The sequence below is a fragment of the Musa acuminata genome, chromosome BXJ2-4 (assembly GCF_036884655.1).
Source record: "Musa acuminata AAA Group cultivar baxijiao chromosome BXJ2-4, Cavendish_Baxijiao_AAA, whole genome shotgun sequence".
Taxonomy (NCBI): domain Eukaryota; kingdom Viridiplantae; phylum Streptophyta; class Magnoliopsida; order Zingiberales; family Musaceae; genus Musa; species Musa acuminata.
Window position 1 is genome coordinate 32,430,137 of NC_088341.1, and position 64,864 is coordinate 32,495,000.

General features: G+C 38.5%; 6 protein-coding genes across 12 annotated transcripts in view; 3 read left to right on the forward strand and 3 right to left on the reverse strand.

The window, feature by feature from the left end:
* LOC135610357 (probable BOI-related E3 ubiquitin-protein ligase 2) overlaps positions 1-684 on the forward strand; it is a 1,150-nt gene extending 466 nt beyond the window's left edge. Inside the window, exon 2 of the mRNA XM_065104763.1 lies at positions 74-684. Coding sequence (XP_064960835.1) covers positions 74-571 — 498 coding nt within the window. The 3' untranslated portion in view covers positions 572-684. The remainder of the gene's footprint in view (positions 1-73) is intronic.
* A 334-nt stretch (positions 685-1,018) lies between these two features.
* On the reverse strand, positions 1,019-4,646 carry LOC135610356 (protein kinase STUNTED-like). Of its 2 annotated transcripts, XM_065104761.1 has the most exons (12): positions 4,406-4,646; positions 3,874-4,285; positions 3,707-3,792; positions 3,513-3,631; positions 3,327-3,442; positions 2,867-3,229; positions 2,541-2,789; positions 2,298-2,458; positions 2,145-2,224; positions 1,917-2,064; positions 1,680-1,829; positions 1,019-1,600 (listed from the first exon to the last, which is right to left on the reverse strand). In XM_065104761.1, exons 2-12 carry the CDS (start codon positions 4,016-4,018, stop codon positions 1,352-1,354), a joined length of 1,866 nt encoding a protein of 621 aa, XP_064960833.1. In that variant the 5' UTR covers positions 4,019-4,285; positions 4,406-4,646; the 3' UTR covers positions 1,019-1,351. The 2 variants fall into 2 exon arrangements, with proteins under 2 accessions (XP_064960833.1, XP_064960834.1); XM_065104762.1 differs by lacking the exon at positions 4,406-4,646 and having other exon boundaries at positions 3,513-3,621; positions 3,874-3,896.
* Positions 4,647-7,609: 2,963 nt separating this feature from the next.
* On the forward strand, positions 7,610-28,238 carry LOC103994618 (cell cycle checkpoint protein RAD17). 6 transcript variants are annotated; one of them, XM_009415125.3, is made up of 12 exons: positions 7,610-7,888; positions 10,501-10,564; positions 11,812-11,897; positions 12,458-12,512; positions 13,798-13,851; positions 14,608-14,710; positions 14,876-15,186; positions 15,270-15,654; positions 18,820-18,945; positions 25,940-26,150; positions 26,218-26,278; positions 27,521-28,238. In XM_009415125.3, the coding sequence occupies exons 1-12, from the start codon at positions 7,749-7,751 to the stop codon at positions 27,755-27,757; spliced, it is 1,833 nt and encodes a 610-aa protein (XP_009413400.1). In that variant the 5' UTR covers positions 7,610-7,748; the 3' UTR covers positions 27,758-28,238. The 6 variants fall into 6 exon arrangements, with proteins under 6 accessions (XP_009413400.1, XP_009413320.1, XP_018679488.1 ...); XM_009415045.3 differs by having other exon boundaries at positions 12,465-12,512; XM_018823943.2 differs by having other exon boundaries at positions 12,465-12,512; positions 25,940-26,113; positions 27,831-28,139.
* A 7,341-nt stretch (positions 28,239-35,579) lies between these two features.
* On the reverse strand, positions 35,580-36,646 carry LOC135609127 (MYB31 transcription factor31-like). Its single transcript, XM_065102221.1, has 2 exons — positions 36,269-36,646; positions 35,580-36,174 (listed from the first exon to the last, which is right to left on the reverse strand). The coding sequence occupies exons 1-2, from the start codon at positions 36,529-36,531 to the stop codon at positions 35,718-35,720; spliced, it is 720 nt and encodes a 239-aa protein (XP_064958293.1). The 5' UTR covers positions 36,532-36,646; the 3' UTR covers positions 35,580-35,717.
* A 2,245-nt stretch (positions 36,647-38,891) lies between these two features.
* Positions 38,892-41,390, reverse strand: LOC135608746 (senescence/dehydration-associated protein At4g35985, chloroplastic-like). The gene is made up of 4 exons (XM_065101783.1): positions 40,454-41,390; positions 39,690-39,856; positions 39,277-39,361; positions 38,892-39,141 (listed from the first exon to the last, which is right to left on the reverse strand). Exons 1-4 carry the CDS (start codon positions 41,335-41,337, stop codon positions 38,892-38,894), a joined length of 1,386 nt encoding a protein of 461 aa, XP_064957855.1. The 5' UTR covers positions 41,338-41,390.
* A 7,488-nt stretch (positions 41,391-48,878) lies between these two features.
* On the forward strand, positions 48,879-52,616 carry LOC135610358 (auxin transporter-like protein 2). Its single transcript, XM_065104766.1, has 7 exons — positions 48,879-49,263; positions 49,369-49,554; positions 49,663-49,775; positions 49,886-50,069; positions 50,165-50,262; positions 51,161-51,626; positions 51,934-52,616. Exons 1-7 carry the CDS (start codon positions 49,090-49,092, stop codon positions 52,279-52,281), a joined length of 1,569 nt encoding a protein of 522 aa, XP_064960838.1. The 5' UTR covers positions 48,879-49,089; the 3' UTR covers positions 52,282-52,616.
* Positions 52,617-64,864: the final 12,248 nt, after the last annotated feature.

Here is a 64,864-nt window from a genome sequence, read left to right on the forward strand (position 1 = left end):
CAATGGTAGAACATGCTATCTCTTAAGATCAAGGCTTCTAATTTAAGGTTGATATCCTTTGATTCTGGAACAGAGTAATCTGTTGGCTGCGGGGCTTCGGCAACAGACGAATCGGCATACGGCCACTATCATACGGAGTCTCGAGTCCAAAGCTTCCTCCCTTTTGAGACAACGGGAAGAAGTGTTGACGAAGGCGAACATGATGAATCGGGAACTGGAGTTGCGCCTGAAGAGCGCGGAGGAGGAGAGGACAAAGTGGCAAGGGATGGCCATGGCAAACGAGGCCATGGCTATTTCTCTTAGCAACGCTCTCGAGCAAGTACGAGACTCCTGCCACTCCTCCAATGACAACGGACCGACCGAGTGGGCGGCAAGTGGCGCAGCCAACGAACCAACAGCTGGGATGGGCTCGACGCGGAGACGGTGCAGGGTCTGCGTGCGTCGTGATGCGTGCATGGTGCTGCTTCCCTGCAACCATCTCTGCTGCTGCGAGCCCTGCGCGGCCTTGCTCGAAGCGTGCCCGTTCTGCGGCTCCGTAAAAATAGGCAGCATCGAAGTGTTACTGGAATGACGTCCGTTTTCTTCTCTCTTCTGTTCTCGACTCCGGTGTCGCTAATCTACATGACATCAACAATGCTGAATCTTTTGTGCAAGATCTCCAGGACTCCTCCACGCGTTAATCTCTCTGCCCTTTCCCTCTTCTTATCGTGGCTTCTTGCGTTGTGTTGTTGTGACGTGGATCGTTCGAGTGGCTGCAAGGAAGGGGGTGTGCGTGTGCGTGTGTGTGTGGGTGTGGGTGTTGGATCCGAGAGAGAGAGAGAGAGAGAGAGAAGACATATGCTGTCCCACTTATGACGGCAAATTTCTCGGATTACCACACCCTATCAGGTTCCTATATGCAATGAGGGGAATCCTTACACGTGATTTCCTGTCTCGAGAAGTTAATCCAGAGGGAAGACATCCGCAGATTTGATTTATTTTCCATTGTAGTCTATCAGATCCAATTTGCTTGAAACACTTGTTTTGCAGTAGAATCATTCACAACATCATAAAACAAAGATTTTGTGCAACTCTTTAGTGGCATTATCCCAAGAGACATCGCGTCATTCCAAATACATTTGAACTCTGATCAAGCACATCCACACTGTACAAATCTCTCTCTCCTCTGAAGAAAACCCCGCCACTAACAGAGCAATCTCTTGTGCGTCTCTTATTGCATCCTCTCTCTCATGTTGAGACCGCAAACCATCTTACTGGCTTTGATACTCCGCAGTCATGCCACAAAGCACTCGTGTAGAAATTCGAAGAAGAATCGAAGAAAAAAGAAGAAGAAAAATACAGTTCATGGGATCTACTCAAAGCTTGAAGAACGGCTCCACCGGTCTCTTAGGTATTCATCCAAAGAACCAAGGTTGCTCTGCTCAAAGCTAGCCAACGATGCATCGTCTTCAACGTCGAGCAACGCCAGGCCTACATGAGACCTGATGCTCGAACATGGATACGCTTCATCGTCCTCGCAATCCAACGTGTCTGAGCTGGCATCAACGTGGCATCTCATCCGTGCCTCCATGTCCTCCTCCCCTTGCAGAAGGGTAAGTATCTGTATCAAGGCACGATGAGAATAAAAACATGGGAATTAAACTGTCATATCGTCGAACAGGTTTGTGTCCGATAGTTACCTCCCTCATTTGAGGTCGCAGGCGAGCTCTCCTTGTAATGCAAAGAGATGCAGCTACAACCATTCTTCTCATTTCGACCTCATCATAATTCTCATTGAGATCGGGATCCAACAGCTCCATAAAATCCCCCCTTTCTAGTATCGGTGATGCCTATGGGCAACGTTAAGTGAGTCAAGGCACGCTCTTCTATCGCCACAAGAAATCGCAGTAGAAACAACTAATGGATTGGTTTCTTACCCACATCACCAAGCTTTCTTGGCCCTTGGGGTTTTCATCATCGATCGGTTTCCTTCCTGTAAGCAGCTCAAGTAGCACAACACCGAAGGCAAACACATCCATCTTGTCGCTGACCTTGCCATACATGAAGTACTCTGGAGCAAGGTATCTGTTGATAGCATTCATCTCAGTTCAGAGTTTGCTACTGGGAATGAGATTGGTCATCAGTATCGTCAATGGCTTACGTACCCGAAAGTTCCGACCACATCGTCGTGTGTCAGATAGGTTGAATTCGTAGGTGCCCATATGGCTAATCCAAGATCAGATACCTGTAGAATGGCTCACATCATGTCAGCTCTGGTTATCAGTTCTACATGCTCATCAATTGTTTGTAGATGTTACCTGAGGCTCAAATTCATCAGTGAGAAGAATGTTTGAAGACTTCACGTCTCTGTGAATCACCGGTTTAGAGCAGCCACTGTGGAGGTAGCTGAGAGCCTCAGCAACCCCAATTGCCACCTTAAATCTCACGGCCCAAGGGAGTGGACTCTTAGCATTTTCACCTATATTCCAGGCATCTTTATCAGAAGCAGAGTAGATAAGACACTAACTAGTGAGATTGCATGATGTGAAAGTGGATCTCACCATGGAGGTTTTCTTCTAAGTTTCCCTTGGGAAAGTAATCGTAAACCGAAATGAGAGTGTTATCCTCGATGCAGAAGCCGATCAATGGAACGATGAGCTTGTGTTCCAGCTTGGTGATGATATCAACCTCCAAAAGAAAATTCGTTGATGCTTCTTCAGAAAGCTTTGACAATTTTATGGCTACCTGTTGGCCATTTGCAAGGCATCCTCTGTAAACTTGGCTGTTCCCTCCTTTCCCGATCATGTTCCCTGTTGCAGAATCGATATGATGGTAAAAGGACTGCGACGCCATGTCTAAGAAGATATCTAGTGACTGAAAGGTGAACCTGAACAAAACTGATTGGTTGAACGATGCAGTTCATCGTATCGAAACCATCTGCAGTTGGAGCAATTGTTACTGAGGACACTATTCAACTCCTTGATTAGGTCCAGCTGCAGCCTAGTGAACGATAAAGATCTATTTGGCAGGTTCATGACCCATTGCACGACTGACAGCTTCCGGGCATCATCCCTTCTCCGAAGCAGGGGCCAACCGAGACTTGGCTCTGCTGGCTTCTGCACTGGGACCGTGACAGATCCACCGAGACTGTCGTCGTCTTTGGCCTCTTCCTTTTGATCGATTCCTGCTTCGACATTATGCAACCTGGGGGTTGAAATATCAGCCTTTTCCATGGGTTTTGGTTCTCCTCCTGAATCAGCGAAAGAAACCAATTCAAGGTATCAAATATAAAGAAGCTGATATCTTCATGTTGAACTATGGGAAGGTTACATGACAAGAGATTTCACCTGGTGATGGCTTGGCAATCACTCTTTCGAAGAGGACCTTTCCATTCTGAACTGCGATTACTGAGGTGGTAGGAGGGAGCTTCTTGGCGCAATACTTCGCTAGTGAAGCCGAGCCGCTGAACAATCGATGCTGTCAGTTTTGTACAACGAGAAGAAGAAGAAGGAAAAGAAGAGTCGAACACCTACCCAAGTGAGTAGTACTTGTTTGCTCCAACTACAACTTTGAAGGCATCACGGTGCTTGGCTTCCTTCACCAAGATCTTCCTAATTGAGTTCCCCCGTGACACCCGGCCCACTAACGCAACCTAGAAGCTACGAATCAGGAGAAGCAAGGAAGCCATATCATAGAACTACTCAGCAGATGAACAAAGATGACTCACTTGCTTAAGATTGCAGAAGCCTTCATACGCTGCCAGGTGGTCATCTAACATTTCGATCAGAGATAGGGTGGTGGTGGTCTTGAGGTCTGAAAGAAGAGTCGATCGTCAGAAAGCTTAACAAAGCTCGAAACTATGTCGAAGCAGATGCTAAGAGAATAAGAAAGTACCTGAATCGCGGCAGACATGAACTGCCACAACACGGTCGCCTTCCTCTGCTACTCTGCTGATAGCCCAGTCGAGCAATTCCCTTCCATTGGCATTCATCTGAAGCCCCACCAGCACACACCTTTCTCTGCCCTTCTCCTGACCCATGGCTTCCTTCTCCGTAATCGTACTTGATCTTTTGTATCTCAGGTGTCCCAAAAAGGTATAGTAGTCTTCTGGGATCTCCAAGCACCTCTTCCCGGTAGACCAATCGGAATGTGCCCACTTTGTCAAGTCTCTATCTATCTCCTGCGCCAGTTGCGATTGAAGGTGAATGAAACAGAACACTTGGAACCTAAAAATCCATCCACTAGATCAACTCAGAATTTGCATGCTCAGAGTTAACCCCACAGCGGCGCATGCACCGCTCTTTCCCTGTGAGACAAAGCAAAGCTGAGGAGGGATCACAACAAATAGAAGAGCCGAGACGGCCCCATAAATCCAACAACAAAGGTGGAAGGAAAAAACACAGGCCACCCGTCCGCCTAAACCTACCTAAATCTTGTTCGTTTGTCGCACTCCAGCAAGACAATTTGCTGCAAGAGGTATCAGATGAGTAACAGCCCAACCACTCCATCATGATCCCTTCAATAAGAAATTAGTCCACGAAACCATAGCCAGAGCTTCTTAGTTAGGCAACGGTTTTCTGATACGGGAAAGGAAAAGAAGAAGAAGAGACAGATGGAACCGAGGAAGAAGAGAGACGGAGGAGGAGAAGAAGTCGTAGCGGGATTTGAGGGCGAAGCACCAAAGTAGAGAGTAGTTGATGCCTGCGGTTAAAAATAGCCGCCCCCTTTTTCGCGGGAAAGCGAGATAACTGGTCACCGCACTCGACCGACACAACGGTAAATGACTCGGTTACCAGCTGTGGCGGGTGGGAGCCCGACGCCGACTTCACTCGCTCGCTTAGCCAGCAAGTGATGGTGACCGGCGACAACGAGTCCGTCATACGAGCGAAGGTATCGAATCCCTCGTTGTGTCCTCACCGGAAGAGATCACCGAAACGAATTCACCTTCGTCTTCAACGAATCATTTTGAAAGGTCCCGTATGGAAGGGCACGATTAACACGACTCAAATATATTCCTCGCATGAGAAGCATCCACCTACCTTTCAGATATGCGTTGTAGCATCCTTTAGGGTAAGGAAGTACGCATAATAATAGACAAGTGCGCAGACAATTAACAGACGGAACTGTGTGAAGCCTGAAGAGAGGATTCAGAATTGTGTGGCAGGTGAAGGAGGTGAAACACTGGGACCCAAGATGATGGGAACCGGATCAGTAGGTCCCGCCACACGCAATGAACCCATCTACATCGATCCGAATATAAAATTCACGTGGAGATATTTATGGGCCATGGATTGCATTGCAAGCAACACGACATCGACTGACACCCACACCTTCTTTTTAAGGGGTTCATGTTACTGACCGTAACTGAAGTTGGATTTGGGGGATGGCTTTGAAGTCGTAGTCTTTTGGATGGTCCACCGGAATGGTCAAAAGTTGGAAAGTTAAGACGTTTTCCACGTGGACTCGAGTGATAGAAATGAGACTTTGAGTGACGATTTTTCATGATGTCTATACAACACGATTTTTCGTGATTGACATGCGATGACTACTTCAGATCGTTCTCGCGAAATAACTCTTCACTAAGTGCCAACGATTACAAAAAATGTTAGGTATGTTGACTCGACCATTAGGTTCTCACTCCTTTCAATCCGATATTATTAATTATATATATATTTAACTTAAGTGTTAAATATACATTCATTCGATCCAATATTATTATTGATGATGTTCATCGGGCACATCTCACTCTTTAATTGGTTTATACAACATTCAACTGAATCCACTTGTCACTTTGGCACTTGGTTCTATGAATTATGTGAATATAATAATATTTCCTTCATAGATATTGGTGCTTGCATAAATTATTTTTTACCAATCATCCTTCACTTTCAACGTATTTTTTCTAATGTCACTTGACCCAAAAGTATTATCGTGATTACGACTATAAGATGGAACATTGACAAAAATGATAATCGAGAAAGTTTTTCTTTCCTACCTACTTTATTTTCACATTTTCATGCCTAACATTGCATTTCGTATAAAATTACGTTTCAATAAAAATGACGACTGCATTCTTCTTAAAAAAACATTTTTCACCCTAAAAACATTCTATAACATATAAAATGTCTACATCTCGTTTAAATATTATCCAAAGTTATTGGAATAATTCAGAAAGCTTTAGATCCTAATCATTCCATAAGAATTTGCAAATTTATGAAGCTAGTGGATGAATTTTTCATCTAAAAAAAAAACAGTATTATCTCATATCAAATAAATTTTATTTTATTTTTGGATTTTGCTCTCACTTAAAATTAAAAATACTACTAATAACACATAAAAATAAAATTACTACTAATAAATTCATTTCATTCAAAAATTGTTCTATTAAAATGCCGAATTTCTAAATCTTCATATGATGATCCTTCAGGAAATTCTTGAATTATTTTTGAAAATATCTCTTTCATCATATTGAGTAATAACTAATTATTTTTATATTAACCTCTATCGAGATATCTAATTGACTAATGCATTATTAAATAGATGACATATTTTAAGTTCGAATAATCATAAGAGCATCATATATAATATATAATTTTATAATTTTTGTTTTTGATAGGAGGAGAATTTATCTAATCATAATTTGCCGCGTGACTATCAACTCGAATGATATGATATACCTGACTTTAGCCTTTCTGATGAGTAATAAACATTCGTGTTACCTTCTCAGTCATTTTTAGACACGTATGTTATCGATTATTATACTTCATTTTTTTAGCTTAGATTATATGATCTACTAACGATAAGTAAACGATAAACATGCTCGACACTCGTGTTACCTTCAACAAAACATGCTCCGAGGAGGATGACCAAGAACAATGTGCCTTGCATCTCTCTACCGGCACTGGGAGGAGATCGCAATTATTGTTTCCGTGGATGCAAGAACGCCGAGGTCCACACAAATTATTATTATTCCGGAACAACTACAAGGTGGCTAACGATGCTTCGAGTGGTAGATGCATGAGAGTGGCACCTAACGTGACATGCTGCCTGCACGAATCTCACCACGCATTCACTGGAATCACGCTGCAGTCAATAAGCTACATGTACGAGAATCTCTGGCGGTGGATCTCCCGTCGGCCACAGAGGGTGTCGGTGCTGTTGTCTTCCGTGGCCCATCGGCTGTTTTGGCGGATCTTATGCTTGGCGGGAGAAATTAATAATAGTCATGGCTGTCTCGGGAAGAAGAACATGTGTACTGCGGGAGACAATTAGATTCAGTCACCACACATGATTACAGCACCCAGCGGCAGCTCTCTAAGATCCCGTGAAAAGTGTAGCACTCATCACTTGAATAATGTATATTGGAATTTTATTTTCTTTGGTGCTTGAAGCATTGTATATATATATATTATTATGGAGGAAGAATTAAATTGATTTCTAAAAACTCAAATAATCTATACAAAATTAACTTCTTTAGTCCTATGTTTACTTTACTGGATTGGATCAGTGACTAGGTGGGTTGAGTTTGACTGCGGGTATCCCATGGGCCGGACTTGGGCTAGGAGATGCCCAATAGTCCTGGCTCAAGTAAACAAGTCCTTTTTAAAATTCGATGTGCGTCTCTCTTCCGATGCCTTCCCGGAGAAGCCTATGACTATCTGTTTTCCCTCCCAATTCCCCAGCCCCGCCAAACCCTACTCTCCGATTAGGGTTTTCGATGCGGAAGAGGAATCCCGTGCTGGTGCTCTCCTCCTCGGACGAGGAGGGCGATGGGGTCCGAGGCTGCGCCACCTCCGGCGGTCGCTGTTCCTCCAGGCGAGGATCGAGATCCGCGTCGGCGGCAAGGAAGAGACCCCGAGGTCGGGGCTCAAGGAAGAGCCTACCCTCGGCGTCACGGGATGGGCATGTGGTATGCGATTCGATCATTTCGTTTCCGTCTTTCGAGAATAATTCTGTGTTTGTGATGGTATTTAATGAACGACGCACCATTTCTTGGGGATTTTTTGGGTTCCTTTTTCCCTTTCTTGATCCCTAGTTGCAACTTTGTTTCTTGACGCTTTCTTGTCTCATATCTGTAAATACCATGGTGATGCGGCTCGACCTCTTTTCTCTCGAGATCCGGTGAATCGTCGAGAGCATTGGATAGTTTTGAGGGTCTATCGTCTAGTCACTGCACTAGGCTTTGCGGCGAGGTTGGATGACATAAAGTATGAAAATAAAAGGTAGGCACTTCTGTGAAGGTTGTATAGAATCGAAATTGGAACTTTCCCTGATTATTAAGTGATTACCAAGATAGAGAGTTTCTTTTTTCACAATTAATGATATTGCTCGACTTTCTCGAGCTATTACTGGACTTTTTCCCTTTCTTGATCCCTAGTTGCAACTTTGTTTCTTGACGCTTTCTTGTCTCATATCTGTAAATACCATGGTGATGCGGCTCGACCTCTTTTCTCTTGAGATCCGGTGAATCGTCGAGAGCATTGGATAGTTTTGAGGGTCTATCGTCTAGTCACTGCACTAGGCTTTGCGGCGAGGTTGGATGACATAAAGTATGAAAATAAAAAGTAGGCACTTCTGTGAAGGTTGTATAGAATCGAAATTGGAACTTTCCCTGATTATTAAGTGATTACCAAGATAGAGAGTTTCTTTTTTCACAATTAATGATATTGCTCGACTTTCTCGAGCTATTACTGGACTTTTTCCCTTTCTTGATCCCTAGTTGCAACTTTGTTTCTTGACGCTTTCTTGTCTCATATCTGTAAATACCATGGTGATGCGGCTCGACCTCTTTTCTCTTGAGATCCGGTGAATTGTCGAGAGCATTGGATAGTTTTGAGGGTCTATCGTCTAGTCACTGCACTAGGCTTTGCGGCGAGGTTGGATGACATAAAGTATGAAAATAAAAGGTAGGCACTTCTGTGAAGGTTGTATAGAATCGAAATTGGAACTTTCCCTGATTATTAAGTGATTACCAAGATAGAGAGTTTCTTTTTTCACAATTAATGATATTGCTCGACTTTCTCGAGCTATTACTGGACTTATGTAAGTGCGCTGGCATTGTGGGCTTGCAATGCATGTTAAATTTTGGACTACTTTACAGGCAGTTGGTGCTATATGCTGGCATATTTTTGTACATCGGAAATCCCTGGTTCCTTTAATATAGCGCAGAGGTTAGGCCACTCCTTAATGTCGATGTTTCTTTGAATTGTCCATTTTCCGGTAGGGTCTCTGCGTAGGAGCATCACAGTTTCCTTTTTATGCAAGAAATTTTAACCTGTTGAAAATGATCCCAAATGGTGCATTCTCATTCCTTGGTAGCATGAAAAATGCCTATGAGTTTCAAAGGTTATGTTTGGAAAAATCAATTGCATAATAAGTTATTCGAGGAGCTGATTTGATCATCCAGTGCTTGGACTGTTACAGTATGATCATTCATTTCAAATCGATGCAGACCACCATCAAGCTTTGGACCGAATACCAGGTAGAACCTGCAGCCACCTCTGTTGACAAATTAAAATAAAGAGGAGCAAGATAAAGGTTTATGATTCGGAACAAGGATGAAAATTCTGTTGTGTATTGACTGCCTTCCAATAGAGTCATGGTTTGGGGATACCAATCTATTATTGTTCATACCCTTTGGTTCATTTTTTTAGTTGGACCTCTTTGATTAATGACTTTGGACTTTTTATTAATGAACCAACTAAGAGGACGGACCAATTCACTTCAATTAGGGCACCTCTGAGGTTCCCCTTCTCCTCTCCTTGACATGATAGAAAGGGAAAGAGAGTCGAGCTGTGAAGATCAAACATGGTGTCTGCACCTATCAATCACCGGTGTTGAGGATGACTGGTGTTGGTATCAAGGTTGGGATATCTGCTGTATACATGTGTTTTTTTTTCTTTCTTCCTACCTTTATCTCTTTCTAATTATTTGGATCTTCTTTCTTTCAGTGGTACATGCTTTGGCATGGCAGACTGCCAGGCTGTGTTAACAACATGTATTATCTATCTTTTTTGCAAGAATGGATCTGGTTCCATGGTCAAGAACTAGGCTAATCTGTGGATCACTGTGAAATTAACTTTTGACTTTATTATAAGGATCATGCTTGTGATCCACACCACTAAACTAGAAGTTTTGGAGAGTGATGGCATATTTTACAAATCATGAAATTGGAAGTGACTAAAATAAAAATAAAAATAAAAATAAAAATAAAAATAAAAATAAAAATAGTTGTTTTTGATTGCCTAATGAATGCTAAAATTTCACAGTTCATAATGTGGGTAAAAAACCATTTCCTCTGTGAATATTGAATTTGCCTATCATATAGCTTAATGGACACAAGCATATACTTGTCTTGCCTCAGTGTATATATGTGTGTATGTATTCATGTCCAGCTGGATTGATTAATTTTCATGAATCTTTTGTTTGTTATCTGATCACTTATAACGATTTACTCTTTTATTAAATTTTCACATTCAACATCTTATTCTGAAGTTCTTATAATTATTGCTTTTCATAAAGGCTGAATTTGATATGCCTTCTGAAGAATTCTGTGATCATCTTCATGATTTCAGCAAAACACCAGGTATTTTCTTTATCCAAATGTTAGAGTAGATAAGCCTGCGTATTATGCAGCTTGTTGGAGTTCCTTAAGTTGTGATTTTATTTTTCTGCCCAGAACACTTTCATTCTGGAGCGCTTTTGTATGAAAATTGAACATTTTAGATCTTTAGCTTATTGGCGAGGTCTGAATTAGTTGTCATGTTATATAATTGTGTTAGAAATTGGAAAGACTGCTTTGCATTCGGTAATATATGGACTATCTTGGCAGTCTGTTGTTTGCATTCTAGCAATAGCAATCGACAACTTACATGCAAATTGATGGGAAATAAACGTTGCATGTTCATTGAGCCATGCAACATGAGATAGTAACCTGATCATGTGGGACTGACATCAAACAACATGGTATTGGTCCTTATATCGCTAGTTCCTGGCAGCCAGGTGTTGGTTAAATTAAGGGACAGCGATTGAAAAAAAGAAGGAAAGCAACAGGAAAAAGAAAAGTAGCCTTCTTTTTTCTTTCTGTCCTTCCTCGCCATTCTGGTGCCTCTTTTCACTGATTGGTTTCCCAACTGGTCTGGGCCCAAACTGGTTGACTCAATTAAAAGAATGGCCTGTGACACCTTCTGGTTGGGTTATGCTGGTGCCAAACCACATCCAACCCACTGAGTTTTGTGTTTAGATAATAGTATCATCGCTAATACAGCACAAGTGACATTTACCATTTTATGAGTGAAAACAAGTTTTAATGTGTAAGAAAAAGGTATAGCATTTTAAAACATAAAATTGAAGTCATGTCTTTGCATAACCCAACGTAAGATTGAATGACATTAGAACACAAAAGCGGCAACAATCTTCATAACATAGATAACAATTGAACATATAAAGGCAGCAAGGTAGCAAAGTACATTGTTAATGTCTTAAAATCATCTAGTTTTTATGTTCAGAATTACTTCTTATCAACGATTTTGTGCATAGATTTTTTCAGCTTTGAAATAAATAGATATGGATGTTAAGGTATTCTTTTGTCATGCATCAAGTAATGATTTTAGAGTAGTGATTCTGCTTACCATTGTTTGAGATGTGATGTCTACACCATGACCAAAGAAACATATGTTATTATCGAGTCATTCGGACCTGGAATGTGGATCTAATACTTCCTCTAAATTTTAATCATTTTTTACAAGCATGACATGCAACAGTTTTCTTCTCTTGTCTACATTGATATATTTTTTTAATATTTAAATTGCTGAGAAGGGTGAGTTGAAACAGGAATTACACAAACAGACACAAAAGAGCTTTGGACTGAGAAACATAAACCCCATTCCTTGGCAGAGCTTGCTGTCCATAAAAAGAAGGTTCTTACTTAATTGATGCTTTGCATTTCACTTGATTTTGGCTAAGGCATCTGATGTTGATAATCTCCAAGAATCTTCTCTTCTTGCAAGTACTGTAATTCTAATATAAGGTATGCCTTGAATGAAATATAGGAAGTTTCTTAAATGAGCAGTTATTGTCCTCTGTAGCTGCACATTTTGTGGTTGAGTAGTAATAAGTTAGAGAAGAATAACATGTAAGCAATTGGGTTTATAGTCATGATATGCTTGCATCTATGGGCAATATTTAGTTCTTACTTTGCCATACTCATAGATGGATTCATTAAGCATGTTTTGAATGAGTTTTCAAGTCGTTGCAAATATTTCTTTTTATGATTGTCTTCTTTGTGAGTTAATATATTTGACATAAACCCAGTTCTTTAATTTCTTTTATTCTGTTAGCAGGCTGTGGTTTAACTTTTTCTTAGGATAAGAAGCTTGTTCATTGTTCATTTCTATAGCAGTAATTCTTCAACTGTCCTTTCTAGCTCAAAAGATGCATCTGTTTGGTAGATTCTGGTTTTCTAAATATTACCTCTCAGTTCTCAGGTTGAAGAGGTCAAAAGATGGTTGGAAGAGAGAATGAAAGCACCAAAGGTAGAATTAAATCTCATCAATACGTGAATTGCTTATTCTATCTTAGAAGCATGACTTTTTCATTATGTGCCGACAGTGCTAGTGCCCCATCATCAATACTATATTGTTATCAGTGTCCACCTTATCATCATATTCTTCAATAATTTGCTTCATTTTTGTGTGAATCATTGGCTATTTGACCACCCTTTCAGTTTCTTTCTTTTAGCATATGCATTCATTCATATGCACTGAACCCCGTTCAGATCGTTTCAAGGTCTTGATCTTCTCTCCCTATGTGAAGATAATTACAGTTAAGGCTACATACAAAATGTGGGTGGAGTTGATTCAAATTAGTTTCTAATTTAAGATATGGCGGACTTCATGTGATATGAATTCATAATTGTATCTTGTGACTAGACAACATGAATCTCTCTGTTATTATGTTGATGCAATAACTTAAAATGTATTTTTCTTTTGCCCCTCATGTAGCCACCTAGCTGATGACTATGTTTCTGAAAGGGTTGACTGTCTATGCATTTGACTACTGCATGTTGGAGTGCTAAGATGAGGCAATTTTAGATATCATTTTGATATCGAATTATTGAGACATCTTAGTTTTAACAAACTGTGTCTGGACTTTCTTCTCAAACTAGAGTAAGCTCTGGTTAGTGAGATCCTCACATCTTAGTAATGGTTGGAGAAGGTCCTCAAAGAAGCTGTTGTCTTCTCAACAATATTGATCTTGAATGTTTAGGATGAATCATTGACGCTCTCTTTCCTGAGATGTATTTAACCTTTTTTTCAGATGTGTTGCTCTTTTTGTAATATGTACACTTTGATATCTTCATCTCTCAATCTGGTTCCTGATTATGCCAGCTTATGGGGTTCTTTTTCCTATTTGGAGCATGTATAGTAGAACATTTTTAACCAAGAGCTACTATTATCAAACAAAATTATTTAGATCCCATGTTAATGAAAGATCCAAGAACCTTTTGAGGGTGATATTACATTCTTCAGTGTTCCATAACTGGGATACCCCAAGCACTCATACATATGATATTTGTGAGTTCTCTTTGAATTGCCTAATCCTTACTGCCGAATCATAAAATATTTTAATTTACAGGTTTTACCAATAGAGTTCTTGAAAGCTTGCTTTTATGTTTGAGAAAAAGTTGGAATGAACTTAGATAATCTTTTGAGGTCAACTTTATGTTTTTGTAGCTGTTAATTCAAATATGTACTTGTATTTGTTTGAAGGGTATTATATAAGCATACTGTAATCAGGTTTTTTCCCTCTAAAATACAGGAAGGAATAGAGAACTGTGTTCTTATCACTGGCCGATCTGGAGTTGGAAAATCAGTATGCTTCTTTCTTTTTTTCTTTCTAAATGTTGCTGCATTCTTCCTCTTCATACTATTATTGGTCCTTAGGTGGATGATTCTTCTTCTTTTCTAGTTCAATATGTGGAAGATTCTTCTTCTTTTCTAGTTTAATATGTTATGGTTAACTAGTTTTTTTAATTCTGATGTAGTAAGTGCAAAATTGTTATTTCATCTGATCAATGTAGATGTCACACATGCTGGAATACTAATTTGGTTTAGTAAGGTGGGCATTTTCAACTGCCATGATACCCACGAAGAGGCAAACTTGATTGTAACTGGACCATGTAAAGGATGCTACTCTTTGGTTGTGTCAACCATGAGCATTAGGGCACTACTTTGTCATCTTCAAGTCATAGCTATTTTCTACATATATAAATATGTACAGTAAACATGTATACACATACATATATATGCACAGAACCATACATGTATCTTGTTTCTGTTGCATAGGTTACTTATAATAAATTTTTGCAACATGCCAATGTGAACTTTTGCGATCTTTAATTATTAGGTGCATGTTTGCATGCTTCTGAAGCTTTTGTTAACTTGATTGCAGAAATCTTCAGCTTTTGTTTTTACAGAGTTTCTTTACTATTCAGAATTTCATTGGCCAAGAAACTCTAAGCTGAAGATGCTAATGCATTTTGCTTGTTTTGTTCTGTATGTTAAGACTGCTAAAATGCAGTAGTACGTTAAATTTTCTTATTCTCATATGTGGGCATTACCTGTTCAGACAGCAATCCATGTAATTGCATCACTACTTGGAGCTGATTTGTGTGAATGGATGTCTCCCACACCAACACTCTGGGAAGAGCATGTCCATAATTCTAATTCGGGTACTTCATTCTCTATTTTACTAACCATATTACAAATGCATCAAATTATTTCACTGCAGGCAGACATATGGTGTGCTTGATTAAACCCATCATTACTTACAATTACAAATTGTATAGGTTTTGGAAATGTATCTTGCAAATATGTTGAGACCTCTGTGTTTGTAGGATTACAGTATATGTCAAAGTTGGATGAATTTGAAGGCTTCATAGAAAAGATAAGAAAATATTCATTGCTTCATGGAGCTTATGCAGAAGAATTAAGGAAACCAACAGTTCTCTTAATTGATGACATACCAGTGACAAAAGGAAGAGCTTCTTTTTCAAGATTAAGGAAGTGCATAAAAACTCTTATTCAGTCAGCTCAGACACCTACAGTCATTTTGATTACTGAATATCACAAAATTGAGTCCGCTGATAGTGCAACAGAATACTGGGAGGAACTTGAATCATCTATTGAACAAGCTGGGGCTTATAAGGTATATTCTCTTCATAAGCTTTTGAAGTTCTACAGTATCACATTGGGAAGAATTAGTGGTAGCCTATAACAATTATATCGCAGGTAGGTTTTAATCCTATAACAGAAAATTCCATCAAGAAAACTCTTACTAGAATATGCCAAGAAGAGAAGTGTGATGTCCCTGCACAATGGATAGATCATATAGCCAGAGTGAGTGGAGGTGACATCAGACATGCCATAACTTCTTTACAATATTGTTGCATAAAGATGGTCAAATCATTCCCTGTTCATGAATCAGTTCCAAATGACACTCATGATGAACTAAAATCTGGTAGTCCCAGTTTATTGTCAAGTGCAAGTTCTGGAGATGGGCACATTAATCCTCAGATTTCATTGCCATGGGGAAGAGATGAAAAAATTACTCTATTTCATGCCTTGGGGAAGTTCCTTCACAACAAGAGAGAGACACCACATGCTTTTGCACTGGGTATGTTACTATGAATTATCTTCATGTAGTTGTAGTTTTTTTGGACTTGTAATTTATTGCTGATGATAAAAAAATATTCCTCTATTAATGTTAAATGGCATGGCATATTAACTTTATGTATCCCTCTATTCATGTTGAATGACATTGGGTATTAGCTTTATGATTTCACTGATTGGAGTCCTAAACATGCTGGTCATAGTAAGCCATTCCATGCTAGAATATATTTTGTGTCCTAAACATGCTGATGAAGCAAATTTTGAGCTGGGCACAATGCAAACATGTGCTTGAGATGTTGTCTGACAGCTTCTTTGTTGATTTTGAAAGCATGGCAATCTGTTGGATTTTGCTGCATATTATAATCCAGTCATTATAATTTGAAGGTCCCTGTCTTAATGGTTTTGTGCTAATCAGCAAATAAACATTGTCATGAATCAAGATGTAATAATTTCCAGTATATTTTTTTAAAATAACAACTACTCTTTTGAAAATTTACATGGAATGCTCTCAATGACAGTTCTATCTATTTTATTTATTAGAACTTTGTTGAATCAGATATGAAGGATCTAGCAAATATCACACTGTTTATTTAATCAATCTACTAGGTCAAGGGAGCTTCTTCAAGATGGTTTGCTTGAATGACATGCCTAGTTGCCAAGTTAAATTTAGGAGATTCATAGTTTATTAAAGTTATAAACCTCTTCTGTGCATGATATTTGCATTCTTAAACAATCGCTTGTTATTTAAAGTTTAAACAAGAATTAATGTCTGAATTATAGAATTTTTTGTGACCGTATTCCATTCTAAAGGATTCTAGAATATTCACCTAGGTTTTTGTGCTTTCTCTCGAGGTTAGAGTGCATGAGGTTTTTGGGCCTCTTCTTTGTTATGCTTGACCTAGTTGACGCAACTCTTCTTGTCCTTTAAGATGTTAACAGCTAACGCTACCTTTGTCTCCTAAACGAGCACCGAATTCTTCCGTGTGAGAAAATTGTTCTTTTGGTTGATGCAGGAAGCACATAATTCATGGATCATGACATGTTGGGAGTCTTATGATTTGGATGTACTGTCTACCTCGTCTACTTTTCTTGGCAATGTTCTGAATATTTCTGTTTCTTTACAGGCTTACACTTTCTCTATTTAGTTTGTTAACCAAATAATTCAAAGTTTAAGACTTTCCTCTGTACCTTCAAAAGTTTTGTTAGAATTTGTGTGCATATGTTGTGAGATATGGGTTGTATTTGGTGTTGTTTAAGCTGTCAAAGGAGGACCAAGTATTAATTTCTGAAACAGTAGTTTTGACATGAGAAGTTGATCACATTTTTCTGTCAATCTGTCTCAGTGGGATTGACTAGAACAAGTATTTTATGAAATGTTTGATACAGTTGGTTGAGAAATAGCCACCATAAATTTGTAATCAAGAAAATTTTAAGTATTTGAACCAGTGGATATGTAAATTTCTTTAATGATCATATCTTGATATTAATAATCATGTCCTGTTCTCATGGTTTTGATAAGGTTAATAATTGATGGACCTCTCATGTTGTTTTGTGTCTCCTGTAACAATCATCTCCTTGTCGGAAATTTAAAAAGAAAGAATGGTCCAATTCATGAGGCTCCAGCTGTTGTAGTCTTTGGGGAGGGTCAATGTATGCTGCCTTAACTCTACAAGTAAAGTCATTGTCTTCTTATCAGAAATTACTGGAGTGAAGTCTGTTAGCAGTAGCACTATATATATTATTTGCAGTTTATATGTTTATTCTACAAGCTTTAACATATACATCATTCACAATAAAAGTCTATTTTCTGTTTTCACAAGGTAATGATTTTAGAGCTTGGCTAATCCTATCATGCCATATTGCTATAAGTTTAGTTTACATGTTCTTCTTTCCTAAGTTGGAAATGATCTATGTGTTAGTATTATTAGCAACTATTAGATGTTCCATTGAACTTAACAGTGTAAGTAGTTTACCTTCATATTTGAGATCCTATGCCAGAAACTGATTAAATTGTTTGTGATAATCTTGTTTCTATTTCTTCATTGTATTAATTTTTCTATTACTGCATCTGTTATCTTTTGAATATGTCCTGTCATTCTATAGTATTATTTGGTTGACTTGTGGTGTTTTCAGTGAAATCCTCATTGCATCTTCAGCTTTCACTTTTTATAATTCTTTAAATATGAAAAATATATTTGGATAAGTATAATTTAGCTTATTTTGTGTCCTCTGTGCTTTACAACTTGGTTGTGGTAAAATTTTTGAGCTCACATAAATAACAGATTCATACAAATGCATTGACACGGTCAACATTGTGTTGTACAAAATGGGTATATTTCATAATGCTCTTGTTAGAGCAAACTGTTTGAGTTCAGTACTAAAAGAAGCATCCTATATAATTTCTCTGTGAAATTTGGGAAATCATTCTGGAAATTGTAGTAGCCTTAACTTGAAGTTTTTTAAATCAAGGTAATTCTTCTTGGTGACAATCGATTCTTTTAGTCATAAGATGTTTCAGGTTATCCTCCAAGTTATTTTGCTGTCAGATCTATTTTAACCTGTCAAGCATATACAAGCCAGAATTAAAATCCATGTTGCATCTTCAGGTTGAAAGGGTTGCCTTATTTGTGTCAATTAAGGGTTAACTTATTTGCTTACATTGTATAACAGACACTATGTTGAAACAAATTATTTTTGCTTATTTTTTTTCCTGTTTGGCATCCCACAACATAATCATGGTGAAATCTTTAAGTGCACATGAGTTGTAGATTCATATAAAGGTGTTGTTCTAGTCAGTTCATACTTTTTTGTTGGAAATAATATTGTGGTGTACATGGCAATGTGTAAATGATTACTGTTCATCGAGCATCATTTGACACTAGTATATACAACACAAAAGCAATTTATACAAGTTCTCTTTGAACTTTGAGACATCAAATTCGTTGATTTTTACACTTGAGCAAACCTTACTAAACCATTGTGGTGTTTTCTAATAGTGGGACTCCAGACTGTTAGTCAAAGATTACTTCACTTAATATTGATATCAATTCCCTGTCATATATATTTAAGCCAGTGAATGTTTCTTCAGACAATTTCCTTCTTTCGGAAGGATAAGAATCTGCATTTTTCTCTCCAGTTTTTCAGTTTAATCGAGTTTTTGATGCTGCAGCACCAGATTTGTTCACTTTGAAAAAGAAATATGCAAGGAATCCATTGAAAATGGATGCTCCAGAGGAAGTTCTTCTACAGGCACATGGGCAAGCACGGACCATTATGGATTTTCTCCAAGAAAATGGTAGTTTTCCTTTTGTTCTCTCAATGTTACCAGCATATTTAAAAATTCATTTTCATGTTAAATTTCCATATTTGGTGGTTATTCTTTTGTCCTTCCAATTCTGGTGTCATCTTTAAGAATTCACATTTATGTAAATCACAATTCCAACTTCCAGTGATTGTCTGTATCAAGGTTCGTAATTTCGTATCGTATCGGTGTTTCGAGCTTTGCTTGGTATGGTACGGTATAGGCGTACTGAGCGGTACGCTAGGATATATCACTCGGTGTGTGTGTGTGTGTGTGTGTGGCGTACGTTGCCTTGGTGACGTCGCCTCCTTTTCTTCTCCTTGTCGCATCAGACGAGGAGAAGACCGGTCTTGCCTTGGTGACGTCGCCTCCTTTTCTTCTCCTTGTTGCGTCAGACGAGGAGAAGACCGGTCTTCTCCTCGTTCTCTGTGTGTGTGTGTGTGTGTGTGTGTGTAGGAGGCATACGTTGCCTTGGTGACGTCGCCTCCTTTTCTTCTCCTTGTTGCGTCAGACGAGGAGAAGACCGGTCTTCTCCTCGTTCGGCGAAGGCATCGAAGGTCGCAGACGCCTCCGGCCTTCGGCGAAGAACGTGGCGAAGGCCGTAGGCATCTCCGGCCTTTGGTGAAGGACACAGCGAAAGTTGCAGGTGTCTTCGGCCTTCGGCAAAGAACGCGACGAAGGCCGTAGGCGTCTTCGACCTTTGGCGAAGAAGCCAAGCTGCCGCCTCTCTATTACCTTCTGGATCAGGATCGTCGAGGGAGGGGGGCGTCAAATCGGAAAGTGTCGAGGTTCTCTCGATTCTCCCTCTTCTTCGAGCGCCTTGTCACGGACAAATTTCTAAACAAGGTGTTTGATGTAATGCTTATATCTGTCCGTGTCTGTTGGCATGTTCATGCCTTGTACAGCATGTAAAGGGGCGGTCGAAGGCTTAATAGTCCCATTTTAGTTGGGTTGGTGGCCTCTTTAGGCTTGTAAATAAAGGTTGTGTCATGTGGACACGTGCGAGAGCTTTTCGGTCTGTAATGGACCATTTTACCCTTTGTTGTGCCACTGTTCAGAGCTTGTAAAGTCTGTTTGTAATTTGCATTGTCTATGAAGTGTTTTTCGGAGATGTTTGCTTGTGGATCCCGATTGAGGCGTTCTCTCTTGCCCGTTCTCTCTTTTGGTGGTCCTAAGGGACAATGGGAGGCTTCGGGGAGGCTGACCTTTGCGGACGGACACGCAAGGGTGCCGCACGACTTAGGCAAAATCAGCTAAGTCCGTGTCATATGGTATCAGAGCAGGACAAGCACTCATAGAAACACTTGACATGCAAACGTGGGGGACCTAGCGGGGCTGCGTTGAGGGCAGTCAGCACACGCGCGACCGTTTGAGGGAAAACGGGCATGGAGATGTAGGGAAAAGAGTCGCTCAGAGGAGCGGGCATATGAGATTGGCATTCAGAGGAATGGCCAACCCTTCGCGCAAGAGGCACCACGAGAACAGGCAAGCTTGGAAGAATTTGGAGCGCACAAAGGTTGGGATGGTTGAGTTTGAGCTACGGCTCAACGTTGACAACTATACTTGATGGTGCTCTAGGCGAGCGAGGCGCTTGGCAAGAATGAGACCATGCAAGGTGGAATGAGTTGCTCAACGACCAAAAGAGTTATGCAAAGCTCACAGAGGTGAGGGGAATTGCTAACTCGAAGAATTTGGTACTAATGCAGGGGCTTGTATGCGGACGATGGAATGTTCGTGGCCATCCCAAGGCGACCGAGACTCGGTGCCATGGAGCATTGAAACTTTCTCTTCGGCATGTGAAGGATACGTCCGTAGGAGGCAGAAGTGTGCAACGAGTTCAGCATGTTGCTAGGCCTTGAGGGGTGCAGCGGTGGCTGTATTGACGGGGAGTCGCAATCTAGCAAGTGCGTTTGCAGGAGGCAGAACAATGCACAGTTTGTTCAGCAGATCGGAGTAGTCCAAGGGGATGGTGGTCTCCGAAACGAAGAGAGATGTTGCTCAAATGGGACAGTTATCCAGGAGGGGTAAGTCCCGGCTCTCCAGAGGGAGAATCATGTGAGACGGACCTCACAAGTTGAGGAGGAGTACCTCAACAAACAACAACTCCACGAAGCTCGATGGACTGAGCAAGCGGCGAGGAGTCGTCGCATGATCTCGCTCGAGGGAATGCATTGGTGGATGCATTGCGAGATCAAGTGGGGGAGCGACCTGAAGCAACTTAAATGAAGGCACACTTGGAGTCGATGTGGAGATCGGACTCAAGGGAGGGCTGACCCGTGGAATGGTGGGAGCGAGGGCCACCATCGACTCAATGCGAAAACGAGGAGCGGAGCAACTTGGGTGTAACTTGGCGAAGTTCCCAAGCCGCATGAAGGGAGCCAGCAGAGAAGTTGGAACATGGAGCAGAGGCACAGTGCTTTCCTTAGACAGAGGTCAAGGACATGAACTCTTGCAGAGGCAAGAGTAGGATCATGTTGTTCCATGGGTCCTTCATTCTGACGGAGCGGACTCATCTTGCATGGTGCCAAAGAAGAAGGGAGCTTCGGGGCACATGCACCTTATCTCGGAGAAGCATTTGATGGAGGAACTAAGGTGACTCAATTTGCGGAGGTGAAGTTGGGTACAAAAGGCCTTAGCACGGGGCAAGAGGATGCAGAGGCGGGTACTCTTGAAGAATATGCCACAGTGTTGCCATTCGAGTTGCTATGAAGGAAGCGGTGTGCAGCGGAGATTGTGCTGGTAGGGATAGAGGCCCAGGATCCAGGCAATGGTGCACAAATTACAGTGAAGTCGGTGGACTTCGGGAGCTACTAGGCGACGGACTGTCCTAAAGCGGTGCTTCATCTAGGTGTGACCCAAGAGTGGGTGGATGAAGGTCGATTGCCAAAGGAGCGAACAAAATAGAAGGTGGAGGAGTCCCTACGATGTATTGGCAGAGGCCACACACATGGAGGGTTCACAATTCGAGTTTATTCCACAAGGATCAGAATGCAATGGAGATGTCACCAGGAGGCGACATGGTGCAGCGGATCGTGGTGGAACAGTTCGTGGCAATGCGATTCACACGACGACGAGTCCCGTGAGGGATGAGATCATATGGAGGTATGATCGGGAGCTACTGGGAGCTCCGCTTTGGTGAACAACACGACGGCAAGAAGGACTATGGATTCAAGGAGTGAAGGCCATGGTACCGCAGAGGTGGGTCTTCCGGGCGTGCACCGAATTTTGCATCGGATGAAAACCTTGGTCATCAGCATATGGGGGCTGGGTTCCACCAAGGGAAAAGTTCGAATGCAAGTACCAGTGAGTTCCATGGGAGGGACTTGATCATGTAGAGGTATGATCGAAGCAGCTGGAGAGTTGGACTGCTCCAGAGCTCATATTCGCTTAAGGGAGCCCGACAAGTCAGAGGACAAGGTCGAGTAAGCGAACGTTGCTACCAAGGAAGCTAAGGAGAACAAAATTGGTGCAAACCCTACAACGCGATGGCAGAGGCCATGCATGGGAGTTGCAGTCTGTCTTTCCATCGACCAAACATACTGCTTGGAGAACACAGAGGTGTTGAAGCAGGGGGTCGAAAGGGGCGAGGAAGCGACGACGAGTCCATAGGGACTTAGCTACCCAAAGTCAAGCAATCAGTTAGAATGGAGGTGGACTCAGAGGAGTGCCACGGAGACATCTCTACTGATCGTGAAGAAAAGGGATTCAGATGCGAGGCGACGGATAGTAGGGCCATGGGCATGGCAGCGCCATGGTACCGCAGAGGCGGGACTTCCGTCAAAGTCATTGATCCCTTGCTCTCACGGAGGGAGAGTGCTTGGTCGTGAAAGGGGCCGAGGAGGTGGAGCATGCAGAGGCAATCTTCAAGTACCGAGACAAGGCTGAAGGGCAGAAGCCAAGAAACTTCGTAAGACCGGTGTCAACAAGTTTCTCATCAAGATAACCGTAAGTGAAGGATTTCGGGTCATGCAAGAGTGCACGACCAAGGAACGAAGCAGGCAGTACGTGGTGCTGTACCTTTGCTACTCAGTGGAGTAGGCGGCAGGGTTGATGGAGAAGACGGTACAATCCCAGAGGCGACCTCATCTATCAAAGAATTACTCCAAGTTGGGGTGAAAACTTCCTGCATTCCAGAAGTTCAATGGCATTGAGAAGGTGAATCACAGTAGCTAACTCAACGCAAGGAGTGCAAACACTTCAAGTGCTTCAGAAGTGTGAGCAAAGAGCAGGCGAAGGCCAGTAACCAGCTCGATGCGTGAAGTACAACCTCGAGGAGGCGGGCGAAGTCAAGTAACCTTTGCCTTCTCAACTCTCAAGAGAATGGGCGAAACCGAGTACCCCAATTCTCTTATCTATCCAGCAGAGGAGCTCTGCACAAGTTCAAAGACCCTTCGAAGATAATGGAAGACACTAGTTGTCAAACCCTCACCAACGGTGATCAGTGCTACTGAGAGTAGATTGTCCGTCTCATTTCCCAACGAAATGCCAATCGAAAGCGGAAGTGATGCGAACCTACTTGGATGTGACAACTAACTGAAAGAAGAGTCAATGAGCAGATTTTGTGGAGGAAGGACCCAAAACTTCAGAAGTTTGCGAGGCGATGCTCGTTAAAGCTCCAACAAGCATCCACCCAGTTCAAGCAGCATGTGGAAATTTTGAGAAACTGGCGTAGTAAGAATGGTCTTTTCCTTCATTTGGTGGATCCGTAGGAATCAACGAGGATCAACACAACTCAGCCAACCCCACACCAGAGTCAGAGTCATTGGTGAGTTGAAGCAGCATGGCGGATCAAAGTTCGACTACTCAAAAACAGCAGCGGAGAGCAGCTGGGAGCCAGGAGGCGCATTGCAGCTGGAGCAGAAGATTGAAGACTCAGCAAAGGCGAAGAGTTGCAGTGTTCACAAAGGCTTCGACGAGGACGTCGAAGGGATAAGTGGGGGAGAATGTCACGGACAAACTTCTAAACAAGGTGTTTGATGTAATGCTTATATCTGTCCGTGTCTGTTGGCATGTTCATGCCTTGTACAGCATGTAAAGGGGCGGCCGAAGGCTTAATAGTCCCATTTTAGTTGGGTTGGTGGCCTCTTTAGGCTTGTAAATAAAGGTTGTGTCATGTGGACACGTGCGAGAGCTTTTCGGTCTGTAATGGACCATTTTACCCTTTGTTGTGCCACTGTTCAGAGCTTGTAAAGTCTGTTTATAATTTGCATTGTCTATGAAGTGTTTTTCGGAGATGTTTGCTTGTGGATCCCGATTGAGGCGTTCTCTCTTGCCCGTTCTCTCTTTTGGTGGTCCTAAGGGACAATGGGAGGCTTCGGGGAGGCTGACCTTTGCGGACGGACACGCAAGGGTGCCGCACGACTTAGGCAAAATCAGCTAAGTCCGTGTCAGCCTGGTAGTGGGCGGTCCGCGTATTAGTCTGTTGGGGGACTGGTACGTACTGCCTGGTACGGGCGGTATCATTCGAAATTAAAATCCTTGGTCTGTATAAACCATGGTTCGCATTATCGATCCGTATCGGTGTATTGATTAGTTGTCGATATGGTACATACCAAGCTGTACCGAGCGTACTGACACATGGTACACTGGAGTGTACCGATGTACCACCCATATCGATCCTTTGTCAGACCGGTATGTATCACCTATGCTGAGTGGTACACTTCGATACATCAAGCCTTGGTGTAAACCATGAACAGATTGTGTTTATTACTTTGCTTATTTTTCTACCTACAATTGTTCATGTCTGATAGCTAATTATGAGAATTCCATATTTGTTTTCTTCTTCTTTAGATGGCTAGTTTTAGTCTCAATTTTGTTGTCTAATGGATTCAAAATTATGCTTCATTGGAGGGTTGGCCTTGTTAATTGGAATGTGTAACCCACTGATAGTACCGGTCTCACTTTTTACTATCAATGCTAAAATGGTGTTAATTTAATGAGTGATGCTTAGACTTCTACCTACAAAATCTTTTGACATTTTCATCTTGTAAAGAAATTTTTTACATTAGCACTTGTAGTGTAATTGCCTCCAAATTTCTAACACATCAAAGATATATGAAGCCAAATGTTTTCACCATGTTGTCATAACAAGATCCATGCCTGAGCAATTCTTTTGTTCCTTAGGCACTTGTTGGTTTCATTTGTATTCCTTGTTCGTCAATGTTGGTTGTGATATACCAACTAGTTAGTCTGGTGGTGTATATCTAGGAACCTTTTACCCTAGGTCAAGGTTGAACCCTCACTATGACACCTGTGTGCCAAGTTGTGCCCACAAAAAAATTAAAAAAAAAGGATGCAATGACTTTTTCTGCTATGCTGTCCGCCTGAACTTTTTCTTGGAAGGAAACTTTTATTTTGTTTAGTAGTCTATTATGAAGCACACTGGGTGTTGAAACTTATAACATCCAACAGTGGTTTCTGAAAGAAGTCATGCCGAAAGGTATTATTCCCCTTTGTCCTACCAAATTGGTCAACCTGTCAGGAATCCTATTAGGTTCCCTTGTACACATGAGAAATGCCAAAAGGCTCCATTCTTCTAGGTACGACACACCTTGAAGCACCTCAAATCTTTTGTTATCTTTCAGGAGATGTCCTAGTGGTTAAGTTGTTTTGTGCATAGTCATGAGATCAGGATTTCATGTCCATTGTAAGCATCTTCTAAGCTTGTAATGTAATGCTTGAATGGAGGGAGTAAAAAAAAAAAAAAATCAAGTCTTATTTTCTCTTTTGGCATCTTAAATTTCTTTGATGTCTGTTATTCGTAGCTCAAAAGGACCACCGTTAAATGTTGAAGATCATTATGTGGTAACTTACTGACTTTTGGGCCCATAACAATATCATGTCTTTTGCACTTCCTGTTATTACAGTTGCTAGTAACAGCAAAACTATATATCTATCATTAGATCAAAATTAGCCAGCTACTTAAACTTCTGCCTGGAATGCGAAGTTTTGGCAGAGATCTAATACTTATCAACCTTCATATCTGCAGTTCTTGACTTTGTAAGTGATGAAGCAACTGATAGTGGATGGGTTGTGAACTCTTATCTAAGTGATGCCGACTACATGCTTGCTAGCATTCTGCATCCAAAGTTTTGTCGAATAACGGAGACAAATGAATCAGATAGTGTTAGAGAACTAGTTGCTGCTTCAGTTGCAGTACGTGGTGTGTTGTTTGGAAATTCACATCCATCACCTTCAAGGTCTATTTCTTGTTTAATTTTTTAACCTTGTAAAATAAGAAAGAACCTTCACATCTTTGATTAACAGGTGGCACACTATCCGTACCCCAAAACTTTGGCAAATTGAGCAAACATCACGACACAGTAAGGTAAATCAATTACCACATGTAGTCAATTATGTTCATTCATGTATGTTACATCTTCATGAGTGTCATGCTCTGAATTTTTGTGTGCCACTCATTAGATCTATATAATCACATAAAACATTGTTTATAGGCTTCAGACCTGCTCATGGAAAGAAAATTTTGATTACTTTTAGATAATTGGGAGTCTTGGCTTACACATTCCAGCACATGAGATCTATTTAGAATGGGGGAGGTATTTAAAGCGAAGTATTTTCTATAAGGCTGTAAAGGAATTCAAATAAAATTAAAGCTTTCTAGATAACAAAAGTCTTGTCATACCATCCTAGATGTATTTAATAATGAATTGATTTGCCCATTCTGTTCAAGATAAACCCCGACTTTCATGCACTTTCATGCAGAACCATGTTCTGTACAGACTAATGATGGGTAATGAGTTATAATGGAACAGCCTAGTTGTGTGGTCTATTGCTCATATTACTGTGAATTATTGAACTTATGCTAGCTTTTACAGCTATCCAACCCCAGGTAGCTCATGAGTAGCTGGTTAAAAAGTGTATTGACAGTCTGAGGTCATCATAGCATTTCTCAGATTCTGTGTGTTAAACTAATCCTTTCAGAAAAGGATCGTTCAGTGAACCAAGTTTTCACCAATACAAAGTTTGTAAAGAGTCAGTGAGTTAATCCTGTTACTTGTCTTGATTGAGGTGCTGAATTTTTACTTCTAAATAATTAGTATATTTAATAAGTATATTATATTTTTGTGGGTATAAAATAGATATATCATTCATCTACTTCTGTATATTTCTGTTTTAGACAAGCCTAACAAAAGTGAGCCAGGTCACATAAGATGAAGTCTATCTATTATTGCTTATGAACTGATCACTTTTTGACATCCCTACTTGCCCATAGGTGAACTTAACGTAGAAGTGCCAAGGAAATATCGTCAAAAGTGGATATATTATTTCCAGTGCCTAAAATTGAATTGAAATCACAAAAAAAATTGTCCTAATGCTATAGTAATTTCCTAATCTCCTGCAAATGATCTATTATAAATTAATTTTCGTTGAAACTTAAAAACTTGGGTCCAACAATTTTTTAGTTTTATCAATCTGACATTGGCCTCTTAAGTATGTGGTGTTGTATTCTCTGATTCTTCAAAGGTAACACCAGTATATGCCTGTCTTGTTACTGATGTTAGATCTATATTGTCTGTTATGATGTTAGTCTTCTTATGCTCATCTGTAGATTCAGATGTTGCCTGAGAGATTTGCAACCTATGGAACTTCCAGTTTTTGCAGTCTGTCATCCATAGCCACTGAATATAGACCGACGATCAAATGGTTCTATTCACCTGTCAATGTTCATGCTCATGATAATATTTCAGAAAGCCTACATGGGGAAAATGACATGGATTGTACAGATGGAAGTTTAGAAGGAAAGAAATCAGGGGAAAGTGAGGAGGATGATATAGAAGATTGGTAGAATATTTACCTGTATATTTTGGCTTGAGAAGATCTATTAATTTAAGTGGATCTTTTTCTGTGGTATTTTGAAGTCGGAGACTTGGTGAGTTGCCTTGTGGATTCCGTCGGAGACCTCGAAGATCTATTTGCCGTTGGTCATGTTCAGATTAGTGCCAGAGATATGGCTAGAGTGGGAAGTGGTGGAGAAGGCAGTTTATACATAATTCTGTTGGAAGATCTGCAAATGCAACTCCCGCTTGAACATGGTTGCGCAATAGGCTGCAGATGTAATGTTGGCTTCCGATTTTAATTGTACAAGAAAATAGGTGAGATGCACTTGTATTGTAGACGAATTCAAATAAATGTATATATGATTGCCATAATAGCGTAGGACTCTCAAATGGTATGAAACTGTTGTCTTATGTTGTAGCATATCAATAATGTTGCTGCAATTGTAGGCTTTATCTCCATCGAGAATTTATCAGGGGATGATTTAAGAATGCTTAGATTACCCTTTTTTTTTGTCTTCTCGCAATTTATCTATCGATGTCCTCCCTTCATTGAATGAAATAGGGTGTTGTCGATGGTCGAAGTCCGTTCAAATGAATTGAGATGCTCTCTTTGCATATTTAATATAAAAAGCATGTCAAACCCGACATAAGATAATGATAAAATATCGAAAAAGTATTATAAAGGATGTTAATGTCATATTTGATTTATATGACAATTTTTCAATGATTTGAGGAAATTTTATATCATTACATTAAAAAAAAAGAAGGAAATACATTTGACTAAAAAATTCAACTTAGGAATATATTAAATTTGATATATTTTAATCATAAAATTATTCGAAATTGAAAATAATAATGAGAAACGTATTGGTATTATATTGCTCCAAGAAGGTGTCAACCAACATGGTTGGTATTTGAGTTTACGGAAAAAAAGGGTAAAAAATTTATCCAAAAGAGTTTATAATAATAATATTTTATTGGATTTATGGAAAAAAGGGTAAAAATTTAAAATAATTTATCCAAAAGAGTTTATAATAATAAGATTTTATTGGATGACACCTCCATATTTTTTTTTTTAGGCTAGGGGTGTCTTTTTTTTTCTAATTGAAGCAAAATATCTTAAATAAATTTGAAAAAAATACTTGATATTTTTTTACTTTGGTTTAAGATTTGAACCGATGTGATGGACTGGATCAAACTAGATTTATGGAACTAGACTTTAATATAAGTATTTAATTTGGTATTGTTAAGGCTTAAATTGTCCTTCTAATTTTTTTCAAATCAGTCGTTACCCCTATTCTACCAATGCAACAAAAACATCGTCGTTGTGAACCTTCTTGTCAGTGGTGGTCGACAACATCGCGGTTTTTGTCATTGTTTCTATAGCTGTTGCCAATAGGAGCTAGGGCTAGCGTGAACCTTTGCCATCGTGTTAGGGTTGTTGCTAACAAGGTGTTCGTAGTGGTAGCATTGCCATTGGGTTTCTACCAATAATATGTCATTCTAGAGGAGAGGAAGAGGGGTCACAATCGTTGTGGCCAATGGGGCAAGAGGTGGACGAAAGTATACCAGTCTTCCTACTATTCATCATCGTTGTGGCCATTGGTTGAGCATTGAGCTTTGTGGAGCCTTGGTGATTAGCAATTCATCGTTGTATAATCATTTATCTTTTTGCAGCCTTATTGAATCGCTATATAATTTACCATAGTATTGGTGAAATATTTATAGTATCATCGAAGCCTCAACATCATCCTTTGTAATGATGTTGAAGCGTCGAACCATGGTAATGTCACTGATGAAGTATCGTTGAAGCCTCAGCATCATTCTTTGTAGTGGTTATCATTTAGTGTATCATGAATCATTTCCTAAAATAAAAAAAATTAATAATTACATCTTTGTAGCCTGATACTATTAATTTCGAGGATGAACATTTCAATGAAACATCACCTTTGTCAATACTAGAATCATAAATAATTTTGGAAAATGTGATTCGAGACCATATCAAGTTGAAGGATTTTATGCATAATATCAAACTTGCAACTTTGATTTGAATGATACATTTATATTCCAAGAAGATGGTTATGAGGTATTGCAAGAAGAGTGGTCTAAACAGAGAATAACAAAAGATATATATCATAATATATTTTATGCCCATGATATTGTGGATGAACCGATCGATTTCAACTCAAATATGTATGAAAACCTTTTAGAGGATAGGGTTATACTAGAAGATGACTTCAACCTTGATGCTTTAGCTTTGTGTCCAGACGATGAAATTATCATCAATGGTCTATACATTGGATAAGTAATAATATGCCATTGTTCATATTACAATATAAAATATAAAGATTTGCTATGATATTTGACACTGAAGTCATTCATGTCTTATAGGTATTTAAAGATATTTTAAAGTTTAAAAGAGTTTAGAGTTTAAAAGAGTGTGCAAGAATATGTCATAAGGAGAAATTTTGAAATGAAAATTCAGGTATGTATAAATTATAAGCATAAAGCATGGTGTGAAGTTGAGCAGTGTGAATGGAGGATAATTGCTCGTGGAGGTGATACATATTGAATTACAAAATTTATCAACGAGCACCAATGCAATATATTTACAGAAAATCGAGATAATCAATCTTGAACTATAGCTGAAAAAATCAAAGAATAAGTTTTTGCAAATGAACATTATACCCCGAAGATATTCATTGCAAACATATAAAAAAAAATTGGAGCAGTAGTTTCATATAGAAAAGCATATTTGACATATGAAATCATATTGAAAGAAGTTTGTAAAGACTTTGATGAATATTAAAGTAAGTTAATGCCTTTCCTAAGGGAGTTTAGTTTTGTTTATGATTATGAAATGACTATTTCTTTAATGAGTACCGGGGAAGGACATTTTTGTTAGGTTTTTGGGCATTCTGTGCATGTTTGCATAGTTTTATTCAGCTCATTCATCCAATTATTTGTATAGATGCAACACATTTATCTAAAAAATATCTTGTTGTATTAATGATTACTACTACTATTAATGGATCTAGTAAGTTATTTCTTATCATATTTGAAATAACAGAGATTGAGGGGAGAGACTTGTGGGAATATTTGTTTTTTAGTTGGGAAAATGCTTTGGTGCACATTACGATTATTTAAATATCGTTAGGGATAAAAATTCAGAAATTCTTATAGCAATGAAAGAAATATTTTCAGAGGCTCATCATGGTTATTGTATGATCCATCTTTCGACAAATTTAATAAGTGACGTATATAATATGGAAACAATAAAACCTTTTTAGGCTATCGCAGGAGTACTTATTGGGTTTAAGTTTAATGAATGTATATGAAAACTGATAAAAAAATATATAAAAAATTATCATTGGATTTCAAAAATAAATAAAGAGAAGTGGGCTACTATATTTTTTACGGGATGATGATATGCAATGTTAACAATAAATGATTCCGAAAGCATGAATCCATTGCTAAAAGATAACCTAGACTATCAATAACATATATAATCAAGATGACACAAAGGAAAGTCGTTGAGTGGTTTTATTTGCATCATTAAATTGGCAATGTTATGATCTATACATTAACATCTCCAAGAAATTTCAAAATCAAAAGATAAGGCTAGATTCTACACTATTCACCCTCACTCGAATAATATTTTCTAGGTCTAAACATCTATTGAGATAGTCATAGTAGACCTGAAAAACTAAAATAGTTTATGTTGGTGTTTTGATATATTTATTATTCCATGCTCTCATGCAATAGTGGCTACTGGATTTTTGAATTCCAATCCATATGGCTATTATGAGGATTAATTTTTGGCAGAATATTGAAGAAGAATTATAGTGACACCATCTTCCCAACAAGAAGCAAGCAGTCTTGGGTTAAAAGAACCTAATGATAGGATTATCTTACCTTCCAAGAGAGTAAAACCACCGAGCAGAAGAAAGAATGCAAGGATCGAATTGAGACACAATGGTTAAATCACAATCGATGGTTATGCATTTTTTCATCGGTTGTATAAGTTAATGTTCTAAAATATAAAGCAATATTGTTTCTTCAATCTTTTTGTATAGCCTAGTTTTGATTAGTCTTTTGTTATCTATATTAGTTATAAGGGGTGATTTTTTATGTATAGTATATGTATACAAGTATACGGATATAATTTTTCAATAAGTGTGCCACAACATTATGAGACATTGTAATAATTTTGAATATGAAGTTACTAGTTTATAATTGATGTTATAATTTTTGTTATACAAATATTTTTGATGATATTTGAATAGTAGATTTATTGAATGAGATATGTTCCGTTGGGATGATCGCGTGCCAAATTCCAATAATTATACTAAAATTATCTTAAAAATAAAAATTGGGACAAATTAACTTAGAGTCATGTTATGATAGTTATGGAGAATTTGGTTCTAATTTGGATTAATTTTTAACCAAAATAAAAATTTGGTTCTAAGTTTGAATCTATTACCTTTATTGTAACTCAAGTGGACAATAGAGTTACACTAGTGTTATATCGTAGATACACTCATCATAGTATAACACTATAGTGGTGATAGTACCACCATTAGACAGTGATGTATTGAATTAGAGGGGTGGCACCACCCTTAGATTAGGTGATAGTATCGCCAATAATTGTAGTACTCTTCTTCAAAATAATAAAATTTAAAATAATCTAAAAATAAAAAAAGCTAGGATAAATTCTACTAAATATGTTAGAAACATAATATTATAGTTTTAAAAATTTTTGAATAGATTTAAGAATAATTAAATATATTTATACTTGAGTTACACTTGAGTTATACTGAGGTTACACTAGATCATAGATTCAATGTAAAGATCTTCTACTTCACCATTTATTGACTATTAAATCATAAAAAATATAAAATAATATAAAACATGTTAGAAACATGTTAATATCGCTTTTCTAAAGTTTGAGTAGGTATGGAGGACATTTAGAGATAGTTACACTTGAATTATACTCAAGTTACACTCGGGTTGTAGTGGATCACAAATTCAATATAGAAACCCGATATCTCACCGCCTATTGATTTTAAAATAAAAATATAAAAATATGTTATCATAGCTTTAGAGAAGCTTAAGAAGGATTGAGAATGATTGGAGATATTCATGCTTGAGTTACACATAAGTTATACTTGGGTTATACTAGATCATAGATTCAATTTAAAAATCTCATATTTAGCCACATACGACTCTAAAATAAAAAAAATATAAAATCTGTTAGAAACATGTTTTTACAGTTAAAAAAATTAGGTAAGTTTGGGAATAAATTCAATATTTATACTTAAGTTATACTAGAGTTATACTCGGGTCATATTCGAGTTACATCTCAGATTCAATTCAAAATAACCTATTTGGAAAATGAAGAATCCTAAATTAACACAATAACCACATACAATCAATCACAGTAGAGAGAGAGAGAGAGACTTATGGATAATAGCTTTAACACGACATGGAAGAAATTCACATTAACATTAATCAGATTGAATTCCAAACCAATTTGACATTGTCAAACAATTTCTAAAACAATAGAGGCCATCATACAAGTCAATAACAACACCCATCCAATTATAGTTGCTCAAATAACTGTGTCTTGTCACATAATCACAATCGTCTAATATAGCAATGGCAATTTGGAGCCTAAATAATTACATTTCTCATTGGAAATATTTCATATCTTGGTCCATCAGCAAGTTATCCATAGAGGCCATCATACAAGTCAATAACAACACCCATCCAATTATAGTTGCTCAAATATCTCTGTGTCTTGTTACATAATAACAGTCCTTTAATATAGCATTGACAATTTGGAACCTAAACAATTACATTTCTCATTGGCTAAATTTCATGTCTTTGTCCATCAGCAAGTGATCCATGTACTTCATCACAAATATTGTGCATTCATTGCTATGAAAATAGTGATAAAATAAATTAGTATAATAATTACATAACTTGACCAATGTGAATAACATGATTTACTTATGATCCATCTTGTTGAGGACATTTGACTATCTTTGTCTTTCATCCCTTAGTAATAATCTTCTCTATGGATATGTCCTTGAATTTTTTTACCTATTTCTCAATAAATAATTACTTAATATAAGATAAATATTCTGATAGTATAACTAGTCAAATTAGAACGCTTACCATTAATCTAAATATGTTCGAATGTGATATTTTTGGGGGAGAATTGTAATGGGAATAAATCTTCTCCTAAAGATCTATCACTAGGTGATGCCAATGGTTATTACTATAAAGTGGAATAAAAATATACCTAATGGAGCCATCCAGCAATTGAGTTTGCAATTCTTCATCTCAAATGCATGATATGCTACCTATAATTAAAAACCAATAAAAATATTAGTTGATCAATCACAAAGTAATATAAATTAAAGAACAAAAACCAAATATACTAGTTTACCTCAAAATCACTCCACAAAGAACAAAGATGATTAAAATTTTTATCCTGATTATATAATTTTATGACAAAAAATAAATTGATAGGCATTTATAACTTCTCCATCACTAAATTCTCCCACAACCAACAAATTCCAAAATGATTTATATTCATACATCATGATTCTGTCTTTCCAAAACGTAGAACAACTTGTCCTATAAATAACAAATAAAAATTCAATCATTTATAGTTATTTAATTTAACAATCAATTATTTGTAACACTTACTATAAATTCTTCAGTTTTGAAGCCAAAATAGCAATCGCTTCTTCATCACTAACAAACTTCTCATAAATATGCAAGATGCAAAATATTAGTCAATATAATTAAATTAATTATATTATAAATAAAATTGGATTTGGATCACCTTTTTTAAATTTTCTTTTTACATCTTGTAGGATTAAAGCCGTCTCTACAACATGGACTTTCATATGCTTATCTCTAGTCTCTCAGAATCCTTTAGATAACTTTTTCTTCCTAAAAAATATGAGCTATGTTTAAGGCTTGATAAATCGTAAGCATATACAGGAGTGTCAACGATTGAGCCCTTGATTGATCCTTCCGAATGATAGGTGTGGCGAAATAAATTTTAGATCAAACATCATGATAGGCCTGCAGTCATAAGATGTTCAGGTTCATGAACCTTGAGTATTTTATGTAATCTTTTAATTATATTTTTTAATGTAATCTTTTGTGTAGTCCTCGACGCCTGCAGTCATAAGATGCTCGGATTGCAAGTTACCACTTTCAATAGGCTAAAATATAGGTGAAAGCACTCCGGCCTGTCATGCTATTCACCAATTTGTCTTTTCTTTACGTATAATTTATGAAGACATGACGTATTGATACTGACTGATACGTGCTTGGTACTAAACTAATCGGGAGGTAACACAAGTGTTTGGTACTGAGACGTAGTGAGACATCATTGCCAATTTACTCGCTTATGATTTAGGTGATAGTCCAAAGTTTCAAGTAAGCTTCGTGGCAGTAAGAAGACGATCATTAGCGCACAAGATATAGACACTGGTTAATGTCATTATCATATATTAAAACAAAAGGAAGCAGCAATTATAATAAGACAGAGAGAGAATGTGAGTTTTCTTTGGTGGATCAACAAGATTTGGACCTAATTTTGCTGGTTTGGGCCCAAAGATTTCATCTACAATGACTATTATACTGCATTTGCTTAATCTAACGATGGACAGGATTTTTTAGGTAAAAAAGAAACAAAAATAGAAAATAGCAATACAGTAAACTCTAATAATACAAAGAAGAGTACAAGAATGACTCTGCCAGACAAGATTCCAGTAATTTTCTTCTGCAACCACAACATCAAATAAAGGAACGGAGAGATCGAAGCATAAGATAACATACGAAGGTCTTGACGAGTATCAAGGAAAATAAGATTATAAAGGTATTGTTACAGGCAGGAAAACAAATTGAGAAGGGAAGAAGAAGAGAGATGGCGGGATACGCAGTTCATTTCATCTCAAGGCTTCTGCACGACCCTGATCCGAGCCCAAGAAAGGCATCACATTTGCACTTCTTCCTCGTCGGCTGAAGCCCCCTGCAACGGCTAAAACAACGTGTGCACTCTTCTACTTGCTGCCGTGACGGAGGAGGGCTTAAACACAAGTCCAGGTTGAGGTCCGGACACCTGTACTTCTGGATCTGCCATGACCCTTCCCTGCTGCTGCTACTACAGCTGCTGCTGCTGCTGCCAATTATCTTCTCTTGCTCACATGGAAGAAGGCTCCTATCCTTCTCCTCACCCTTTGCGAAAGACATAGTGAAGCCCGATACGGGCGCATGGATCAAACGGTGCTTCTCCAGGTCTATTCCTCGACTCAACAGCTTTCTCCTGATGTGCGTGTTCCAGTAGTTCTTTATCTCGTTGTCTGTCCTTCCCGGCAACCTTCCAGCTATAAGAGACCACCTGAGCAGCTCATCGGAGTTTCCATTTAGAATCACATCAGAGCTATAGTTATAGTCCATCGTAGTTTATGATCGCAAGCACAGTGATCACTCACTTGTTACCGAGGTGGCTGTGGAGATTAATGATGAGCTCGTCCTCTACTTCGGTGAAGTTGCCACGCTTGAGGCCGGGGCGCAAGTAGTTGATCCAGCGCAGGCGGCAACTCTTACCGCACCGGAGAAGGCCGGCCTTCTTGGGGAGCGAGCGCCAGCACCCTTCTCCGTGGGCGCGGATGTAAGCTACAAGGCGGTCGTCTTCCTCCTTGGTCCATGCTCCTTTGTTGATGTGGGCCTTCTCGCAGCATGGAGACCTCCCCATCTCACCTTAGAACCTACAAGAATAGAATCCTCGACCTTCCTCCCCCTCCTCGCTCCAGCTATATATGGTTGAAGTGGGGGGGAGACTTCAAGTCGAGTTGGTGAGCAGAAAAGGATGACATGGGAGGAGTGGATTGGAGGAGGCTTCCCTCTCTCCTCATGTCATCGCTACCTAAAAAAACCAGTTGAATCAAAGGTGGCCATTGCATTATTATACTCGGGTAGGTTGGAACCAACGTGGGGCAGTACATTGTGGGTGGACGGATGCTGCTGTTTCTGGTTTCAGGCGGGCTTCCGCCTGTTTAGGTCCCAGTCAAAGAATCCTCGCCAACTTTGCTTCGTATCTTTGATGCTCGCATGTACTACCAGCCATGTATTTAATGTTTCGGACAAAGCTAACACTCCCGTTTAGGATCTTCACATACGTATTCATTATCTATTCCTATACTTGTGTGACATATTGGTGGTAAGGATATTCTCAGGAATATTCTGTTAATTTTTCTACTAAGATCTTGTCATATGGTGATGGATATATTATCACTCGGAATGATCCAACATCTTCCATTCCTTTGCCTCCTCAAGTGACCCATCACCCCAATCCTTCATGCCCAACCCTTATCACCACCCTCTCCCTCTCTCTCTCTCTCTCGCTCTCTGCTGATAACAGTTATGGAGGATTCTTGATAACAGTTGATGAGGATGCACTGATGATGTCAACTACCTTTCTAAGCTTTCCAGTTGCTCTTCTCTGTTGGCACAAGCAGATGGTTTGGGATTTAGAGTGCTGGTCATCAAGAAACCTTTTCTTTTTGTCCTCCATTTTCTTTCTTGGATGGAATTTTTGTCCCCCACGCCCACACTGAGTTGTTGTGTGTTGTTGTCCATTTCTCTTCTTCCTTCACATCTCAATCTTGTCTTCATGGTTTCTTTTGTCGCAACCTCCGCCATCACAGTTCGATTACGTAAAGCATATATCTGATTACTCCAAAAACACTAATATTGCATCACAACATACTAATTTAGAGATAATATTGGTTTCGAGTTAATTATGGTACATAGATTGTCACAAATTTGCACGCAGGAAACCTTACAATAAAAATGCAACTTACCCTAATTAAATCAAATGGACCTAATTAAGACGAAGCTGTGGTCTGCTCGTCGTGTGGAGATGTTGGCTTTATGATCCTTGTGTTTGGTGTTTCACTTGTTTGTAGCCGTGCTTATGACACCCAAAGAAAACAAGACAAAATCCACAAAACATGGCGGCGTAAATCACGCCAATCACTCCCAAGTATGAGATGTACCATTTTATATTAGATTGCTTATTTATTCTTAATCCATGTTGGGACTGTGTTTGTTTGGTCGAACAAGGAATTTTGCGAGTTTATAATCGAGCATGATCCTATAAACAATTATGTACATGAGCTTATCATAAATCAACTCGAGATTCAAAGCGAACTCGAGCTTTGTCATTCCCAAACTCTCTCACTCATTTGAAAACTAAGCTTAAGAATTAGGCTTAAGCTTAGCATATTAATCTTGATGAAGGTGTCAGAACGAGTCTTTAACAAATCCTAGTAATGATTAAACTAACATGAGAATCACATAATGATGTAACCATGAAAGTTATCTCTATCTTTTCCTTGGTTGTGTTTGAAGGAAAAGTAAGCCAACAACTTCTTTGAAGATATAAGCATTACGTACGATCCATGTCAATTTGTTTACAGATCTATACAAATCGAAATAGATTCAAGTATTGTCGGTTCAACTAAGACATAAATCTAAATAGTTCATTGACGATCGTAATGGTATAGTAATAGAATCAAGAAAGGGAGGAAATCAAATCAAGCTCCGAATACTGTGGGAACAAAATAAATCAAGCTCCAAATGCAGAAGCAATAATTAAATCTGTGGTCTTTAAAGGGTTTTCATCAGAAAACCGATCGAATTCAGGGGGACAAAAACCTACGTGCAATGTTCGAAGCAATTCAAGAGAAAACGACGGACACTTCCTCCACCAACAATCTATTGAGAATGACCATTACATATAGTCTTTTGCATTCAGTGGGGGCAGCTCCACTGCCACTTTCGGTAGTCGCCAAAACAATGGACAATGGCAAGTCGTCAACCTTAGCACACAGCCATTTTTGGTAGCCGCCAAACGGTGGACAATGGCAAGTCGTCAACCATAGCACACAGCCAAGTCGTCAACCTTGGCACAGACCAAATCTTATAAGTGGATGACTGCAGCTTAATAATTCACCAAACTTCATTTTTTCTATCAATTAATTGAAATTACATAGAGTGAGTCTAGAGACCGATGAAGAAGGGAAAGAAATAAAATGCTATTTGTCTTTTCCATCAAACTCCTTCAATTCTTTTCTCTATATATCTGTCCTTTTTCTTCGTCTTCTTCTTCTCATGTTTCCCATTCTTAGCTCTCAGATCATCTGCAGTCGCCTTGGCAGATGACTTTGCCAGCGCTACTGCACTCATAGAGCTCGCAGGGTTCAATACGTTCCGGATCTTGAAGACTGACCATGCGGTTCCAACAGCGTGTCCTGCAGCTTGAAGGCTGTCGTGTGTGACTTTGGCTGCTTCGTCACCGTACCTGCGACACCAAAGTTCCAATGCACACATATTATAATGCACCGTGATCGATCCAAAGCAATGCCAAATCCCTCATCTTATCGAGTAGAAATTCAAGATTGAGAAAACTAAATAAATAATAATAATTAAAACGGACCTGTGACACACAACTCCGGTAGTCACTTCCGAAGATGTTTTCAGGACATTCTTACCAGCCACTTCAGCAGCATCACAGATTTTACCTGTTGGCATCCCATAAAAAAGGTTAATTTATTAGCCCAACTAGGAGAATAACCGAGTATATCATATTTTATTATTGAGTTTAAGGATTACAAACAGAAATATGAACATAAACATCTCGTGTTACATAAATAATATATAAGCGCAAATGTATGTTATTTGATGCAATGAAATTTTTATATATATTAAAGAATATAAATAAAAACAGAGCATCTAATAAATTTGTATTTTTTTTAGATTTATGTGAACTAAAATCAACATTCTAAAATAGAACATCAAAAACACCAATCTAAGACACCAATTGGAGAGGGAATTGAAGTAGAATCGTACCAAATCCATCTAGAGAAGCAAGGACAACCTCGGCAGGCAAGAGTCGGAAAAGCTTACTGCCTACTTTTGAAGTCACAATAGAGTTTGTAACAGTCCCTGAAAACTTCAATACTCCAGTGAGAACTCCATTTGCCACTTTGTCTGACAATTTCGTGATCCTTTTTGCCCTGTGGAAGATAAAAGCATGCTCAAGGAAAAGTCCAAGAAGGGGAAAGAAAATATCGCTGTTGCCAACCTCGATATCTTATTTTATATAATCATCTAAGAAAAATATATAATAATTTTACTAAATATAATTCCTTAATTATCAATTATATCTTTTTTTCACATCCCCTCAATCATTATTGTTTCTAAAACTTATTTTATATATCAGTCAAGGTGCTGACATCGAAACCTTATTAGGGGGATAATAATAATGATGACGACAATGAGAAGAAGAAGAAAGAAAAAAATTGGGATGAATTAAAAGCATTCCCGATGTCTCCTAAAAATATTAAAAGTTTTCAAGTCGCAAATAACAAAAGGGGTTATCCATAAAAAGAAATATTTTATTAAACAAATATATGGACATGCATAAGAATTGCAAATAAAAACATAGGAGTGAAAAAAACTAGAAATGACAAGTAATATGTTACTATTTCTTTAATCTAAAATAAGTTTCTGATTCAATTTACTTCATTGTGACTTACTATTTCTTTAATCTAAAATAGTTTCTGATTCAATTTACTCCATTGTGAAATCATATCAAAGCGACCGAAGCTAACCTTTTCATCCTCTTCATGGCAGCCTTGCTGATTTCTGCCGGCTTTGAGCATGGCGTCACTTTCCCCTTCAGCTTATCCTCCCCCTGCTTAATCCGATTCGCCGTCACATCCCCACACCACAAGATCCCCTTGATGATCTTCCCAGAACCCTTAGCGACCAATTTTGCCGCCGTGCTGCTGTAGTTCTCCACGTCAGGCGCAAGAGTCGTCCAGTACGCGGCCGACCGCTCCTTCAACATCCCCTCGGCCGGCGTCACCTCCAACTCCACCGATCCATTCAGGACTTGTATCATCGCCGAAGACGACGCCGTCGCCGCCTGATCCTCTCCCTTCACCGCTATCTCCTGCGCTGAGAAACTACTGTAAGCCTGGAGCAGGCAATCCAATTCCCTGAGGAGACTCTCCTGCGTCTTTGAGGTGAAGGTGAGGCCGTAGTTGAGGAGGTCGTTGCCGTCGTCATCGTCGAGGAAGTTGGGGGGAACACGGAGGGAGAAGAAGTAGTGGGAGTGATCGAGCTTTACGATAATCTCGTCGCGGAGGAGGGGCCACCGAACAAGGCCGTCACCGACTACAGCGAGAACTGTGAGGGTGTTGTCGCCCTGGCGGAGGCGTACGAGGGAGAAGTCCCCAGCGCCGAGCTCGATGCTGTAGTTGGGGTCGATGAGGTAGACGATGGCGCCGGGGACGCAGATGAGGGTCTCCTCAACCGGACCTTCCTCGACCGGGGCCGGTAGGGCGAGGTTGTTGGCCTCCGCATCATCGTCTTCGACATCGGCGAAGGGGTTCCAGGCAAGGTCTCTGATGCCGGTCGAAGGATCCGAGGAGGCGGCGGAGGGGTTACCGGGAGAGGGAGGGGGGTGGGACGAGGAGGAGGCTGATGGCATGAGGAAGGGGGAGTGGTGTTCGCGATCGGACTCGACGACGCGAGGAGTGCAGCGCTCGGGTGGCGGCTGCTTGGATTCCCGCGTTATGGCGAAAGAAGCTTAAACTTCCGGCGACGAGACCGTTACACACAGATTAAATAGATGTTGACTTACGAAGGACGTAAATATAATTAGAAATATTTGAAGAATTAAAATTCGATGTAATAAAATCTTACACCGCCTTTCCTTAATCGATATTAACATATGTATATATTAATAATTTTAGAAAAATAATATGTAAAATGTAAATCTTGTCAACGTTTAACCACCGAGGTTGACAGTGATGAAAGTAAAGAAGATAAAAGAAAAAAAAGGAAAAAAGAAATAAAAAGAAAGAAAAATATGAAGGGATGGGAAAGACAGAAAGGATTAATATTTTTTTTTTATTTTGATTTCTAATTTTTATATTATTGTTTATTCTATTTAATTTGAAAAATTGTATACATATTGTTCATGCATGAATCAACAACATGTTTTTTGTTATGTATGTCGTTTTGGGTATACCGATGTTTGGTACGCTGATATCTGATTAGGTTGTGTGTGTTGCTTTTGGTATACTAACATTTGATTAGTTAGATTGCAAGATAAATTTATGTGATATTATTATACGATGCACGTTACATGAATAGTATTATTTTGATCATTTACATTATTCCCATTGATGAGTAAGGAGATCAGTTTATTGATTCTATTAGAGGATTAATGGATCATCAAAGATGATAGACTCGACAGAAATTTTCTCTATCAAATATTCAAGGATTTAAATCGTATCAAGAGTTAAAAAAGATCTATTTGTTAGCGACTATCATTCATGTTTGCTTTTATGATAAATTATATAATTTAAATACTATTCATTATTACATGATATGCACCTATTGATGTTCACTTCTTTCTTTTTATTCATACTATATTCATGCAAATGATAGTTGACTCTTATAAATGTACCTATTTATTCAACTTATTACTACTTGCATTTTTGTGTATTATTCCCTTTACTAATTTTTAGATGACAGTATATTTCGATTGACAAAATAAAGTTGAGATGATATTTGGAGAATATGAAAGGTATTTATTTACGTGATTACTATTACGATATATTTTTTTATATTTTTATTAAAGAATGTGAACATTAAAAGAAAATTTTATAGATTTTACTTATTAGGGGCATGACGTATAGATGGTTAAAAATGAGCCCATACAAGAATCCCAATATTATTAAAAATCGAATAATATCATATAAGAAAATATCTCGAGTGCAATATAGAAGAATAGGAGAGTGACTTCAAAACTAAAAATATATATTCAAAAGGATGACTTACTCTGAGCCTCTTTTGATGCTACATCATTTCTTTTCCCAATTATTTACCTAAAGAGTTAGGTAAATTTTTTTATTGATAAAATATAAACTCAAAACTTTAATTCTAACTATAATAGAAAATTCTGTTTTGAGTAACACTCGTAAAGTAAAATCATAACTAATCTTAAAGTTTGATTTAGTATTTTTTTTTCATGACATAAATTCTCTATCATCTACACTTTTAAAATAATATAACATAATTTTATTTAAATCTTTTAATTCAAAAAATTAATATAAATTTTTTTTTATCTCCAATAATCTTTTTATCATATCTATATAATAAAGAGATTCAAAATAATGTATACAAATTATTCTTCTACTATAATCTAATACGTCGATTACTTTCTTGGTAATTGAGATATATCCCAAAGAGGTAATTATTAAGGAAGGAGAAAAGAATTATAAGTCAAACAAATATATCATAAATTAATAATAAAAATATTAAAAATTTATTATAAGATTAGTATAATTCGATACTCTTTATCGGTATCAATGGAGAAAATCAAATTTTTTTATCATGTGAGATCAATCATAAGATCCTCAAGTTAGTCTCAACTTAAGGATCAATTTTTCTTGTATACCCTCTTACATAAATTTAAAAAATTATTTTATCTTTTTTTCTCACTCTTCTAGATTTATGAGAGAGAAATATAAGAGCATCCAAAATAAATTTTCATATCTTACTTTCCATTAAAATGTAAAAATACATTAGATATTTATGATAATAAATCCTAATTAACTAAGGATTTTCTTTTCTACTAATCATAAGCCACATCTATCAAGTATTTTGAATCCTTTTAGGACTCATCGAGAGTGGACATTATCTTGTGATTACTTATGCTCGTACTAGTGAAGACAAATGATGACTTGTCATCATGAAACAACACCGTCGGTGATAACTCTGTTAACCATGAAACAACAGCAGCTCGTCACTTATCAGTGGTGTAGGAAGAGCGTAGAGGACTTCCGACAGAAGCGTTTCAGGCAAATGCGCACCATCCTCTTCTTAGGTGGATGTGACAATGTGAGTTTGGCTTGAAACGAGTTCCTGAGGACATGTTCCAAGAGATGAGACGTCCGCGAGTGCTGGATTTGAGCGACTGCGATGTACAGGTGTTGCCGAGTTCAACAGCTCTTTCGAAGCATCTTCGTTACTTGGGCCTGTCTAATACCTGAATCAAAAGGTTGCCCAGATGTTTAACTCAACTTATCCATCTCCAAACTCTGCAACTTGAGAACTGCAAACTCCGTTCAAAAGCTGAAACTGTATAAGGTCTGCAACAAGAATGGACAGAGATCAACCAGCTGCTGCACTTGAATCAACTCCAGGGACATCTTTCCATAAAAATTCCTCCAAGTCAAGCTGGAACACGTTAGTCTAACAGAGCCAATGGGATTTCACTATTTCTGCTGGGGTTTTCCGATGTTGGAGAGTCTATCTCTACGTTAATATAGAGATACTGCTGCCCCGGACTGCGCAGATTATCAATCATGGACTGCCCTGGCCTCGAGGAACTACCGTTCCTGCCTCCATGTTTAGGAGAATCGACAATATCACAAGTTGGCGGATTGGTTGCTCTTCCAGGTTTTCAACAATTCAATGATGAGGCGGAGATCATAGCCCTCACATCGTTGTGCATCACGCGGTGGTGCCTCCGTGAGGGCCTGCTGCAGCATCACCTTCCGAATCTTAAAAGTCCTTGTTCATAGCGGATTGCGAGAGCCTCATCTGCAACCTTAATGCTGTGACAATCCTTGCCAGAATGGAGCAACTCATATCAGGATAACTATTTTTCATATAGTCCGAAGAAAATAGGCAAATCATCTTTTTTTTTTCTATATATTTTTTCTACATTGTATTCTCTTTTATTTTTTTTTCTGTTCTTTGGTCATTACCATTATCACATTGATGTTACAATTATTGAAAAAGTTTTATTAAAGAAGTTTGACTGAAGTAGCTTTAGAATACGAGAATTTTCCTCAACGAAATAGAGGATTTCTCTCAACAGAATAAAAAATTTAAAGAAATCTTATATGCTATCAATTTCTTCGTACATTTGCTACTGATCTTTCTCTGAGTTTTTCTTTTCCCAGAAACATTGTTCAAATAAGATGAAATGATAAAAGAGATTTTTGTTCCCCTTATATTTGTTTGCATGTCAATCTCTTTAAAATGTTTGCTCCTCTTTATTTTTTTGTTTGCTTCATATTTGTTTTCCTTATACCTTTCCCCAACAAAGAGGAAGGAAAAAAAAATCTCATTTCCGCTGCTATATTGACGATTTCCGTAATCTAACGTCTGTCTAGCTCACTGGTGTTGCTTCGCTGCCCAAAGAGCAACAGCAGCTGAATTATCCGTATGCCACTCTCACTCCTTCCAATGGCTTGACAATCAGATAGCTATCCTAGATTTTTGCCCTCTCCACTAAATCTTCTCTTGCTTTACCCCGCTCTCGAGTTCGCGATCTTTACGAGAAGAGAAGAGCAACTCCGGGTTCTTCACTGATGGCTGAAAACTTCAGTCCTACTGGTCTCGAGACGCTGCCTAATGGTGACTTCCCCAGAGAATCAAGTATTTGCCGAACGCTGGAATTGCATGGAGGAGTCGTGGTCGGTCACCGATATCTACCATCCCATGATAATTGTCAGGGTAAAATTTGGGATAACAGATGATCAAAGAAAGGAACAATGGCGTTGGTGAGATTAACACGGTAAGCATTTCTGGCAACGTACACTCTGATTTTGTACCTTAATTTCTTTCCTACTTTATTCTTTTTCTCTTTTTTGGTAGATGTTGCAGTAATACCAAAACCTGATCATTAAACTTGCTTCACCAGCGTACCTTTGATCAAAGCTATTCTCTGATATTGCTTGATTGGAAGGCAAAGTGTTGGTATGTGACCGTATACTCCTTAGCACACTCGTTACAGTTTTTTTGTTGCATACTGGTAAGACATTCGTCTCTTGCAATCAGTTCAACAGATAGAGATGCATTGTAGTAGAAGGTAAGCACTTGTTCTGTTTCCTTCTTCCATCTTGAAGAGATTCCCCGTTCGGAGCCTTATGGACGTAGTCGCCAAGATTTTGACAGGTAATTCTGATGTTCATCTCTCAGCAACACTTATGATGCTCAATCTTTAACCAGACATAGGATACCTTGAAGAACAAAGCCACAATTCTAGAGATATAACAAAGAGGACAAGGTAAGATGCTACTGATTGATCTGCATTTAGATGGTGTCAAAAGACCACAACACAATCCTGCAATTCATCTGCTTGATTCCCTTGTCTCTTCTTTTGTTGGCAGAAACTTCTCATTGCAACTGCGGAGCTGGTTCTGCCTATGTGACAACATGACTACTACGGCTGATGATACTATTTCATCCCGTAAGCACAACCGACCTTGTCAGCATTTACCTCTATCATTACTTGACACACTCTTTGCCCATTACCAAACTTTGAATTTACATAGGTTTCAGATGATGTTGGAGCTGCAACTAGCAGCATGATACATAGTCTTCATTTCACTCAACAATACCCGAGGAGAGATCTCAGACCAATTCCTGGAAGGCAGAGCTTGATTCAATTGTTTCAGCGAGGCTCAATCTTTAACCAGGAGTTGGCAAATCTTAAGAACAGAGCTTCCTCGAAGACATTTCAAACCCATCAGTAGATTGATGAATAATTTCTTCATATTCGGATTGTTGTTCACCTTTGAATCGCAGCTATGTTAACATTATGGAGAATAAATGGACTACAACATTCTTGTTCTACTGAGATATTATAATCACCATCTCCTGCTTTCAGAAGTAATATCCCGTAATCATCATCACCTTTCACAGGGCAAGATTATCAGTAGACTTCAACTCAATGAGAACCCACACCACCTCTCTTAATGACGATCTCACATGGTTGTGTTAGAATCCCTCACAAAAGCAGAGATGCAAAGACGAGCACAGGCAGCACTGCTGTTATGATTCCAATTTTGGCGAACTTTTCCACTGGGGGGAATGGGGGGAATCCTTCATGTGCCACAAAGCACGTCATCTTTCTCATGCCCTCGAACAGGGTCCCCATGGTGATGTAAGCCAGTTGAGAGCACAAGCCAAATGAACCCAGTAAAGCAGAACAAATCTTCCTGTCTTTTGGCATGAATCGAGGGCCTCGTTGAATGCTGCTGGTTGGTTGATGGATTACCAACTTTGACCACAATTGCACCCTGTCTCGGCGAGGCAGAGTGAGCTTTGAGCTTCGTGTCTCCCCGCCAAAAGAAGAGGTAAAAGAGGGATCCTACCAGGAAGACAACATGATGCTGGTTGCAGAGAAGATGACGAGAGATCCCATCATGTTGCGCATACGGGAAGCGGCAAGGTGTGAGTTTTGGTGTGGCGCTGGGGGCCATCATCGAGAGCCTGTGGCCACTGTTGGTGTTGGGCAGTCAGAGGAACCCTCAGGAGCGCACAACAAGATAACAGTAGCTCTTCACTACATGATGGGATGCCACCTAGTGCGCCAAAACCTGAAGATTACAAAAACAGCGAGCAAATTATGAGGCCAAGCGTTCGAGTGTGCGACGCCACGATCCATGGAAATGTGTGCGGAGTGCTCAACAGGGATGATTTCTGTGTGCTTTCCACCACCTTTTCCCTGTGCCTTCTTCAGCCTTCCTCTGTTCTATGATCTATGCTGATACCAAGTTGGGATCTATCGACAGTATCAGATTTAACAAAGCTTTTAAGAAATCACTTGGTATAGATTTTGTATATGGAGAAAACGTTTCAGGCACTGTCTTCTGTCAAAATGGATTGTATAGCTTCAAATGATTGCTAAACCATGTAAAAGGAGCACAACATTAGTTTATTACAGACAAGCTAAAGCTAGAAAACGGGCGTACATATGTACTTGTGGATAGACTCTTAGCAAATGACAAGGTTGGACGAATTGGGACTCATGAAATCATAGCGGCGTGCTGTCGTTCTTCTCAATCATGAAAAGAGATTGCCAAATATCATCCTCGGTCTTACCGGGAGATGGCATTCTGGGATTCTTAATGTTCGATGTCATTATATTCCACAAGTTTATCTATTTATCAATAATTTTCGCTAAATAGATACATATGGAAACAAAGAGCGGAAGAGTTGCAATCTTGCGCAATCGCTATCATTACACTCCGCAGACCAACTCTGCCAAGCTTTAGTACGAAGGAATTATGCTAGAGTTTAAAATAAGGATGCAGCCAACTTGTCCTCCCTGCCAAAAGCTACAGTTGCTCCAACTCTTACTTACAGGCGTCGGTCTTTTGCAGATGAATGGAGAATGGTAACTCACGAACTGTGCGACGGATGAATCAAAGTAATCGAAACGGCGATACAGATTAGAAAACCAAGAGGAAGATTACAAGAAAGAGAGAGAGAGAGAGAGAGAGAGAGAGCAGTCGTGGATACGTCTAAGGAATGGGCCCATGTGAATGCGTGGGCGAGTGTTCCGATGGTGAAGGCGAGGAGCACCGGCCCTCGAGAGAAGCAAATAAAATAAAAGGGCAGGGGGGAATGTTGCTCACGCTCGACTCACCGGCAGGTCTCTATTGGGCCCCACCCCCGAGTCTCACTGGAAGTATTCCATTAATTTTCTCCTATTTTTTTAATTATTAATATATTAATTTATTATTTGGAATCAAAGTTTTATATCCTCATAATAAAACTTTTAAATGGTATCGTATTGATTACAATATAAACATCTCCTTTGTAGAGATAAAGGTCGATCGAAAACTAAGTTGTTGCCTCCTGTGGTAAAGCTACTTTATCTGGCGTTTCTAATAGGGTGAGAGGAGCTTCATCTTTTGGCAGAGCATAAAGTTAACACGCTCGCCCAGCTGTAATTATGCCCCTTCCCCTGTTTGCTACTTTCTTCACCATCTCCTGGCGTGCCTCCGCGCCCTTCTTCGTGCAAGCCTCCTCTCTCTCTCTCTTGTTCCAAACGCACCCTTGCGCGGTCCGGGCGAGGAGGAGTTGGGACTCTGACTCGGGAAGCGGACCGAGCCGCTCGTGGGCAACAGTGGCGCCACGCTCGCATTGAGTGCACATTATAATGTATCTGATACCCAACAGGCCAAACCAAACCCGCTCTCTTCTCTACCACTCCGCTGCCTCGAAGCCTATGATAAAGTGAGAGAGGCCAAAACAAAATCATCACCACATTGCCTCTTTATCTCTCTACATATCTATCCTTAAGCGGTATAAATTCAAGCCCAAATGCCTTAACTTCCCTAGTGAGCTCCAAACATCAAGTACCATCTCCTTACGTCTGACACTCCTTCAACAAGAAACAGAGATAGTGGGAGTTGGCAAGAAGGAAAAGATGGGATCGACGCCGAACGGGAATGACGATAAGGTGGTGGAAACTGTGATGGTTGGAAGGTACGTGGAGATGGAGCACGATGGGGAAGAGAAGACCATCAAGTCCAGGCTTTCCGGCCTCCTCTGGCACGGTGGTTCCGCCTATGATGCCTGGTTCAGTTGTGCCTCGAACCAGGTCCGGCTCTTCTCCTAGCTAATTAGACCTCGCACATCTCTTCTCTTCCGTTTCATTCGATTTAGACGAGCAACGACGTTTGATGTTGTCTTGGATGTCGTTCAGGTGGCTCAGGTGCTGCTTACACTGCCTTACTCCTTCTCGCAGCTGGGGATGTTGAGCGGAATCTTATTCCAGCTATTCTATGGCTTGTTGGGGAGCTGGACAGCTTATCTCATCAGTATTCTCTATGTGGAGTACAGAACCAGGAAGGAGAGGGAGAAGGTCGACTTTAGGAACCATGTCATTCAGGTACGCAACTCTTTTTCTGCTGAATTTGCTTATATAGTTGATGTATCGATCCAACTCTACGACTTACTTGTTTTTGTTGCTCTTTGTACTCTTTGTTATGGAATGGAGTGGTTTGAGGTTCTAGATGGGCTACTTGGCAAGCACTGGAGGAATGTTGGATTGGCCTTTAACTGCACGTTTCTTCTCCTTGGATCTGTCATTCAGCTCATTGCTTGTGCTAGGTATGAATGCTTTTTTTCTACCTTCTTCCTGCAATTAAAGAGATGGTAGAAGTGAAGATAGCTGGTTGATGTGGTGGTGAACCATTCCTCGTACTCTCCTGTGACTGCAGCAACATATACTACATCAACGACAAGTTGGATAAGAGGACTTGGACTTATATTTTTGGAGCTTGCTGTGCCACCACAGTGTTCATCCCCTCCTTCCACAACTACAGGATATGGTCCTTTCTGGGCCTGGTCATGACCACCTACACCGCCTGGTACCTCGCCATCGCTTCCCTCCTCCATGGTCAGGTATGCAAGCAACACAAACGCTAGAACTTGCATCTCTTCTCGATCTGATCTTTTGAAAATTTGGGATGCTTGGTTGGGCGCTGCAATGGCGGCAGGTGGAAGGGGTGAAGCATTCGGGGCCAACGAAGCTGGTTCTCTACTTTACAGGCTCCACAAACATCCTCTACACATTCGGTGGGCACGCTGTCACAGTGTAAGGCGACAACACTTGGGTTCCCTCCATGCATAGAGCGTAAAACGAAGCAAACGCCAACAATTTCTAGATCGGTATACAAAGAAAATTGCACACTTGCCCACGTGATGTGATCGGACCACCCTCTCCTCACCTGTCCATCTCTTTCTTTTGGTTTTTCTTCGTAATATATGCATCACCTGTCTGCTTCTTTGACTACCTGTAGAATATGGGACCATCTCCCTTTCCCAGTTCCAAACACTGAGCCCAAAGCCTAAGGCATCTTTAGCTCCCCTAAAGAATGATAACCGGCGTAGTTGAGTTACTTGTCCTTTGGCTATCAGGAAGAACTGCATGTGCCTATATGTCACAGAGTTGTTTTCTTTGTTGCAATGTTGCATTTAGACACATCTTCCTTCTGCCGTTATGTACGTGCCTGAAAACATTAATTTACACCTCTCGGTTCACTTATCACACGGATAGTAACACCTAGTTTCAAGAAATATCCCAATATTGATCTCTTGTCTCCCTCCTCTGACAGTTTCTTGGTCTGCTTCCCACCAGTCCACACTATCACATTCAATACTTGTACAGTCAAACAAGCTTTCCCGTAAAACGTAATGTTATATCTGTCATAGAGTCTGTTGTTACTTTTAACTTTAGCAGTAGCATCATCTCCATCTGCGCAGACTAAGACATGCAAACGTACACAACCTGTTCGACAGAGTCTGAGCTTCACCTACTCACTTTGTGCATACAAACAAGACATTTATTTGTTCCACGAACCAGTTAAAATCGCTGTTCGATCATGCAGAAAAAGAAGTTATTTACTCTTTATTTTTAAGCTAAAATCATAGCAGTAATACAAGATTATGCTTATACTTTACGATGACCTGTTCTGTTAACGTGAACGTAACAGGGAAATCATGCACGCCATGTGGAAGCCGCAGAAGTTTAAGGCCATCTACCTGCTGGCCACTTTGTACGTGCTGACGCTCACGCTGCCGTCGGCGGCGAGCGTGTACTGGGCCTTCGGCGACGCGCTGCTCAACCACTCGAACGCGTTCTCGCTTTTGCCCCGAACGGCGTTCCGTGACGCGGCGGTGGTGCTGATGCTGATCCATCAGTTCATCACCTTCGGGTTCGCGTGCACGCCGCTGTACTTCGTGTGGGAGAAGGCCATCGGCCTCCACGACTGCCGCAGCTTGTGCAAGCGGGCGGCGGCGCGGCTGCCGGTGGTGATCCCCATATGGTTCCTGGCTATCATCTTCCCCTTCTTTGGGCCCATCAACTCGGCTGTGGGTTCGCTGCTCGTCAGCTTCACAGTCTACATCATCCCATCGCTCGCTCACATGTTCACCTTCCGATCCGCCATAGCCCGCGAGGTACTTCATCTTGATAATTTGTTAACTTGCTTCTCTTCTAGAGCTTTGCAGATAGTAGTAATCTGTTTGTACGTGTTTACTTACAATACGTAGGAGGTAAAAATGAATTGATAACAGTCCATGTATTATATGCATTCAGAGACTTACATGGTAGTGAAGAAGACATTAGCTAAGGAAAAAATATGTTATAACTTATTAGTTCATTGTTTATGGGGAGATGTATAAACATATCTCTAAGGGTGATTAGAAAAGTTGGGAGTCTGCAGGCAGAAGTAACATGGTTTCGTATTGATGTGTGACAATGCAGAGCGCAGTGGAGCGGCCGCCGAGGTTCGTCGGAGGGTGGATCGGCGCTTACGTGATGAACACGTTCGTGGTCGGGTGGGTGCTGGTGGTGGGGTTCGGGTTGGGGGGTTGGGCCAGCATGACCAACTTCATCCACCAGATCAACACCTTCGGCCTTTTCGCCAAGTGCTATCAGTGTCCACCACCCCCACCCCCACCTTTTCTTCCCATGCCCTCCATTACCCCGACACCATATCCTGGCAACTCTCACAATGCCACCAATCCGGCCATTGTTCCCTCGCCTTCTCCTTCACCTTCCTTCTTCCTTCACCATCGCCACCATCACCACCACCACCACGGCGGGCGGTGAGCTCGTGCTTCTGCTCGTCAGTTCCTCTGAGAAGCTGTACCCGGTAAGCCGTCAAAACGCTGCCAGTGTGAGTTGAAGACAAATGTACGATAACATGCGTGGGTTTTGATGAGCAGCACTTTGCGGACGCTAATTTGCTTTGTGGTAGAAAGGAGGCAGGCAAGAAAGGCCATGTTTGTGGTAGCAATGTTCCACTTAAACTAGCGATTTCTTTCTTTGTTGAAGAGTGTCATGAGATTATCCAACATGATCAGTGTCAGCTTCAGCTAGTTTTACTGTCGTTATTGCCTGGGAACGAACAACGTTGCCAGTATTATATATTTTGTCGTTCTGTGTGGGACTATCAAGATGCTGTGCGCCTGTGGCAGTGTGGCAGCGAAGCTGGTCTTACTAGCTCACACTTTTTCTGGGCCACATGCATCTTTATCATCCTTTTCCCTGAGTCATTGGCTTACTTTATCTGTTTACTCGGACGATCACTTCTTCTAGCTACTGATACCTGTAAGCTTTACTCTCTTCCAATAACATGCACCGATCGAGCTGCTTACAGATAACATTCTCAGTACTTAATCCATGTATGCATCTTTTAACTCGGGTCGAGACAAACATATAATAGATGTAGATAGGTTTTGTCGTAAGAAGTCCGCACCATGACAAATTCCACGTCATCGACGAGCAGGAACATTGGATTTGTTACTCCAAAGAAAGCAAACTGGGCAAGTGAGTTTACGTTTCTTCCAAAGATGCAAGGGAGGGATTGATGACAAAGGAGGTGTCTTTTGTGGTGGCAGTGTGGCCAAAAGCAACAGCATGGAATCACAGGTGAGATGAGATCATGCCAACCACGCCCAGGCCTTAGGTCTGCCAAAGACATTCTAAGGCTGCTTTCATGGATTGCCTTCAGCTCTTTCGGCCCTTTTTTCTGTAAGGGTTACTCCATCTTGTGTATCCTTCACACTCTTTTTTGCATGTCAGAAAAGATGGACCGGCCGGTTCAATCCTTCAGATCCTGATACAAAAAGACGCAAAGAAACAGGAAGTGATAAGTGGTTCAACTTAGGTTTGTCTTCTTCAATCTTGTCTCTTCCTTTTTCTATTTTTAATAATAAAAAATTTTATATATAGAGTTTTTCTTTTTTTATAAAAAAATAAATGATAAAAATGAGATTTGAACTATAACCTTATGATATTTTATTAAAATCTTTATTAACTAAACTAGCTATCACATTCATTTACAATATAAGGAGCATCTTCATTTGTGCTATTACAAAATACATCAACTAATTATCAACTCGGTTGGTCTCTCCCTACATAGTAAAAAAAATAGATTATTTTTATTTTTTAAATTCTAATCAATATAGTATAAATCAAGAAATTATTTATTTTTAGGAGAATTCCTCCAATAGTAAAGATGAAACCGAAGCATACTAAGATTGATAACTATAAAGGCCAATAATCAAATTCTTTTTCGTTCCTGAATATTCTAACCATATAATTATAGAATCATGGAAACCAAGATAAAAAGTACCTTGGAATTTGTTTCTTGTCGTGAAATGTCCGCTCTTGATTCTTGCCTACGCTCTCCTCTCTCTCTCTCTCGCTCGTAGGGAACTACAATGTGGGACAAGATAATTGGCGTGCAAATTGGTATGCAAATAAACATTGATGGTAGACAAAATTGCTTATGGTCTGTCATATTTCCTTATACAGTTCAGGCTCTTGCATATTTATTCTTTGCAAATCTGAAATATCCTTGCAAATTTTAATGTAACATGTATATATTGCCTAGTTAATATCCATGTAGAAAGCACTAGTTTATCCATATTTAAAAATCGATTAGTCTGAGTTATATATATATATATATATATATATATATATATATATATATATATATATATATAACATCCCAAAATACTCCTATTGTTTTTATAATCATAGTGAATATTTTAAAAAAACATGAATGTCATTTAAAGTTTCAATTAACTGTCAAAGTAATATTTAGCTAACAAAAAAAATCATAATGGGTGATTTTGGTATGGGTTCAAATCTTAGGCAAGCTTTTAAGATTACAATTAAATCTCCAAAAATAAGGTAGTAATCTAGGCCCAACAAAAACAGCAAATTTAGAAGGGACATTTCTATAGCAGGTAGTACTTTTTCGAGATCATTGCCTCAACTATGATATATTGATTGCATACTAGATTATCTTAGGGATAATAATTAACTACTACTCTATTATGGATCAAATGAGCTGAGAGGGATCCAGTCTCATCATAAATACTTGTGAATAATGAAGAATGGGTACCTCCATTTGTTAGATTATTAGGGCCAAGCACTTGGGATGCACTATCGTAGACCAACGTCAATGATACCTTTCAATTCTTGTTTCTTATTGTTCTCTTATGTTTTTCATATACAGGATATATGAGGCATAATTTACTATTGCCAATCCCATTTTTATTTGTTGTTAGTATTTTTATTTTATATTTATATCATGTAAAACTTAAAATTATTTTTTGCTATGTGGGACTAAGCAAAGGGGAAAATAACCCATAACAGTCTCATTCCCATGTGCCACTAGCTGATTTTTTATTGACAACCTTACGATACCAAATGTTAGCTATTTAGTACCTTGGAACTTCTTGTGTAGCACTAGGGTAGATGAGACCTTAGGTATATATCTGAGGGTTGATGCAATTGCTAATCATAGATGCCCTATAAGTTAATCACGTGAGTAATGATACGTGCGATATGATATGTACTCTTTTTACTTATTATTATGGTATTTTCACACTTTATATTACTTATTTATATATATATATATATATATATATATATATATATATATATATATATATATATATATATATATATAATGATAATGATACCGATTTGTCTTTAAACACAAACCTTAAATAATCCCAATCATAGATTACTCGAGAGGAACATCGAGATAACCAGACAAACTAGAGTACCGTATACCTGTCCCTATGATGTAGGTGACTGGTTTCATAACTGCTCATATGGGGATACTAGGGATACAATGCAAGTGCTCATTAGAGAATGAGTTCACTGATTGATCCGCTCAATGAATATTGGATGATTGATGATGCCTCATTGTCAAACAACGATTCCATCGTCCTAATGATGTATCTGATCCTTAGACTTCAGATACTAAGGATGTCATTACTTCACTCTTTGATACCGAACTTGTAGGTCTAGAAGTTTCAGATCTAGTATAGCTGGTTATCGGGAGTGACAACCAACCTTCCAATGGCTATTGAATATCAATAGAGGATCATCCACTCTCGCTATCATGAGAGAAATATCTTATTCATTCTTGCTCAAATAAATCCCTAGCCAGGGTCATTTGGATTGAGAGAGAAAGAGTTTTCCGGGAGAATCCGATTAGAGCGAGACTCGAGTTGAAACTATATGGGCTTGATAGCACCATGCCCGGTATACAGTCTTTGGGTATTAGATGGATGAGGGATTATAGATACATAGTAATTGAGGATAGACACGTCTAATGGATTGGATTCCCCTATATCGTCTGGGGATTATGACGAAGTGACCTAGTACATCTATAGTCGATGAGTCGAGTGAATTATTATCTCTATAATAATTCACTGAGCTAGAAAAAGTTCTGATAGGTATAACTCATGGTTAGCTTGATATTGAGCCTAGAGGATCACACACATATGTAGGTGTTGCGATGAGTAGAGGTTCAGATATAAGATATCCGTTAGAGCCCTTATCTTATTGGATATCCAATAAGCTATTGAATTATTGGATCATATGAATTAAATCCAACAAGAGCCAATGAGAGATTATTGGGTAGAGACCCACTAATCTAAGAGGCTTAGGTAGTTTGATGGAGATCCAGTACCCAATAGCGTAGGATCCATTAAAGTTAAGTTAATAATAAGCCTCTATAAATATGAGGGAACCAAAGGACCATACGTTAGGCTTTTTTTGCTATCACCTTCTGTTCTCCTCTCCCCTTCTCCTCCTCAACTAACAGGGGCGTGTGGAGATTTGGACAACGATTCGATGAGTATGTTCGTATTCTCTACCATGTGGATCACTGTTAGAGAGAAGGACATTTGACCTCCTTCGTCATCTCTCATAGATCTACAGGAATTCAGGGATACACAATCTCCCTAGGTAACACAACCATCTCATATGTGATTTTCAGTTTCGTGGATTTTACGCACCAATCTTCATATTACGACGAATACCTTTTTGAGAAATCTAAAATTTTTGTTTTCTGTTCTTCTACTGCGGATGCGATGTCGCCGTTAGATTTTCCTACGACAATATATTTACTGTTCTCACGTACTGTTTGATGAAATTGCTCGATGTACATTGGGCTTGCATTTGCCTTCAGCTCATTTTTGGATTCTTTCATGCTTAATAAAAGCTGATTGCTTTGTGTTGTTTATGATCCTAATTATCTTATCCTTTTGGTGCTTGACTATAGCATATTACTCTTGTGTTTAACTTTATAAATTTTTTTTTTGTTATGCAGGTCCTTTGTGGATTGCATGAGTTTAAGATTTCGGACGACCCTTAGAGACTAGTATCACTTGAGTGTTGTATTTCATAAGCAATCCTAGATAAGGATATGACAAAGTGATCACAGGGAGAGTTAAGCAAACATCAAATTGCTATGGTAAGACAACATGACAAAACTAGCACTGCTGCATAAAATGGGCAGCAACAATGTGACATCTGGAGAAACGAATGAGCACTTGCACAGAAACTAGTAAAGTCATTCAAGAAGAGCATGATGTTTGCAACAATATTCACACGATGCATGAATTCACTCATACAATGTTGAAGGGTAACCTAAACAACATGAAGCACTAGAGAAAGATTGGCTAGGTTAGAGCTATGACTTAGCATTGTCAATTGAAAGTTAGTGGAGATCTATGAAACTGAGGAGCACTTTGAGATGGTAGAGTGTCTGCAAGAGGAGGAATCCTAACTAGATCAGTTAGAGATTCTGAGTTAAAAGGTTGACAAATAATATGAAAGAGTTTGTGCAATAATGTTTCGATACTCATGCAAGCTATGCATATGAATGGAGGAATGTTTCACAGCCATCTCTTATCCAGAGTAAATGCTCTTAGACCGTGAAGTTATGGGGGTGCTCATGAAATCAAAGAGTTAGAAAACTTTATCTTTGATATGAAACAATACTTTAGAGTGACCCAGCTTAAATCAAAATATTCTAATGTGTCATTAGTGACGGTGTATCCCATCGGTGATGCAAAACTTTTATGACACACATGTTAGGAAGAAATGCAGCAAAATCGCTGCAACATCGACAGTTGGGATACATTGAAGAGAGAATTGCAAACTCAGTTAGTGCTAGCTAATACAAAGTTCACTGCACGACAGAAGTTGCAACAACTTCGCTAGACTTATACAATTTGGGATTATTTGTAGTTTTTTACACTAATATTAAACATTCAAGATATGTCTGAAAAAAATAAATTTTAATTCAAGAACATTCTCACTAGTTGACTACAATTCAAGAATTGCAAACTTAGTCCACAGATTGGGCCTCGAACTCGGGCACTATCAACCAAGGACAATACGATCTACTAAACTCAATAGTGTGATATGTATCTAGATGAAAGAATCTACTCGAGTGTCGAGGGTGTCAAGGTGTCATGGCTAGTTGAGGTATCTGGACTGAAGATTGTTTACAAGTTGGGGTCATTTCTGACTCACTAGTTGTGGAAGGAGAGGGACAATAAACTGCATCATTATAGTCACTGTTTGAACCCACTAGGTGAGGTTCAAGAAGATCTCTATTGGGAACACCATATGGGTGGATGTCCTAGTTGGTGGCAAGAGTTTGGGGTCATTAAATAATATGCAATATTGCATCAGGGTTTGCACTAATATGGAAGTACCTAGAACTAAAAACATTGATCATTGTCCACCATCGGTGAAGGTGCTATGGGTCACAAGGTGCCCTAGCTCGAGCACTTGTTGAGTGGGTCAATATTCTTGCTACATGGCCTTGTTACCTCACTTGCCTTTTTGAATTGAAATTAATATTGGATGTGTTCAAAATGTAAGCCTAAATTAATGATCCTATCACACGACAATAATATGTAAATATATTCCTATTTTACAATTTTAAATTTTATCCACCTATATTATGTATAAATTCTTTCTTTTTTCTAAGATTCAAGTTCTACAAGGAGTAGTAACAATCTAGTCTTTTATTTTTTAAAAAGAATATCAATATCAACATGATATTTGGCTACCTGAAATAACCATAAAATTCTAAGATTTTGCTAGATTATATATAGACATAGGTCAAACTCACATCAATTGTTGCCAACATTCATTAAAAACAAGTTATTTTGAGATAAATGCATTTTAGACAAGATTTCAAAAGGATGATTAAAACAACAAAATAAGGTATCAAGTAATTACTTGATACCTTAATTAAATACTAATTTGATATACTCCTTTAGAGCAACGAATCATAAAGATGAGCAAATCGAAAGAAAAAAAGAGAAAATATGACTCATAATAACTTTACTATTATAATTTCATCTATAAAAGCTTATATGGGAGATGGATAAATTTCATATCATGCGAAAACAATGAAGATGCCAATTTCCAAAGGGTGCTTTCTTTTCGTGCTCCTCGCTCTTTCCATTGCTCTCACAGGTACCAATATCATCGGCATCGTCCCATTATCACAACCTTATTAGAACATTTGTTAACTTCTTTCTTTTACTTTTTTTTGCAGTGTCGAATGTTGCTGCAGACGATTGTGTAAGTTCCTCACTTTCTTCACCCAGAAATACTTTACATCCACTAACAATTTTCTTCAATAGGTTTTCCTAAGATTGCTAATTCCAAGAATACTAGTTATTTATCTAATAAAAACCCTTTTGTCATCTGTGATGAAAATGATCATTATTCAAAAAAGAAATACTACTTGTATATCTTTTGTGTAGATCATGGTCTAAATCATTTATCACTAAGCATTCATTATACATTATATGCACTTAATCATTGTCTAAATCAATGTAGTACTAGTACTACTACTATATAGTAGAATAATTTTGTATCAAATACAGGAAAATGTATGGTGCGTAGCGAACCCTAAGGCGAGCCGTGACGCACAGCAAAAAGACATTGATGTGCTGTGTAATGTGATGGACTGTAGCCCAATCAAATCAGGTGGGGCTTGCTTCGAACCAAACACCATATTGGATCACGCTTCCTTCGTCTTCAACACCTACTTCAAAGACCGAGCCTGCTACCCGGCGAGATGCAACTTTGGAGGCGATGCCACAATAACCAAAACAAACCCTTGTAAGTCGGATCAATCATTAAATACATCATAGAATTTTTTTTTATCTATTTGATTTGCTGACTAAGATAAACTTATTTTTACCTTTTGCAGCTCACGGGTCGTGCACTTTCAAGTAAAGATGAGACTATGCGATCAATCGCTAGACTAATAACTAAAACTCGCATGGAGAATACCATGTTTTTCCAATAATCATAATCTTGCATCAAGAATGTCTTGTCTTCATTAATAATAAAAAGTGACACTGTTATGCTCTATTTTGTCTTCTTTTTTATATCTCAATTTTTAGCATTGGTGTGGAAGCTGAAACAAATGACTGTTTTTCAACTCTATTTCAAAACAGTACATATCCTACTTAACGAGATATCTAACTCATTAACTTTGAGCCTAAATGATCCATCTAGAATTCTTGAGTTAAGGTAGCTTATAGTCAAATCCTAACATAAAAGCATATAAACATTATATATATATATATATATATATGCTATTTTAAGAGAATTAAACTTAATTAAAAGAGAGGATTGAAATCTCTATCATGATCACATGGGTGAAAACAAATGTAAACTCTATAATTTAGTAAGAATGGAGAGGTTACACCATGATAAAAATCACTAACAAGGAGGAGGTTATGAGAATAATAAATCACTAGTAAATTAGATAGTTTACATACAATAAAAGTATAAGAATGTAACCTTAAAAATTGAGTCTTGTAACTCTCATTTATGACCCTATAAATAGAAAAGTTTTGTCATGGTAAAGTATCAATAAAAAGAAAGAAAAGTGTAGATATTTTTTTATAAGAAATAAAAATTTCAGTTTGCCTCTTGCTTCATCAGTCAACTCATCTTTAATTCTCTCTCTATCTCATCTTTACATTTCCCCATCATGTTTCATGTACTTCGTATTATTCTAATATAATATTCAAATCCATCCATCAATATCATCACATAACCTTGTAAGTATATTTCTAATATACTTGAGTTTCTTAGTATATCAAATATTAGGTTCATTCAATCCGGTTTGATGAAACTATTGACATACCAGGCTCAAAATATTAAGATTTAAATTAATAATAATATATTTGTCATATTTGCATAATCTAGTTCTTCCAATATAAAGGCTAAACCAAGAGTATTGAATTTACAATGACTAATTTTCAAATCTAAAAAGAGATTAGATCTATCTGTCACACATAATCATATATGATTTCTTTAAAAGAATGAGGGCATGGGAAATGAATCAAGTACATCTTTAACATAACTAATCAACCTTCGTATCAACCACACTAATTGAGATTTATTTTCTATATTCTAATCTTGATTATATGCCACATAGATAAAAAGGAAAGTGGGAAAAATAATTAGAATAACTCAAATATAAAAAGCTTCATTAAAGAAATTTATTATTGCTCTCCTCTCAATTTGCTTGTTACACTATAAAGGGAGACCACAACCCTTTACTCGTGACACTTGAACTTATTAGGACTCATCACAATCTTCTCTAGATTATATAATCGAGATTAATAAAAAAAAATTCTTCTATATCTAATTATAACTCCTTTCAAAATAAAAAAATTCTTTAGGGTTGATCTGCTCTTTAAAGTCGACGCAATTCATGAGGTCGTGGCATAGTCTCGATGAAATCTATAGTATTTGGACTTATATCTCCTCCGAGCAACCACCTTGGTGGTTGAGGTTCCCACAATATTTCTTTCTACTTGATTTGGAGTAATACTTCTGTCCATGACATATTTAGGAGAGGGGGGGAGGAGGGGAGGGACAAGTTTGCCCTCAACCAAGATATCCCCACTCGATCGAGTGCTCCCTACCGAGATGATCTTGGGATTGGAGCAAGGGCTTGTTATTCTTACTTTGTGCATTTTCATGGCTCCTCGAGCATTTTTGAGATTATCGTCTCACCCATAATATTTTGATTCTACGTTGGTGCATCCTAAGGACAATATTCAATTGATTCTCTTTGAGGGACCAAAAGAGCCAAGAGGGTCCAGTCTCATCATAAATGATTGTTTGAGGACCAAAGTATAAGTATTAGTAATCTCTTAGGCCTTATTTGTGAATTTGGTAATGAATACCACTAGTGGCTTACCCTTTATTTGTCGGATTGTTATAAGGTAGCCACATGTCATGGTGAAGTATTGCTCAAAATACTATAGACAAGTCTAAATACTATAGACTTAAGTGCCATCAACTAAGGATGATGTAGCTCATTGAACACAATAGTGAGAGTCTAAATGCATCATCTGTTAAGTGTTCGATAAACTTGAGACTCTTTGGGGCACCGAATATTGACTAGCTAAGGCATCTTGAGGGGCAATTATTAAGGGGTTGGAGTTGCTACTAATTGGGTCATTTGAGGAAGGAAGGAGATGACATACTATATCATCCAAATCAAGATTTGAACCTATTGGGTGAGATTTAAGAATACCTTTGTTGGGACCACCATGTGGGTGGGGGTCCCCACCGGTGGGGAAAATCTAGGATCATTGAATAACCACTAGTACTACATCGAATGTCTGTTAGAGCCCATGTCTTATTGGATATCCAATAAGCTATTGAATTATTAGATCCTATGGATGATATCAAATAAGAGCCAATGAGAGACTATTAGGTAGAGACCCACTGATCTAAGATGTTTGGGTAGTGTGATGGAGATCCAAAACCCAATAAGGTAGGATCTATTAGGGTTAAGTTAATATATGACATTTATAAATAAGAGAGAACTAAAGAGCTATAGGCTAGATCCATTTTTGGTTGTTATCTCTTATTCTCTTCTCCCCCTCTCCTCCTCAACCTACAGCCACTATTTGGGGTGTGTGGACAACAAGAAGGGCTGCCCTTTCTTGATTGCATTGTGCATGCAGCGAGGAAGATTGTGTAGCGATTTGAGAAGCATCTTCATAGCCCTTGCCATATGGATCACCACTAGAGAGGAAGATACTTGACCTCCTTTATCCTCTCCCATAGATCTACAGGAATTCAAATATATACAATATCCTTAGGTAGCACAATCCTTTTATACACGTAGTTTCTTGGTTTCGTGGGTTTTTTACATACCAATCTTTGCACGATGATAAGAGACTAATTTTTCTATAAAATTCTAAAATTTTATTTTTTGTTCTTTCACTGCGCATTGATGTTGCCCCTAATTTTCCAATAGTTAATTGCATGAAAAATAATAAATCTACTATTGGAGGAAATTTGAATTAAACCTTAGATTTTTACCATTTTTATGCTAGTAGCAATGCAACTTTACATTGTTAATTTTGGAATTTGTATGCTAGTATATGTGGCTCTTTAGTTGGGATTTCAATTGTATTTGTCATCCGGATGAGAAATTAGGTGAAAAGTTATTTCAATATTTTTAATTAGTTAATAATTTTTATGACTTCATATATTTTGGCTTGTCTCTTAGATTTACGCTTCTCGGGATCTTGTTTTACACGAGCGAATAACAAATTTGGATCTTTAAAGTTTCTGGACAACTTGATAGGGATTCAATTTATTATTATTATTATTATTATTATTATTATTATTATTATTATTATTGTCAAGCATTTGTTTAGAATCACTTTTGATTATTCTTCTCCTCTCATTTTAATGGGTCATTTTCTTCATTTTGAGGTTTTTTGGTTGAAGTATAGAGAAACAAAATAATTAATTGTGAGGGCTCTTAAGGACCCTGCTCAACCTTAATCTGATTGATAATTGATATTCTATATTAACCTCCTTGAGTCATAACCCTTACCAAATAGTCAAAAGAAAAAATTGATAATTTAGAAAATAGAATTAAAGAGACTTTAAGGAAAATAGAGTATATTGAGAATAAAGAAAATTCTAACATTTTCTATGATGAGGATTGATTTAACTTTCATATCTTAAATAATAATATTATCACCCTTAATAGACAAAAGTATATGAAATGGTGGATCAAGGCAAAAGGTCAATGTCTTGGGGAAGAAGATAAAAATACCAAATATTTTCGAAGAGTTGTGAACCTTAGGCAGCGGAATACTATTAAAAATATTTACTCTTATAGCAACACCATTGTCTTTGATGATGATCTAATTCACAAAGTTTACTAATCGGTATTGTACCTTATGGAATAATGATTTTTCTAACCAAGATCAAAATTAGCTTTACCATATACTTACAAAAGATCATGATGTTTGACTATAGATTTCTTCAATCATAAAATCCTGTTTGGTATCACGTCCGTGGGTAAAGGAAAAAGCTATATTTTTTTTTCTTTACTATACTTACAAAAGATTATTAGGTTTGACTATAAATTTCTTCGATCATGAAATCCTCTGTATGTGGGCAAAGGAAAAAGCCCTAGATATATTGAGTATACTATAGAATTTTATAATCATTATTGGAAGACTATTAAAAACCAATTATGGGAGCCTTTCATGATTTCTATCAGAATTTTAGACTTCTTGAGGGTTGGGAAAATGCTTATCTTGTCTTTTATCTATAACATTTCCAATCCTAAGAAAAATACTAATTTCAAGCCAATTACCCTATAAAATGTAATTTACAAAATATTCTCTAATGCCTTATCACTTCATATTAATCCTTTCTTACACAAAATAATTTCTCTATCTCAATTAAGATTGACATCGAGAAAGCACGTGATCAAATCTAAACTCTTATATCTCAAACAAAATCATGAAGAGGATTACTAGAGCTTGTACAGAAATTTTTTTAGGACAACACTAATTTCAAACATGGTACTAATCTCATTAGTTGGAATATTATAAAAGACAAGACTAATGATGGCTTAGATATAAAACATATCCAAGATGTTAAAAAGTCAACTATGGCTAAACAATAGTGACTCCTTCGGGATTAAGATCCATGTTACTAAGTATGGAAAAGTAAATCTTTGAAATATTAAAATAACTAATTCCACTACATAGTTTTAAAAAGACATTCTACTAAATAAACTGATAGGCACATGGAGGAAGGTCAATGTTCAGGAGAAACATTAGATTTTCAATTATCCCATCAACAAATAGTTTACTTTTTGCAATGAGATTAATTTCTACTGTTGTTGATTTTACTAAAAATGGCCAATGGGATAAGGATTTGGTATTGAAAGTGTTTCACATAGATATTATGAATAGAATATTAGATATTCATGTTCTCTTAATTTATACGAGGATATATAGTGTTGGGTCTCTGGTGGGTATTTTGATAGCTAAAAATGCTT

Bases quoted from the DNA above. Each gene is read 5' to 3' on its own strand.
- LOC103994618 (XM_009415045.3), top strand. From the start codon at position 7,697: ATGCGGAAGAGGAATCCCGTGCTGGTGCTCTCCTCCTCGGACGAGGAG. The intron at 18,946-25,939 runs GTAGTTTTCCTT...TCATATCTGCAG, and splicing joins GGATTTTCTCCAAGAAAATG to TTCTTGACTTTGTAAGTGAT. The intron at 26,151-26,217 runs GTCTATTTCTTG...TTTGATTAACAG, and splicing joins TCACATCCATCACCTTCAAG to GTGGCACACTATCCGTACCC.
- LOC135610358 (XM_065104766.1), top strand. From the start codon at position 49,090: ATGGGATCGACGCCGAACGGGAATGACGATAAGGTGGTGGAAACTGTG. The intron at 50,263-51,160 runs GTAAGGCGACAA...TGAACGTAACAG, and splicing joins GGTGGGCACGCTGTCACAGT to GGAAATCATGCACGCCATGT. The intron at 51,627-51,933 runs GTACTTCATCTT...GTGACAATGCAG, and splicing joins GATCCGCCATAGCCCGCGAG to AGCGCAGTGGAGCGGCCGCC.
- LOC135610356 (XM_065104761.1), bottom strand. From the start codon at position 4,018: ATGGGTCAGGAGAAGGGCAGAGAAAGGTGTGTGCTGGTGGGGCTTCAG. The intron at 3,793-3,873 runs GTACTTTCTTAT...CTCTTCTTTCAG, and splicing joins TCATGTCTGCCGCGATTCAG to ACCTCAAGACCACCACCACC. The intron at 3,443-3,512 runs GTAGGTGTTCGA...TCGATTGTTCAG, and splicing joins AACAAGTACTACTCACTTGG to CGGCTCGGCTTCACTAGCGA.
- LOC135608746 (XM_065101783.1), bottom strand. From the start codon at position 41,337: ATGCCATCAGCCTCCTCCTCGTCCCACCCCCCTCCCTCTCCCGGTAAC. The intron at 39,857-40,453 runs GTTAGCTTCGGT...TATCTTCCACAG, and splicing joins GCCATGAAGAGGATGAAAAG to GGCAAAAAGGATCACGAAAT. The intron at 39,142-39,276 runs GTCCGTTTTAAT...TTGGTGTCGCAG, and splicing joins ACCGGAGTTGTGTGTCACAG to GTACGGTGACGAAGCAGCCA.
- LOC135609127 (XM_065102221.1), bottom strand. From the start codon at position 36,531: ATGGGGAGGTCTCCATGCTGCGAGAAGGCCCACATCAACAAAGGAGCA. The intron at 36,175-36,268 runs GTGAGTGATCAC...TGAGCTGCTCAG, and splicing joins CACAGCCACCTCGGTAACAA to GTGGTCTCTTATAGCTGGAA.